General features: G+C 36.0%; 3 protein-coding genes across 5 annotated transcripts in view; 2 read left to right on the forward strand and 1 right to left on the reverse strand.

Annotated features, from left to right (window-relative positions):
- Positions 1-4,965: 4,965 nt before the first annotated feature.
- LOC113232180 lies at positions 4,966-34,320 on the forward strand. The gene is made up of 17 exons (XM_026466821.1): positions 4,966-5,081; positions 7,203-7,284; positions 9,562-9,660; positions 11,848-11,951; positions 13,558-13,668; positions 15,275-16,036; positions 16,220-16,785; positions 17,263-17,413; positions 20,545-20,635; positions 21,715-21,848; positions 24,150-24,269; positions 24,957-25,079; positions 26,213-26,371; positions 29,814-29,957; positions 30,711-30,853; positions 31,930-32,032; positions 33,505-34,320. The coding sequence occupies exons 1-17, from the start codon at positions 5,043-5,045 to the stop codon at positions 33,808-33,810; spliced, it is 3,237 nt and encodes a 1,078-aa protein (XP_026322606.1). The 5' UTR covers positions 4,966-5,042; the 3' UTR covers positions 33,811-34,320.
- A 6,805-nt stretch (positions 34,321-41,125) lies between these two features.
- Positions 41,126-72,089, reverse strand: part of LOC113232262 (axonemal 84 kDa protein-like) — an 83,703-nt gene continuing 52,739 nt past the window's right edge. The window contains exons 18-26 of one of the 3 annotated variants that reach the window (XM_026466933.1): positions 63,466-63,622; positions 58,711-58,853; positions 58,348-58,423; positions 55,873-56,026; positions 53,692-53,840; positions 52,896-52,965; positions 52,235-52,339; positions 47,704-47,867; positions 41,126-42,327 (exon numbers count right to left, since the gene is read on the reverse strand). In XM_026466933.1, coding sequence (XP_026322718.1) covers positions 47,730-47,867; positions 52,235-52,339; positions 52,896-52,965; positions 53,692-53,840; positions 55,873-56,026; positions 58,348-58,423; positions 58,711-58,853; positions 63,466-63,622 — 992 coding nt within the window. In that variant the 3' untranslated portion in view covers positions 41,126-42,327; positions 47,704-47,729. Of the gene's footprint in view, positions 42,331-47,346; positions 47,621-47,703; positions 47,868-52,234; positions 52,340-52,895; positions 52,966-53,691; positions 53,841-55,872; positions 56,027-58,347; positions 58,424-58,710; positions 58,854-63,465; positions 63,623-72,089 lie in introns of those variants that run through there. The other 2 variants (XM_026466931.1, XM_026466932.1) reach the window with 2 other exon arrangements.
- The window catches only part of LOC113232261 (toll-like receptor 13), a 19,283-nt gene continuing 15,165 nt past the window's right edge, over positions 67,972-72,089 (forward strand). The window contains exons 1-2 of the mRNA XM_026466930.1: positions 67,972-68,276; positions 70,968-71,110. Of these exons, the coding sequence (XP_026322715.1) occupies positions 68,260-68,276; positions 70,968-71,110 (160 nt within the window). The 5' untranslated portion in view covers positions 67,972-68,259. The remainder of the gene's footprint in view (positions 68,277-70,967; positions 71,111-72,089) is intronic.

Raw genomic sequence — 72,089 nt, forward strand, 5'->3', positions numbered from 1 at the left:
GGAAAAATCGTTCAACTACACTTGCGACTTACAAATTTATGCAAAAGATTCTGGATACACTAAATGAAAAAAAGTATGGTATCGGTATCCTATTGGACATGTCAAAGGCATACGATAAAGTTCGGTATGATATCTTACTGGATAAACTTTACGGAATGGGTATACGAGGTAACATTCATAAATGGTTCGCATCCTATTTAGAAAACAGAATCCAGTATGTAGAAATCGAGCATTATAACTATGAGACAGGGGAAATAACTCAAGTCAGATCTGAGCCCCAAAACATGAACAATTCGATACCACAAGGTAGCGTCATTGGGTGCATACTATTCCTGGCTTATATAAATGACCTCCCAAAAGTAATAAACGATTCATGTGTTCTTTTCGCTGACGACATCTCAATATTAACCTCTTGTAAAAATAGTGACCACTTAAATCAAACCCTTCATAATACACTAACTACAATTGTAACATGGATGAATGATCACAATTTAGAAATTAACTTCACAAAAACCAAAATTATAGAATTTAGACCCTATCAAAAACCATCACTAAATATTAATTTTTCGTATAACCAAATACAAATAGAAACCGTCAATACATTTAATTTACTCGGAATAGATATCGATACAAATATAAATTGGAAGCAGCATGTACAAAAAATCACAAAAAAGCTATCTAGTTTTACTTACGCCTTAAAAGAAATAAAGAAGTCAACAAATTTACAAACTGCCCTAAGTGCTTACTATGCGTACGCTTATGCATGGCTATCATACGGCATCATATTGTGGGGCAATAGTACAACTGTAAATGACCTCTTTATTAAACAAAAAAACTGCGTAAGAATACTAGCAAATATATCAAGAACAGAGAGCTGTGAACCATTCTTTAGAAAATACAAAATCTTAACCCTAACATCAATTTACATTTTGGAAGTTTGCAAATTTATAAAAAAGTACCCACAATTTTACACTAAACTGCGAGACGAACCAAGACACCATCCCACAAGATACGGAAATAATCTTGTAACACCGTTCTCAAAATTGGAAATGCATAGATCGAGCCCATATTCAATGTCGATAAAAATATACAACAAACTACCGGAGCATATAAAGCAAGAAAATAAAACAAGTATTTTCATAAATAACTTAAAAAACATTCTTTCTAATAAAACTTACTATACAGTGCAACAATATCTTGTAACTATGTGAATAAATAAATAAAATGAAGTAGATAAAATGTTATATAATGGAGTAAATGCAATGTTATTATGGTCGAATTAAAACTAGTATAACACATAATTGTACAATTAATAATATGTTTATATATATGATAAGAAATATAATAAGAAATTTTGTAATAATAATTATTGCTAAGGCTTGAAATGTAATTAAACCATATTATAAGTTTTTATATTGCTATGCCCTTACAGTATATTACATGTATACGTAATATAGTGTAAAATTTGTATTATATATATTATGTAAACTGCAATAAATATATTATCATTATCAATGCCCAACACTGATATAAATCTATGCACGTCACAAAATAGGCTGTACATTGAAAAGAAAAAAGTATTTTGTTGAAATGTATTTTGCAACGAAAGTATTTGAAATACAAATTACAAAATACATTACGGTCAGGTATTTGAAATACCAATTACAAAATACATTTTTAGGGAGTAATTGAAATACAAATACAAAATACGTATTTGTATTTTAAATACGTATTTCAAATACAAGTAATTCAAATACTGCCCAGCCCTGCACAATGGTATACCTCAGTATACCTATAGGAAAATAAGATATTATTTCCTATTTTTAGGGTCAGTAATAAGGATGTCTTTGCCTATGTAATTGGTCTTACTTATGATAATAAGTATTTATGGGTCATATTCTAGAACTCTACTCAATGCTCAAGTCACGATTTGAGTATGGTTTAAAGCACTCGAAATCAAACTCAAGTCCCTTCCATTAGGCTCGTATTTCCAGTGCTTGTGTTTCCATTGCAATCCTGACTTGAGCATTGAGTAGAGTTCTAGAATACGACCCTATGTGTGTCTAATCTATCCAAAACAAGCATTTCTAACAATAAATTTTACAATAAAATTAAGTTAAACAAATATTGTGATATTGATTTTAATATTTTTATTCTATGGAAATCATTCTACGTTTTTTCGATTCTATTATTGGGAATTTTGTAATTTGGTTTTTGATTGAGTCTGTTATTTAGAAGAATGTAAATCAAATTTAATATAAGATATTTTGTTGTTTAAAAGGAATTAATCTTTACAATTGACTCTTTCCATCAACATCGTAAATGTACAGGTGTTTTTTTTCACATTTGGTCAGTTTGATTCCTAGATAAGGCAAGCAACTTTTTAACAGTCATTGGAAGCAGTGGGGAAAATTTGTTTATTTATTATAAAGAATAAACAGGATATCCTGCAGGTGTTTTACGTATATACTTAATGTTTAGTGTAGGTGTGTTCGGGTAGTGCGTAAGGCAAAACAAGCGCGCGGCACCCGGCTTGAAAAAAATCTAATTTGCCTGAAACTACCCACAACATTTAAAATACTTTCTCTCTGTGTCCTAAAGTCATGGCACATCTATGTAGGTAACAATAATTAACGGCACAAAGTTTTCGTATCTCTTTTTAATCACGTTTTAAACACGATTATTATCATGTAGATTAGGGTATAGTTAGAAACTTTATAACTTACAAAATAACAATCGAAAGATTATGTAGTAAAATGGGTCAATGAATTTTCATTTAAATTTGAACATAATAAAATGTAAATTACGATTGCCTTCCTATTTTCCTTGTTTAATTATTCAAAATATTTACAAATTCTAATCTATCATTCCTCGTATGAGGACCAGACTTACAAATATATCACGTTTTGTACTAAGTATAAAGATTATGATGAAAAATACTTTACCTTAATTTGGTCTCCTTTTGGAATAGAACAGAAATGTAATAAATAGAACTTAATTATATTTATTTCACGTCAAAAAATAATAAATAACTAAACTTTCACTTTTGTAGCAAATTCACATGAATTCTGTCACTTCTGTCAAATCAAATAATTTTTATTTTTTAATTTATTGCTGGCCATGGAAACAAAGTCCTTTAGCCGAAAACATAAAAATAAGTTTTTCTGTAAATATGGCCGCCACAAAGAGGATAGGCAATTTGAAGCGGCGTGCTGGGATTGACTCGAAATTCGTTATAGTTCGAGATTCGTATAATTTCGCGTTTTAATCTTCGATTAAGGCACAATAGCACTATCCTATTCCACTTTAAACTAGATTTCACAAAATAATTGAAAGTCAAAATAAAAACGACACTTTTCCCTCCAAAAGGTCCAGAGCGAATCCCTGTCAAATCAATGTCATAATATATTTTTTTCTTTTTTTGCTACTGTTTATTCCATAGATACAGAATAGTTTATTCCATTGGAAAAGGCAAAGGCACTAATTTTTTTTCTTTAATGTATGGCTTGTGAGACTAAAATTTGTCTCAATTCTGCCAGTGTCCGTTCATAAACATTATGGAGAGAATGTTTAAGGAAAGTGTGTTAAGTGACTCAGAGGGAGTATCGAAGAAATTTTTGCACAAGTTGATCCCTAGAACAAAAGAGACAGCACAAATTAGACAACACAAATTGTTACTAATAAATATAGTGTTAATATACGAACAATATTTACAATTTAATATGATTCACGTGAATAAATTTACAGAGAATATGATATATTTTTGGGTGAGAGGACAGAGACAAAAGGCATTTAGGTCTTAATAATATTAAGGTAGCAAAACGGGCGATACGTCCATCGAGTATTAATTTAATACTCAAACGAAAATAGTTTTCATTGCGACAAAATGTCACAACGGCTACCTACAGCTTAGAGGATGGAAAAAAAACCTACAGTCGCATATTGACAACAACAGCTGTTTCCAATTGGTTGCTAGTGAAAATGAGCAATAAATAATACCAATCAATGTACGCTACTGAGTGTAAACATTTTTCGATGTTACCGTTTTACCCGATTTCGTATTATTTATTTAATATATACTATTAATTTAAATAAGATTAAGCCATTAAAATAAGGACTAAAATATATATTGTCAGTGCTTCACATTTAGAATTATCTGCGTGGAGTTACCGCTTACGATTATTAATATTCATCTCAGAGATGGGCAGTGGGTTAAAACCCAATCAACGCGCCCGGGCTTTCACCGAATTTTTACCCAAGGCGGCGGATTTTAAACCATTAATGCCCAAAATCGTGGACTGAATAGGCGAATATGGAATACGAAATAATTCCATACTTATTACAAATTTATATGTAAGAAATCTATTTCAGACGAAAGAGGCAACGCCACTCAATACTCACCTTGCAAAAATTAATCTCAGTACTAAGGATATAATATGTTATACATTAAGATTCGAATTTTGCGAAAATGTCACGTGCCTACAACTCAATAATTTTTTGTATCAAATTATTTCAATGCGATTTTCAAGCGAATCGATTCAAATGAAAGGCAAATGTTGATCTTCTAAGATCAGAAAGAAATAAACATTTTGTAATAATATCATTGAATTTGAGCAAAACTCACTTTGCAACAAATATTTTGTTTGCTCTCGGTTTTAGACATTAATGGGCTTTATCCCAAGTGTTGGATTAACACTCAGTCTCTTACCCATTCCTGATCCAGCTTGACTGTAGATCACCTTATGTTTATCGGGCATCAGCTCTGCCGTGTTAGTTAGGAACATATCGTTTCTGTGAATGTTCTTACCCATAGATTGATTTCTTTTGGTTGTAAGTTTCAAAATCAATTAAAGTGACTTGGCTTTTGATTCGTACACACTTAGTTTAAAAAGTAAAATTAGTTAATTATTTATTGGCAACATCAAGTCAAGCGCCACCTGGCGAGCGTTCCATGCAACGACAGTAATGGCCGCCATCGCCATTGCGACATATGTAGCATGACAAGTCATGTCAATTTTGTCCATGATATATGAAAAATTCCAATGGCAGATTCTTTCTTCGGGTTCGATACTTCGTTATCGGTAAGCTACAATCTATTTCTACGTGATTTAACGACATTTACTATGTCTAATACTTGATTATTGAGCGCTCGAAATATATGCCAGCATGCCAGATATCTATTCCACTACAACATTTTATATGTATTTTCTACTATTTGCCGATGTTTTTTATTCAACTCTAAGCATTTGACTATCTGTTTAAGATGTTAACTGTACATTTGTCGCATATTTAAGGCTGGAAACCTAAAAATACAACAAAATTTAAATTATTTCTTTTATACGTTCCTATAACCATATTACTGTCAGAGTTGTTTGTGTCTAAAAACAGTTTCTTTACTATCTAAGCTTGTTTATAGTTTGTAACGCTGCTATTCTCGTGTAATTGCGACAAGTTAATTTTGAAACCAACAGTAACTTGTATTTTAACAATCATCTACTAAGAAATAGGTTAGATTGTGAGAATGTTGTTTCGTTACTAAATTATGTATAATTTACTCTTTTCTCACGCCGCTTGTGTGTTTTCTAATTGGTACCAAGTAGTATTCAACATAATATCAATCTTTACTTTGGTATGTTATGCTGTACTTCTGTGGAAAAGCCTTTCTAACTTAAATGCAGAAATGAAAATTTGTTCAATTGAAGAACAAAGTAATTGGATTGTTTGGCTTATTTATTTATTTAAGTTATACTATCTTGACTTTATTGATGTATTATGTGTACACATATTTGTGTGTGCAAATATGGGCTAGATCAATCTATGCTTGCTTTATTGGTGAATGTAGTTGTATATTGTAATACTATAGTGCAAATGGTCAACAGTGCCAACAGTGGGACTTATGGATTGTAATATTATAGAAGACCTATTGGTTTGATATTTAAAATAACAATACCAACCACATAGGTTGCCACAGGTGCGAAATTGTAAAGATATTTCGAACGTTACGCTTATTACTTTTAGATAGATACTTCACCTACTAGCAGCTTCTGTAAGTTCTGAATATTCATGCAATAATATGACTGCTGCTCAGCCTGCAGTTGTAATGCAGCACTCTGGAAGTTTCTGAAATTTGAAAGTACCTGTTGGATATATGAAACTATGAATTTTCATTAACATTACAATGTTTAGATCATTTGTCTATGTAAGGCACTGTCTTGTGGTCATATGATCTCAGCAGTTCACTGTGATTGGTTGGAGTAATATCATCTAGAAACCAGTGGTTCCCAAATTTTTTGTCTTGTGGATGTCTCTTTCTGATATGGTTTTTTTTATTTTATTTATTCAGAAAAAACATTTGAAATCGTCTAATGTGTTATTGATAATAAAAAAACAAAAAAAAGTATGAGTTCCCATTCATCTAATTTAATATCATGTTCGTTGCACAATATTTACTTCATATGTCTATTATAAGATGTACACAGGTACTCTCTATGTCACCCCGCAACTATGAAAATGTTGTCCACCTATCCCGCTACAGGTCTCCCACGTTTCAGTAACCATTTATTGGCCTCCATTTGGTTATTGCTTTACTCTATCTGTGTAATGTGGATTATTCTATTTATGAAACGCCAAGATTTTGGACACAACCTGCCTAAATGGGATTCACGTAAATATTTCATGCACCTCCTTTTGTTCACTGACTGGACTTCTTGTAGTTCGGAGTGGACTCCTCGGGGTATACATCACTTTGGAAATCATCAATGGAGATGGTCAAGACAGAAGATGAATATTTGATTTACCTTTTAATAAAAGCATGACTACCCTAATCTGTTGGCAGGACAAATGGCTGTCCCTGACTCAGGATCCTAGAACTGGGTCAACTAATTTGGAAATCCAGCTACAATTAGATGGGCTCCTGCTGGGGAGTTAACTCTGTATGCCTCAAGTCACACAACCCATCTGCTCATAGTCATCTGACTGCTTACAAGATTACAGAAATTAAAAATACACTTTTGATGATCAGAAAAAAGCAAGTGATCAGTATAATCAGCCCCCTAAAAGTGTAACTAGTGTTGCTAAAATGTTAAATAATTTCAAAATTTATATTTTACGCCCCATAGGTACATTTGATTTCAAACAATTTGGAGATGCCATCATGTACAATAAATAAAAAGTCAATATTAAGTACTTTTATTTTGTTGCAGAACTTAAATGACGATGAGGGAGGTGGGGAGCCCTCGGAGGACGAGTATGATGCCCTCAATGATGAGACATTCGGCCAGGACTGTAAGTACCATTACTTTGGGTAAACAAACACCAGCCAGTGCCGACAGTGACCCAATGACGGCTTTTCTAGACCCCTTATCACAAAATTAAATAAGCATTTCATGATAATTCATTGTATAGGTTGTATAGAAATAGACAGTAACAAAATACATATAGTTTCACTGTGTGTGATGAAACATTAGGCATATAACATATAAACATATTAAAGCATTATTGTGTATTTACTAACTTGCATTGAGTAATAAAATAATTATTATGAAAGAGATTGTACAGGGAAGAACTGCCACCTTACCCATTTTAGCCAATAAGCGTTGATCTGGGCATTGCTGTGTTCCAGTTTTTAAACAGTTAATCAAGTTTAATTAATTTTCGAGGAGAAATACAAATGGTAAAATCGATTTGTCACTATGGTTAGTTTTTTTAAATAACCATTTGTACACTATTATCGATATGCACTGTGGCGGAGCGCCAGTGACTCCAATATGCAGTTACAACAAAAGGTTCAATTGAAAAGGCATACTTCTGTTGGAGTAGTGTAGTGGCACATAAAGGGAAGAATGTGACAGTGTGGAGTTCACCGGCGTAGACATAACCGCATTTGCAATAGTGGCATTGAATTCTAATGATTCACTACCAAAAAAAAGCAATTTGATGACTATAGCATCTTGTCACTTGTATTGCAGTTAATTGATATCAATTTGTAACCTACACAACAACAATGATGTTTTATAGTTACAGGTTCAAAGTAATTATTTGCATATAAAGCTCTTTGCAACGTAAACAATTTTTATGGCACACTTTTATATATTTACTTTTGCCCAGTTAGTGATACGAGATGTTGTAAACTTTGTAAACCATGAGGAAATTAAGACATTGACGCCGCGTCATCTGAAGAAGAATCAGAAATGAAAATTACTTTATACACATGCAATACAATAAAAAATAGTAATAAAAATACAAATTAATAATAAAACTCATTATTTAGTTTATTTAAACGCAGAAACAAAGTATAAGATGTGCAATAGCACTAAAAGCAATCAACCAATGACAATATCAAAGAAAAGGCACTAAAACAAATAAATAAATAATAAACTATTTATATCAGGCCATAGCCCATAAGATAATGGTGTTAGTTACAAAAGAAAACCTTAGAACTCTGTTAATATGATTACAATGAATTTTGAAAATATGATTAAACAAAACAAAATAATTAAAATAGTGAAGAACAAAAATTAAAATATTAAAATTAAGAAAATGCACAAATCGTTTCTTAATTTAGACCAGTAACATACTTAATCCAGAACTTTAAAATTGTACAGTCAAAACGATAGGCAAATGCTTTTCAATTTAGAACTTTAATTTAAAAATAAACTGATAAAAAAGTATTGAGTATTGAAAAGACCTTAATATGGTCTTTTTTGTCAGTTACCATAATATGGTCCTTTTTACCAATTACCATAATAAATAGTCTTTTTATCTTTTTTTTTAATTAAATATAAGTGCGCATTTGAACTCCATCTCACCTGATGGAAAGTGACGATGAGGTCGAGGATGTAGCATGCACACCTAAATAATGCCTATTCACTCTCGCCTTCTGAGCACTTCGCCAAGGTCCAAGTTATAGCGTTCGGGGAACAAATCTGCAGGCAGGGAATTCCACTCCCTAGCCGCTCGCCATACAAATGTTTAAGCGACACGCTTCGTGCGAATCCGAAGAATATCCACAACATAGGGGTGGAACCCCTGCCCACGTCTAGTCTCCCGATGATGGAAAGAGGAAGGCGGAATCAAATTATGCAATTCCGTCGCACACTCTCTGTGATATATCCTGTAGAATACCGATAAGCTGGAATTCTACGGCGGTGTTCAAGGCTCTACAGCTTCACCTCTACTAATTCCGAGTCACCTATAACACTCTTAGCACGCTTGTCTGTTGAATCCAAGGTGGCCAGTTGGTATTTAGCAAAGCCATCCCATAAGTGGCTCCATACACGACCGGACTTGTGCTTGGTACATCTGAATCAACTGTCCAGTGTGAAGTAACGCCTCACCTTGGAAAGGATGCCAAGCTTCTTGGCTGCATTTTTGGCCATTATCAGTATAGTTTTAAATTAAAGTTATAAATTTAAAACATACAAAAAGGTTTGTACCGATTGTTGTGGTTCGCTATACCTGGATTGTTTGTTAATTAGCGCCACTATCTCTTGCCTCAATAAGAATGTTGTTCACTTTTAGATATATTGATTGATTTAATAACATCCCTTGTTATTGTTCCAGCCGATATTCTGGACTGGGAGGTGGAGCATGAACAGCTCGCCGAGCAGTTGGAGAGCAGTCGCCGGCACCATCACATGGACCACACTGCCAATGAGCTCGGTGCGTGTTTTTAGTGAAAATGTCGCATAGCCTAAAGACAAAGTAGACAGGACAAACCTCTCACTATCAAAGACCTTTGTAAAGATGCCAAGGTACTCTTGTACCCTTATATTGTACTCTTGTAAGGTGTGTTCCAATCCATTTATGCCAGGAATTTAAACAAATCGGTTCAGTTAACATTCTAAACCAATCTTCTTAATAAATGGAATAAGTAATTTATATTAATAGTTGAAGGAGGATTTAAAATTATGTAAGAAAAAGTTTCTAATCTCATGTAGGAAATATCATCAGTTGAAGCACATGTTTTTATAGTAATCAGCAGCGAAATCGCAAAACCTATTTTATTGTTTGAAACCCAGTTATTCCAACTGATTCAATTAAACAAGTGAATTCATTCAATTAATTAATCGATTTGTAGTTGGCATTACAGTTGGCCATCACTAAACTGTCTATGGTCGGGTCAATGATCTGTTTGTTTACTTTGAATTGGAACAGACTTTACATAACGAGTATAGAGTTATCAGCGTAAAGACCCCTTGTGGCTGACGCGGGAGGTATATTTTTCCTTATACATACACATATCTCCAAATTCATGCTTTCTATTGGCTTCTTGGGTTCATGATTGTATTTAAACTTGTTTTGAGGATAATATATTGCCTTATGAAATATATTCTCAAAAATTATCTAAACATTTTTATGAATATAAAGAGTGGAATATCGACTGTGAACTGGCATCCGGTACTATCTCAATTTTGACAACTTTACAGTATAAAGAAAGAAATTGTTTGCGTCATTTATATATCGTCATCTGGTTTATTAAATAAAAATACGTGGTGTAGAAAAATACATGTGTAATAAAAATATTTAAAAACTACACAATACCGTACGTATCGAACTACATAATATTACTAACAAAATATCGACTGTGAACTGGCAATCGGTATCGACTGTGAATTGGCTATCGGTACTATCTTGCACCGATTGCCTTTTCACAGTCGATATTTTGTTCAAATTTAAATGGGACTTATACCCAACCAAGAAAAGAATGGTCAAAATCGGTTCACAAGTGCCGGAGTAATAAACAAGAGATGCCAGCGCCATCTATTGATTAACGACGTCCATCTTCTAGGTCATACAAAGCGAAATGCACGTGGTGATTATTAGACCGTGGTAAGGACTTGTTGAGGGAGTTATGGATTTTGTCTTGTATCTGTCTGTGGCATCGTAGCATCTAAACGGATGTACTGACCTCTAAAGCTAGTTTTTTCTTAGCTATGTTTAATAAACACATTCTCTGCTGGCTTAAGTTTTTCCCGGAATTTTCGAGACCGCACCAAGTCGCGAGAAAATGCAGCGTGACTAAAAGCCTTATTGCTACATCTATGGTTCTACTACAAGACACTCAATAAGGGCGTACTCCTGGACGTTTTTTTTATCGTTGCACGACTGTCGTGTCTAGCTATTCCCATTGGATCGTGACGACAATTTATCAGATCACGGCAGCCGCCTTGTTCGATGTACAGTCCAGGGCGCTGGGGACGAGATGGGAGAGTAGACATCAGAACACGTGCAGACAACGATAAATAAAACGTGATGACAATAGTAGCTGTGATTAACTGTCGTCACGTTTTTATCGTGACGTTTTATTTATCGTCTGACGACAGTCATGACAATCTGTCGTCGTAACGTCAAAAAGTAGTGAACGACAGATAATCGTGTTGTACTATATGTGAACAACTTCATTTAGATATACAAGCCACTACACTTTAGACTATCTGTCGTTACGACATATTGGGAAACGTGCCCTAAATGTAATAAATAAATGTATTCTATTATGATTATGAATGCAAAGATCGAACATAGATTTTTTCTTTTTTTCGTCGACACGGTGGGACTTGAACTCACGTCCTGCTGCACCGTAGCATTGCTCTTTTCTAACTAAGCTGCGGGTCCAGTTACCGAACCGTCGAAATGACGATATATCTTGCTTTCGGCATTCGTCGCCGGCTAGTGTCATCTAGTGAGAGATTTTTGAATAACCTTCTTACTGCAGCCGATATCTTTACAGGCATCACAACTGACGCAGATGTCGCCTGTCTGTGTGTGCGATTTTTGTGTTCATAATCATAACAAAACTAGTGGTGTTCTACTAAAATCTCAATAACTGTGTTCTATGTCTAATTACAGAAGCGTCGTTGTCGCAGCTAGTGTTGGACGAGACAGATGCGCCGCTGCCCCGAGCGCTCGGATCGAGCGTGTGGCGTCATGAAGTGCCATTCCCGACCACTACAGTAAGAGCTTATTGTAACTAGCATTAAGGAAATTATATTAAGGCAATGGATTTTCGGTGATAGCCGGGTTTTAGGAATCGATTTTCAGATAGTATTTAATCATCTCTAGTCAGTCGATGGTCGAGTGAAGAAATAAATTTCTAACAAATGGCGTTACGGCAAAAGGTCGTTAAAAACGAAAAACAAAGATCTGCGTTGAACAAGTCGTAAGGTCCGCTAGTTCGTTCCGTGGCTTAGTTCGTAGCGTCTGGCACGGTTTGCTGAAAGACGTTGGTTCGAATCCATTTTTCGTTCGTTCGTTCGTTCGAATGGATTTTTTTTCTAAGTGTTCGATATTTGTATTAAAAAGTATTTAAAATTAACCATATTGTGTACAGAGTGATTTGTAAAACTATAATAATCTCGCAGAACTATATTACAACATCATAAACAACTTTTGTTTCATTTCCACGAAGACATTTGCGAATGTTATTGTAATAATTAACAAAGTAATTATTAAGAATGCATCGTGATTAAAACTGACGGCTGTCGCTTGTGCACTATGTCCGATTCGTGTCAGGGGGTCTACTCTCGATCTCCGTCAGACATTCGTCCGAAACAATTACTGTCAAATAAGTAATATTCGACAAAATTAAAAGACAAGTATCCAGTATGAAGCTTCATTCGCATCACGCGTCTTTTCATTTGGTCAAGTATTACTTATTTGGAGAGTAGATCCCCAGTTTCGAAACCGAGAAATGACAGTTCGAAATGTCACAGGAATCGTTTTATCTCTAGGTGTACAAGCGGTTTTCGTATTTTCTCGAATTGGAATGGGACTTAGTGCACAAGCGACATCCAAAGTGGGTCCTAGTTTCTAGATTTCTATAGTCTCGGATTTTAAACGAATAGGATGCAGTGCACAAACATAAACGTGTAAGCTTCCCTAATCCACTTTGGGCTACGGACGATCGCATTACAGTGGCACAGTACATTTACAATAAACAGCAATATCGCCCGTATTTAAACATTGCGCGTTTATTTAGCATCCGTTTTCAATCCACCATCTTGAAAAATATCACACGTATCAACTTAACAGAGCTTAGCTTGCATTGGCACCTAGTGTTAAAAGTAATGTCTTAGAGCGGTTAAACACGGAGACTTTTACAGCGATGCAAACGCGATGCAGTACCGATGCAGTCGCTAATTGTCTACCTTTACACTCGCGCGAGACTTTAAGCTGCGATGCAAACGCGATACACATTTTAAATTAATTATCATTTTTTTTTATTTAATGTATTTATTAATTTCACTTTTAAATTTACAATTGACACAACAAAATAGTGTGCTTAAACTCATACAGATTTTTCATACATAATTAATCAGTGAATCAACAGAGTCAGGAGTTTGCTTTTTTTTTACGGGAGGAATCTTTACAGATACCTCTGAGCCCAGGGAGACTCAGGGGTTATATGGGGACTCTCCCTCCAGACTGGAGGGGCCTACCCCACTAAAACCCCCCCGGGTTTACCTCCCGTCGGTTGAGTCGGCGCCGTGGGGTCGGTGCACATTCACCACGACACTCTTTTCTTTTATCGCCCTAACTAAATTTAATTTAATTTTTCAGCCAGTACCAACCCTTAAGAATGTGTGTACGGTGGAGGAGCTTGAGCGGCAGCTGCGGCAGAATCAGCCGCCGCAGCAGAACATGCCATTCGGCTCGCAGAACTTCTTCCAGGTACGTATTTATTTATTGCAAATAATGTTAGTACAGTCATTACCAGGGATAGGAATAGGTAGAGTTTCTTTTAACCTTAACATCGAGGAACATAGACAGAAAATGGAGACTGCCTTACGACAATATTTTTTAGGTCCTGGAGCTGTTCTGGATTCGGGAAATCACTTAATAAGTACATTAAAAATTGACGTAATTGGGGACAGGCAGCTACACTATATTTATCTTAACTTTGCAACACAGTGGGTCGGATCAGGAATATTGCGGATATTGGATTTTTTTCACGATACCTCCCTCACAAAACTCTATCTATTCCGATTCCTGGTCATTACACAGGTAACTACCAAGTACAAACATACCCCATTGTGTTGTAGTAAATTAATAGATTTAGATTATATTTATTTATTATCTTGTAAACTTTGTATACAATAAAATACATTGTATTACAAGAATCTGGAGAATTATATAATTTTAACATCTTAATGTAGTTATGTGAAATAATGTGGGAACATATTAACTAATATAATAATAAGTATGTCAAAATAATTATTCTATGCGTTAAGTTTGTAATTATCCATCTCTACAAAAAAGAAAAAAAAAATACCTAATTAACAGATCTAATAAATTAGAACATATATCCATGTCCTATATCATATATCATGTCCTATCGTGTTCCTATATTCTTCAACAGAATAATATGCATTATCCTACAAAAGGTCTTTTCAGTCGATGTTCAAATGTTTCATCATTAGGTTCGTTTATATGTATAGTATATAATAGTACTCTCGAATAAAAAACACATTATTATGGAAGTAGCACCCATCTAATTTTTAAATTTAATTATATGTAATTTTGTAAATTAATGGGATTTATGCCTAAATAAATAAATATATTATTATTATTATTATTTATCAGAAGAGACTTTAATTAGGTTTTGAATGTGTTGTCATATTCTTCTGTCTTCGTATTTTATTATAAATTGATATACATCTATAGAGCGGGCTTTCTGTACACATTTCTAATTCCGTTATCTATAGTACTAGTTAGTATGTGTTTTAACAGGCGCAAGTTTTTTCGAACAAACCAACGGTTTGGGCTCCATGGTCGCGTCTGATTAATAGTTAGCCTTAGTAGTTTGTTTTAGTTACTCCAGAGACCGAATAACTTTTCCAAAAACACATATCGCACTTGACAACTAACATAGTATTATCTCAAAAATAGCGTTATGTTAATTTTATCTCAAAATTGCGTTATATTCATAATTTATCTCCAAAATTTCGCTATATTTATATTTATGTCTTTCGTATACGAATTAATTTCAAAATGACAGGACGACACTGTCGCTTCGAAATTAAACAGGTAATATTAATGTAACTTAAAGCAATAATTTTGAGATAATACTATGTTAGTTGTCATGTGCGATATCCAATTAGCGATTTTTTTCTACGATCCGTCCGATTAACGGATAATGTTTTGTATGGGAACGCAAAAACAAACGGCGCTTCCATCATTGTCATTTTAAGTATTGGTATCTAAAATTATTACAAGTTTCTAAGTGGCGTTATAAAAAATGTAAAATTTGGGTATATATTTGTGTTTCTTTTTACAGCCGCGATTTCCACCGGTCATTTTACAAAGACCGCCTGGTTTGCAAGCCCCGGTATCTCTACCATTCGCCCCACAGCAATCCATGAACCAAATGGGTCAAATCAGCCAGCCACTTAACAAGATCATAGGCCAAAACGCCATGAACCAGACGAACCTCATGCAGAACCAAATGGGACAAAGTATCAACCAAATGAGTCAAAATATGAACCAAATGGGTCAAATTGGGCAGAGTATGAACCAAATGGGACAAAACGTAAATCCCATGGGACAAAATCTCAATCAGTTGAGTCAAAATGTTAATCAAATTGGACAGGGCGTGAACCAAATGGGGCAAAATGTGAACCAGTTCATGCAAAACGCAAACCAAATGGGAAACTTTCAGAACAACCAAATGGGACAGAATAACATGATGAATATGCAGGTTAACCAATTAATGCAAAATGTAAATCAAATGGGCCAAAATGTTCAAATGGCTCAAAATGTTCAAATGGGTCAAAATGTGAACCAGATGAATCAAAACATGACTCAGATGAGTCAAAGTATGAACCCAATGAGTCAGAATATGAACCAAATGGGACAAAATATGAATCAAATGGGTCAAAATGTGAACCAAATGATCCCAAATGGTAATCAGTTTAACCCAGGCATGAATCAGTTTCCCCACATGATGGGTCAGCCCAGGATGATGGCCCCACCACCAGGAATTAATATGCCCAGACAAAATTTTAGTCCAAACATGGGCCAGTTTAACCCAAATTTTCGTGTAAGTACGAATATATTTAACTTTTTTGTTTGTTAACTGTAAGAAAAATAATCATGTACATAAATTGTACAATAGTTATGGCCTAAATCAGATATGACAAATTGCCATTGCACATTTTATATGTAGAGAGGTTCTGGTAGACATGTGGTTGGTTTTTTAAACATTGCGTGTTTAATATTTCAGGGCCCAACAATACAACCAAAACCCGAACAACAGTTGAATCAACAGCAACAACAAAACATGATGATGAGTCAACAATTGCAACAACTAAAAAACCAATCAACTCAGATTAATCAGAAATCTCTTCCAAACCAACTGTCAAATCAGGTTCAACAGAATCCTCAGAATTCTGTCCAGAACCAGATTAACCAGCCACCGTTTCAGAATCAGATAAACAATCAAATTAAAACGAATCACAAAGTCCAAAATCAAAATCAGAGCCAGAATCAAAATAACCAGCAGAATCAGAAATTACAGAAAAGTCGTATTTATAACAATTCAAAGAATGTAAATTCGCAGAATTTGACGTCGCAGAATATGACGTCTCAGAATTTGACATCACAGAATTTGACATCTCAGAATTTAGTACAGCTTATACAAAATACGCATCCGATGTTGCAATTCAATAATAGCTTTCATAACGCGAGCCATCATCCTATGTTGAATAGGAACAACGTGTTCAACAGCCAGTTCAACAACAATTTATTCAACAACCAGAGGCACAACGGGACTTACAGTAATAACAATAGGTAAGTTTTTTAAATTTTTATTGAATTGATATTCAATTATTTTTTATGAAATTACTCCACTAGTTTGGTATAATAATAATACAAAGATCGAACACTCAGATAAAATTCCTTCGATCCGGCCGGATTCGAATCGACGTCTTCTAGCTTACCGTGCCAGACGCTATACCAATTAAGCCACGGAACTGCGAAGCTGCAAAGGTACCTGGCTGAGTGAGGAAAAGATTTCACATATTTCTCACAAATGCCGCTAGGGCAAAAAGTACTTAAAAACCAAAACAAAGATCTTGAACGACTACATAGAAAATATCGTAAGGTCAGCTAGTTCGTTCCGTGGCTTAGTTAGCATAGCGTCCGCCACGGTGTGCTGGAAGACGTTGATTCTAATCCAGCCGTATTAATATTTTTAAATTAATGTATTATGAAGAGTGTTCAAAGTTAACCAACTTGACTTAAGATGATTTTTTATTTTAATTGCAGGCAGTCAATGAATGGCGATGACGCATCCACAAGCAGTGACAACGACGAGTACGCAGGACTCATGACGCAAAGAGAAAAACAATGGCTCATTAACATTCAAATGTTACAACTTAGCACAGGAACGCCTTATATTCACGATTTTTACTACACGGTAAGTTCTAGATAATAGATAGTAGCAGTTGCTCTTAGCGCTTGTGAAAGAGTTCGTCCAGGGACTACTGCCACCTTACCCATTTCTGCTGCCAAGCAGTGATGTGCAGGTGAAATTACAGGCACATTAGACTTGTCAACTTATGTCTCAAGTTGACGGGCGCAGTGACAGTGCCCGTCAGATCTTGCGATTGAAAGCTCTGAGTGGCACTGCAACTGTTATGGACAGGCGTAAAGCTTGCCACCAGACACATAACTTATTCGTCTTGTCACTTAGTTTCATAAAAAAAAATCATGTAGGTTCGAGGAAGGAAAGAACGAGATGCCCGCGTGGTCTTTGTCTTGAATTGATGTTCAATTATTTATTGTGAAATTACTCCACTAGCTTTTTGTAATTATTTATACGAAGATCGAACACTTAGGCTCAACTCACACTGGCGCAGAGTCGAAGCGTCGCGACGCGTCATGTTTTTCGCCAATAGCATATTCATCTCTATTTTACCATTATTAAGGTACAAATCGACCCCTCCTGCGTAAAGTATCGTATGTCGAAGTTGCCAAGTTTACAGGGGAGCGTTTCAAAATTTTGCATTCACTGACATGAGCATAACACGTGACTTTATTTCTCTGTATTTATTCGGCAAAACTCAAACAGAGTATTATAAAATCCTAGATATTGGTTAGATGAACAACCACAAATTATTTTATTATTTTACAATTTAATTTAGCATTTCTATGCTAAAGTCACGTGTTATACTCATTTTAGTGAATTCAAAACTTAACGCTTCCCTGTAAACTTGGCAATTTCGACATACGATACTTTACGTAGGAACAGTCGAAATATGTGTTATGCAAATACGGAGTAAGGATGGCGCGCGCTTTCGCCACCTTCCCCCTCGGCTTTTTGTAGTTGAAAACGACGCGACGCGACGCTTCGACTCCAGTGTGACTTGAGCCTTAGAAAAAAATCATTTGATCAGGCTAGATTCGAACCGACGGACGTTTTCTAGCAAACTGTGCCATAAAAAAATATATTTTGAATTGTTTAAGAATTTGGACTCTGCCCCTCACTCTATTTCTATTTTTTAATCGCATTGATGGCATACACTGTAACGCTTGCCCTTGTGGTTTAAGAATTTGCCAATCGGTGTATGATGCTCTAAGAAAGCTGTGGCAGCCTAATGGTAAAACCTACTTACTGCCTCTCAAGCAGAGGCCGTGGGTTCGAATCCGGGGTCATAAAATTTCATTGGTAGTGTGACGGTTTTATCGGTAGATTGTGAAAGTAGGTAAAATCTTGCCAAAAATTACTAAATTGTGAATGTTACGACGTTCAGTTGACAGTTGGACATAATTTGCAAACTAGAACCAACCCACATAATGTCACTTTTGAGATAATTAGATATTTGTAAAAACAGTGTGAAGAAATTAAGTTATTTGAGACAAACAACGTGAGTTATGTGTAGCATTGAGAAGGATATAGGGAAACTATTATATTATATAGCAATAAATAGAAAACATCTTTAACGAGAACTATGTTCTAGTTTTCGTAATGAAAACGCTGAAGATCTACAGTACTTCAGTACATGTGACATGGATCCATTTAGCATATTAAAAAAATACATTATATGAAGTTAAGCAGCATGGTTCTTTTTAGCTATTAAAAAGTTACTTATTTAAGGTTGGTACCCTGAAGGACTTTTATTTTCTCCGTTTTGGCTTGGTGTATTTCCAGGATCTTTTGTGAGCGGGTAAAGGACACGTCTGGTGTTCTACCTATAATCTAGCCAAAATCGTTGTAGAATAAATGTCAACAAACAAAAACAGATGATTTTTAGGGTTTTCATCTCCGGCTCTTTCACAGTTACCACAATTTCAAAATTTTCCTACGAAATTCAACTAGATTAAGGATAATACTAAATGCAATAGCCGTGTTTATACGGAATATTATTAAACAGAAGTTTCAAATCACCTAGAAATAACATAAAAATGACCAGTAACTAATTATTTGTAAAACTGTGTCATCCCTATTGACATTTTGATTTGAAGGGAGAGATTGCAAACATTCGAGTTCTGGTGGTAATTCAAGTTCAGAATCGGAAATAGATGCTGGATGATATAATATGTGGTAAATTAATACCAAATAAAATCTTACAATTTTGTTTCTTTTCATCTACCATTACCTACCATCGAGAAATAAATATTAATAGGATGCAAAAACTTATTTTTATTCCTAAATACGTATCAATAAGTATTTTCTAAATTTTATAATAATTGGCTAGGTAAGTATTACTTCTACATAACCCAATTACATACTTACCTATTTAAATTCCAATTAAGGGAGCAGGTCGTGGGCAGAGCAAGCCTTAATAATGTGCATCGAAAAAAATGTTCTTTTCCTATGCCATCGTTGGTTGCCAAGCAACGTTTTGTTATTAAACATTCTACATCGAATTTGGCTAGAATATAAATACATAACTCAATTTCATTTGAGGTGTAGGTTGGTTCTTGTTTGCATAACTATGTCCAGTTGGCCTAGTAGTATCCAAATGAATTTTAATCATATACATTTTAATAAGAACAGACGGATTTAATTAATGATAATAATAATAATAACACAACACACTCATAGCCCCGCACTAGGGAAACCTTATGTCGCGGGTGCCACACAAACGGGTGCAACCACAAATTACACCCAAACTCACGAGTGAATTTTTTTTTTGGGAATGGTACCCAGGACCTCTCGTGGCAGTCCGGCATGGCAACCGTTCGGCCACAGAATTATCTATATTGAATTGGATAGAAAATCTTTAAAATTTACATAGTTCTAAATGCAGTGTATGTATGACTTACAAAAATTGATAATTCAATTGGACTAGTGCCCAGCAGTTGGACGAATAGTGGGCCGGTATTGTTTAACTATAAGCAACATTTAGTCGATAGAATATTTATCGACTGCAATCACTGTCATTTTACTACATCGGCAAAAAAGTCAGACTATAATAAATATGAACGGACTCAAAATATTGTCGAAATACAACTATGTCAAATAAAAATGAAATTACAATTTCTGCGAAAGAAATTCCATGTAATATAGATTGACTAGATAATAGTATTGTTGTGTGACCACAGGTGTTCCTAGAGCGACAAGCTAATAAAGAAAAGGAGGGTGTCAAGGAAGCGCATAAGGCCAACCAGCAGAATCATCCCTTCTACAGCGGTGGTAAGTGTTAAATGTTTTTTTACATAAATGTCGTCACATACATGTTTGGATGCCATAGACTGCCAACGGCCTTGTACTATCAGCGGAGTTGAAGCCTTCTCAGTTCTAAAACACGTTCTTGCCCTTTTATAGCAAATAACAAACAACCAGGTGCAGTGAGAGTTAACACCTGCTTCGACTGATGTTCGACAATAAGTACGTGTTTCTACTAATGACTTGTTGACAAAATCGAGTTGTTTTCTTACTAAAAATTATAGACAATGTATTTTTTATTTATCTCCTACATATTTAAAAAAATACCTTTTGTTTATAACTAAAGTATTGTATAGGCCCAGTGGAAATAAAATGCTAGTGGACTGTATTAACTTATAATAATTCGAGAAAAAGAAATTACAACCGTTTCGTGAAGAGAGGTTTTTGATTTTTTGTTTTTTAATTTTACGGCTGCGGCCCGCTCGGAGCGTGATAGGAGCGTATGATATAGCCTTTCCGCGTTCCCATTATGTCGTAACGTTTTATGTATCGTTAGACGACTGTCGCGTCTAGCCTGTTCCCACATCACGACTATCTGTCGTGATTGTGTCGTGGACACTAGATTGTGACGACAATTTATCGAAGTGCCTTAAGCCTCGGTTACTATCAGAACCGCTGTCTCCAAAACTCACACTATCATAATTTTTAACACTATTCAGTCTTGAGAAAGGTTAGTCGTAGTTTTTAATTTAAAAAGAAGTTACAAATTCTGGCCTGTTAATGTAACTTAAACTGCCCTGTTGGCATATCGTTCGAAAGTTCAAACCTATTAATGCAAGTTACAATTTTTTGATTTTATATTGAAATTTCATTCAATATGTGTCATCTAGCGGTCAATAGCTGAACGACGACGAATTCGAAATGTTTACTTAGCTCTACAATTAAGAAGCGACCATATATGTCTATATAAGCGAATATGTACTTAAATAGACAACCCTTAGGATATGTGAAGATTCCAAGTCGCATTGGGTCTAGCGGATAGACCTGTACCCAGCAGTGGCCTTTAAAGGTATGAATATGAGGAAAACATTTTCTATTTTGCGCAGGGGTCAAGCAAGAGACGCACACGCACACACGCGAGCGACACAACTCGACCCGCCACAACTCCACGGGGGATGATGCGCAGGCGCCGCGCACCTACGTGCCTACGCAGTTCGAGAACTCGCTTGGAAAACTGCAGGTATGCGTTACGGATCTCCTATGAAACATGTTCTATAATAATATATAATATATAATATAATAACGGGGGTTGGTATTAAAAATTTGCCATTTATAGTTGACGAAGTATTATTTGCATCAATACATCTTATCGCTTTATCTTTTGAATACAATAGGATAAAACAGTGAGCTGTCGGTAACGCATCTGTATAGTGCATCGAAAATATAACTAATATAATATATAACTCATCAGAGCTTTATATTACTCTTAAATATCAACTCTCGTTTGCACTGAAATCAAAATAATCGATAGCTGGAATAGCGCCAACGACTGACCTGTGTGTACGTCTCCAAATATTTATTGTGATAAAGATAATATCTCTAACTATGGAGGGTTGTTCCATTCGGTGGTGTGGGAAAAACAGCAAAACATCTAATTACAAGACAAACGGAACCACATTTCATCGGTAATTAAATATAATTTTGCAATTTTCGTCCATTATAGCAAAGCTCAAGTTATACTGGTCGATTTGAACTGAAACAATAAACGACACCCGTCAATTGTTTCGAATTCGGGCTGGCCAATCGGAGCGCAGTTGTCACCTTAATGATTAGGCAGATTAGTTTTCAAACAAATTAAATAACATTTCCTCTCTATTTCTGGTTATATATTCGATGGTATAGTGCAAACAACTAGTGTAAACACTTGACGCATTGGAACTTAATTCTGAAGTTGATAATCTTCACGCGGGACTAACTTTGCCTGTGAGTACCTACAGTTTAAAATATAAACGACCTTATAAGTAAAGAAATAATTAAAAACTAGAATTTTAAAAAAGCATTAGCGCATCCATGACTCCGATGGGGCAAGATCATTAAGTCAATGTACGCTTGAAGTAAAATAAGTGTTAATGGTTTTATTACTTTGTTCTAATAGAAAGGATGAGCCCTTAAAAGCGATAACATTCATCGGTGTAAATAATATTTCTTCAACTATACAAATGTGTGCGAGCGTGAAAGTTTGTATGGAGAACCAATAAAACTATGAAAATTAGTTTACTAAAGACTCTAGGGCCTTATTCTACGTAGACGAAAACATCTGCCAGTTAAAAATATAGCCTACCTAAAAGCGTTAGATAGTACAGCAAAAATTTTAAAGTTTATTTTCGGTTAATTCAATATGTTTTGTAAAAAGTCATGGAACAAATCGACCCCTCCTACGTAAAGTATCGTATGTCGAAATTGCCAAATTTACAGGGGAGCGTTTTAAAGTTTTGAATTCTATTCAGCAAAGCTCGTTACATAGAGTATTATAAAATCCTAGATATCGGTTAGATGAACAACCACAATATGTATTGTGAAATGCTAAAGTCCGTGTTATGCTTATTTCAGTGAATTCAAAACTTTAAAACGCTTCCCTGTAAACTTGGCAATTTCGACATACGATACTATACGTAGGAGGGGTATGTTGTTGTTTATGATGTTTGTAATATAGTCTTGGGAGGTTGTTAAGCATTTTAAAAATAAACCTGTACAATTATATGTTTAATATGTGTAGATATAGGTGCTTTATTAATTAACTGACTTCAAAAAAAGGAGAAGGTTCTCAATTCGTCTGTATGTTTTTGTGTTTTTTGTATTTTATGATACTCGATAAATTTGTGATCCGATTTTGATGATTCTTTTTTCTTTTGTGGTTGTTTATGTGTGTGTCTGTGGCACCCGCGACACAGGTTTCCCCTCAGTAGTGGTCCCTTTTAAATTTGAAGAAAATATTCCACCTCTTAAGGCTCAATTTATATTGCGGGGCAACGGAATGGTAGCGATAAATTGTGTAACGTGCAAACTAGATACGAGCCAAAGTCTGCCGCGGAATTCTCGAGCATACTCGAGAATGCTCGTGCATTCTGCGGAAGATTTTGGCTCGTAACTAGTTTGTACGTTACACATCATCATCAACTTATTTAAGAGCTAGATTCTTATCGGTGTAGCCTTCTCCACTCCTCACGGTAGCCAGTTTGGTAGCATAGCCAGTTCTTTGACCTCTTTATAGCTGTTCACTTTGATCTTCTTTTTTATTTGTTCACTATACGTCATTCTCGGTCTTTCTCTTTTTATTTTCCCTTCTATCCTCCCCTCAATTATCACTTTCACAAATTCGTCATTACGCAACAAATGTCCAAACATTTTACCGTTATACAATGGACCATAAAGTTTATTATGCTATGTATATAGATGAATCCGGTTGGCAAATAGATGTAATTTTGAGGTTGGTTTTTTTAGTACTCTGCACTAAGATTATTGTTAAACGTTGCTTCTGCAGTGCGGTAGTGTAACGGCGCCGCGGAAGATCATCGACGTGGAAGTGGTGTCGGGTGAGCCGGCGCCGCCCAGCCGCTGTAGCCGCGCGCCCAGTGTCGCCAGCACAACCAACCCCGCAGAGGTAAATGCGAACAGTTAAGAAAGCGCTGCTGCTCGATACAGCACGTATCGTTCACCAGTTCTGTGCTATTATGATAATAATATGAATAAATATTCAATGATATGTGTACTTTAAGTACACGCAAAGTTGTATGGAAGAAAAAACGGATCCTTTGTATTTTTTTCTGCGGAACTTAATTTTAGGTTTAAAGATTTTATTTCTCCCTAAGAGTTTTCATTCACTTAACATGAGAAAAGAAATAACTAAATATAGTACAGTTGAAATATCGAACGACAAAGATTGAGTATAAAAATTATTCTACATTAAGTGGGTTGTTGCTTATTTAAACGTGAGTTAGTTGGTTGAATCGCTAACGTGAATATTGCTATACACAATTAACAAAGATATATAGAACGGCCAAAACTAGAAGCGACATGCAAGTAGTTTAATTAGGACGGAACGTTTGGTACTTTATATTATTATTGTATTTTGTTTATTATTTATAATGATAATATATGTATTATAATAGATAGATAATATAGAGAGATAATATTTGCAATTTTAATATAATATAATATGTGAACATTGCTTTTTGTTTTGTTCGTTGTATTAATTTTATTTTATGTTATTCAAGTAGTGTTAAATTTTTATTATTATTAATATTATTTTATTTAGGAAGTTTTTAATTATCTTTCTTTTATCATACAGATACCGCGCGAGTTGAGAAGAACGAAGCAACTGCTCCTTGAAATCGAAGCTTTGTACCTGATATTGCTCAGGCTTGAAGAACTCAACGATCCGTTGGCGATCTCCAACGCGCTTATATTGAAGGTATATTTCTTTTGTTCAAATATCCTCGGAAATGTTCGCTTTTCTACTACAACACTACAAAATTAAAACTAACATCAAATATACATTTTTCATCGCTGTGTTAGGCTGATTGCGAATGATCAGAATAGGGTGTCCCAATTGAGTGCATAATTTTGTACATACAGTCGTTGAAAACCAAATACAAAAGATCCGACAAACAAGCATATAGAAAAATTCGTGAGGTTCGCTGTTCGTTCCGTGGCTTAGTTGGCATAGCGTCTGTCACGGTCTGCTAGAAGACGTCAGTTCGAATCCGGCTGGATCGAAGGAGTTTTCTCTAAGTGTTTGGTCTTTGTATTAATAATTATAACAAAACTAGTGGAGTAATTTCACAAAAAAATATCACGGTGGTCAAACATCCTGACATTTAATAAAATATTTAATCACCAAATATTAATTAATTTGAAATATTAATAAATGTAAAAGAGTTCGTCCTGGGAAGTACTGCCACCTTACCTAGTTCTGCCGCCAAGCAGCTATGTGAACATTACTGTGTTCCGGTTTTGAAGAGTGACCGCCCAGTTACCACGCCTTCATGTACATTAATGGCGAATCCGAATTCTATTTATTATGCAACAATATTTAAATTCCTCTCAATCAAATGACCGCCCGGCCGCCGCGCGGTCGTCGCGCGGGCCGCCGCGTAGATCAAATTCAAGCCAGGCTAGCCGGCGTGCCCGGAACGCTCATTTAAATTAAAACGTAAATGCTAAACAAATTGAGCGTATTTTGCCATGACAGTTAGACGCACGCGGTCGCTGCGCGTCGGCAACGCGGACTCCGCTCGGCGACGAGTGCGATAAAATTCGTGTGCTAATGAATTTACAGGCACATGGGACTTGTCAACTTCTGTTTCAGAGTGACGGGAGCAGTGGCAGTGCCCCTCATATGTTTGCTATTTAAAGCTCTGAGTGGCACTGTAACTGTTATGAACAGGCGTGTCGTTTACTATCAGACGCACGAATTGTTCGTCCCGCCACTTGGTATTATATAAAAAAAATCATCCTTGAACTTGTGTTGGTGCAACCATTCCAATTTTTCAACATCAGTCACCATTTCAATGTTTTTTGCTTAAAAACATTTTGTGTTTACAGGAAAGGGAAGAGAAACAAAAACAACTAGAGCTGGCCCAAAAAGAGGCACTAGAAAACGAGCAAGAGGAGGACTCTAACGTCTTTCTGAGGAACATAGAGTCCGTACAGAGGAGGCCTAAACAGGACAGCCCTAAAAGCGAAAGCATTGATAAGAGACAGGTACGTTCCAATACTGCTAATCTCCTTTTGAAGAGAAAACATATGACTTTATAGGGGTCTATTAATAAATCCAAGTTGCTACATGCTAAAATTATAACATATCATTATTGTTTTAAGACAAAACTCCGTGGTAGTGACCCGTTTAGCTCTTACAGGTAGTCTCGATCTAAGATGTTTAAATTAACCCTTTCGCGGGCTGTACTCAGTATGCGGCTAATTTAACTTTTAACATTTCAAAACGGTGCTAAGAACGTCCCTTAGGACATTGACGATTAATTTTAATCCCCCAAATAACCCCCATATTTTTTGAGGGGGGGTGGCAACATGTTTGCCTGTGTCCCTATGGATATATTTTGTAATCAAATAGTTGCCAGTGCCGACTTCGAAGGTGTCAACTTAGTGTTGCCAATGCCCTATTGTTTGACCTTTAGGTTAGGTTGTGCTTGTTTTTTATTCATAAAATAATAAACCACAATCAACATCGTAATCACAATCAACTTTAATATTTATATATTATGTTTATGAGTTTACTAACAAATTACAGAGATATGGTAAAGCCATAATATTAAAATAAAAAAAACGCTCTGGTTATCTTCAGGCTCGGATTCGTAGTCTTCGAGGCTGTCTTCTGATCCCGAAGTATCTGGTATAGTTAATAATTCAATTATCTCTTTGTTTGTTACTGCAACTCTAAGTTTATGTTTTCGAGGCGGCATCTGAAACAAAAATCAAATGGGCATAGGCAATTATTTATCTCTATGTGTATAAACAATCAAGCATAGGCAACTATTTTGCCACCATTCTAGGCAGTGGCAATTTCAAATATTTCGCATCATATCTATCATACAACTAGGTAAAACAACAAACTTCTATCATAATATGATAGCTTCGATATTCAATACAAATAAAATAATTGAATACTCACTTTTCTTACGGCAGAATTTTTGATTTTTTTGGATTTGTATTCGAACTCCTAAAAACTAGCCTCACTTTTCTCGCGTCTTCACAAATCTGTCAAAATCATACGCTAGCATTTGATTGGTTAAACCAAATTTGTTACGAGAGTTTCTAAGAGATGGCGTCACCTACATAGGGTAAAAGAATACCAAGCAACTCAATATACTTGGAGCTATATTTAAAAATATGCCTTGGCAAACATTTTGCCTACGCCCGCGAAAGGGTTAAACATTTGTAATGATAAATGTATTTACAAAGAGCAACCTCTAGGTTTCTTGCTCATTCTTCTCAGGGAAATCTGCCTTACGAATGAACTGTAGTTTAATCAATATACCGATTTTAAGTGTAATTTGCTTACCTGTGAAAAAAAGATTAAAGAGCGTAGACTAAACTGCCTCCGTGGCCAAATGGTCACCAAGCTGGTCTGCCACGCATAGGTCTCAGGTACGGTATCCGGGCTGAGAGAAATATTTGTAAGGCTTAGTTCTCTCGTGAGTTTGGGTGTCATTTGTGCTTATCTGTGTATGTATGAGTCCAAGGCCCCCGCGGTAGAAGATTTTCATAGTGCGGGGCTATGAGGGCTATGAGTGTGTGCTTTATTTATTATTAGAAATGAAACGGATAGTGATTAGGCGGGATACCTTTCTGTAATAATCTTCATTTGGGACTGTAAATGTTTCTGGCATCCCACTTCGCCGTACCGGTCATTTGAGAACAGTCCCCCGACGCATAGCACTTGCAGAGAAAATCCCGCGTGCCATCGGACTTACTTACTATGAGCGTTTACCCGCTACTCTCAGACTTGAACCGTCTGACGAAACATTTAGGTGCCGGCTGAAAGACCTTGTCTTGAAAAATCCTTTATACTCTCGAATTGAGTATTTTCTATTTTTATTCTAATTTTTACCACATTAACATATTCTTGTATAATTGTTATCAACTTATGGCGATCCTTGATGGAGAATGATATTTGATATGTAATTTAATGACAACAATATTATATAATGAATTGTTAATTTTCTAATCATTGTGTGCTTTTCTTATAATTTTCCTTTTTGTCTGACGATCTCAATATAATTTCTTATACTTTGACATGTGATGCAATTTATACTAAAATGATATATTTGAGAAATAAATGAATCTGAATCTACCGGACATCCGGCGAGCAACTAGGCCGGACTGCCGAATATCCGGCCGCCGGATATTTGGCCCACTGTCGCAAACATGTCGCGACCGATTTACAGCGCGCATCGTAGTGATTGATCGATTAGAGAATGAATGCACTTTCACATTGACGATTTGATATGTAGTCACTGGTATTTTGTTGAAAGGATAAATTTATTCGATAATACAATCAAATACACAACAGAAAAATGTCAAAAGTGAAAAATGTCAACAATATGGCAATATTTTAATGTCTCTCAAATATTTTAGTGCTGTTTCTTTGTTGTGCCGAATGCAAAAAAAAAACATTTGTTTTTCATTTGATGTCGTTAATTTGTTGTTTGTGATCTAACTAATCTAAAACTTGATACCAGTATTGCTGAAAAAAAAATTCTAAATTTATTTACACGTTCCATAATTGTCGGTACATATTGTTTATACGAATCGATCGAGATTGCGATCTTTTCATTTAGTGGTCTGGTAATGTCAAGCTGTATCTAAATTGACCAAAGCTTGAAAGAGTTTATAGCGAAAAGCTGTCCTCTGAAGCTGGTCTCGTTTATGAAAATAAACGGAAACGACTTTTGCTACTAAATGCAGAAAAACTGGTCTCCATAATTTGCCTTGCCTTGAAATTTGAGCATTAAATTTACAGATCATTCTTTACAGTTACAAGTAATAAACAGATACTGATTGGGATTTTTTCCCAGTCCACATCCACATCCGGAACATCCGGTATCCGGCCGGATATTGTTCTACTATCCGGTATCCGGCCGGATATTGTTCTACTATCCGGTATCCGGCCGGATAGTAAAATTAGTCCGGATACATGATAGTTACCGGATATTCCTAGTTATTATCATAAAGTGCCAGATAAACATAACTAATTGCCTGGTCTCACACTAGGGCATTATCTGTACCATGAGTACCAGAAGGAATTCGCTTTGGGGCACTACCTGAAACACCCAGACCAGAACCAAGTTAGAAAAGTTAATTTCCCGAATTGGTCCTACCGGGACTCGAACCCGGCACCTCGGCATCCGGTAGAATCTTTATGTCCATGTAACAAGAACGTTAAAGACGTATGTTTCGCAGTTATTTATATTATTATTTAATTATTATTATATATGTGAATCAAATTGTAGTTTCAGACAATAAATTCAACTACCGACCAATAAGTATTATAATTTTATCCCAACATCACATGGCGACCCTGGCAGGATACGTCAAAAAATTTTGTTGTGTTAATCAAAATTCTATTGCATAATTTCGGTGCGTTCTTTTTCAATACCAAGATGTTAAATTTCTATTGTTTTTATAGGTAGTAAACCTAGCTGTAGGGACGAAACCGGCGCCAGTCAAAAACCTTTTAGACGAAGACAAAGAAGAACTAATAGGAAGGTTGTTTTCTGGACTACTCCACCAGGACAAGCTTCATCAGGTGCTAGCTGTTAGAAAGGGACGGGTAAGTGAAAATAAACTGAAATTTTACTCTTTTCAATTTATAATATTTTTTTATAATGCTATAGATTTTGTTTTTATTTTCAAAAATACAATTCGTTACTCGACAAACTGTTGCTGGTCGATTAAGTCGGCAATGTCATGTTAAATGGATATTGAAGAAGAATATTTGCTTTGAATGTGGCTTCGTTCGTATTTTTTAAGCAACAGTCTACTGTTGCTTAAAAAATAATTCACAAGATTCTTTAGCTCTAGCTTCTTGTGAAAGAGTTCGTCCAGGGAAGTACTGCCACCTTACCTGTTTCTGCCGCCAAGCAGTAATGTGTTTTCCGGTTTTGAAGGGTAAGGGTGCTGGTGAAACTACTTACTACCTGTTTCGTGAATTCAGAACTTTAAAACGCTCCCCTGTAAACTTGGCAATTTCGACATACGATACTTTACGTGGGAGGGGTCGATTTGTTCCATGACTTTTTACAAAACATTTTGAATTAACCGAAAATAAACTTTAAAATTGTTGCTGTACTATCTAACGCTTTTAGATCTATATTTTTAACTGGCAGACGTCTTCGTCTACGTAGAATAAGGTCCTCGTGTCTCCTACTTTACTAAACTAATTTTCATAGTTTTATTGGTTCTCCATACAAACTTTCACGCTCGCACACACTTGTATAGTTGAAGAAATATCTCGTTGATAACCGCCCGTGTAACGCAATGTCGGAAAGGGGCGTCCGCGCAATAATCAGCGCTTGTCCCGCAGGCGCTGGTGGCGCGCTTCCTGACGCGCGTGCCGGCCGCGCACTCGCGCGTGCGCGCGCTGTGGCAGCGCCTGCTGCGCGCGCTGCCCGCCGCCGCGCGCCGCGACGCCTCGGGGCTGGCCGCGCTGGCGCCGCACTACCGCAGGTCAGTGGCCGCTCTCCCACCCTCCGCGAGTTGCTGCATTCTTCATCTCTGGCTACTTATTTTTAACCGACTTCGAAAAAGGAGGAGGTTCTCAATTCGACTGTTTTTTTTGTACGTGTGTCACGCGATAACTCCGGTATTTGTGAACTGATTTTCGTGATTCTTTTTTTGTTGGAAAGAGGGTACCTTAATAGTGGTCCCATTTAATTTTGAAGAAAATATTTCACCTCTAAAGGTGGCAAACTGGGGGGATGAGTGAGGTTTGAGGTCGGTTTTTTAGTACCCTGTACTGAGATTATTTAAATTATGTTTGTTTATATCTTTCTAACGTTTGATACCTCCAATGAACCCCTATGCCAACCTTATTTTTTGCACATTTTCTGTTATTTTTATAAACAGCCATATTTATTTACATGCTAATGGAATTTTGTTCGAAAAAAAACCTATTTTGTGAAAAAATTAAATAAAAAAGCAAAAACAAAATAGAAACAGAACAAGCCCAAAAATTAAGGTGTAGTGTTCATTCGAGGTATCGATGTAGTAGCTCTTAACTATTGTGTCAACCAAAACACTGCAAGGCTACAGTACATACGAGTATATATAGTGTTTTGTAATTTCATAACGAGAATCTTTCAGCTGTTATCAAGAGCAAAGGAAGTTATTAGTTTTTCCAATAGAAATATCTTATTTTCCAAAGTAAAATTCTAATCGCTGGATAGATTTCTTTAATACCTAATGTACAACGCAACTTAAATATTTTTGTGTTATTTATTTACCTCAAAAGTTACAAAAAAAATAAACCAAAAATCCTCTACGCAGCTTTCCTTAAAATGCTGTTTTGGATATTACAGTGTTTTTCTTTGTTTTCTTTTATGTTGGAATAGGGGTACCTCAATAGTGGTCCCATTCAAATTTGAAGAAATTATGCCATCGCTAGGGATGGCAAATTAGGGGATGAATCCGATTCATTGAATTTCACCTACTTTCCGTTAACCGACTTCAATGAAAATTAAATAGAAGATTCCACACTTTTGGGTTTGATTTTTTTTTTATAAAAAAAGGTATTTTTTAAACAGATACATTCAGAACACGTCAGGGTGGTCAGCGATACTCGAATCCTGCAGCTTACTGTCAGAAGCTTTCGATCCTGCGAGGACGCCCTACGCGCTTACCACACCTGTAAGTACAGTTCACCATTAATCACGGGCTTTTTGCAAGGCTGTACAATCAAGTTACGCACTTTGAAGCTTTGTTTTTTTAGGACAGCGGCGTTATTTTTATATGTGACGTCAAACTGATCACACTGTATTTTAATCTAAACAGCAAATGTTATTGAACTATGTGCGCTTTTTATTTACAACTATGGCAGCCTAATGTTTTGACCTACTGCCTCAAGCAGAAGCCATGGATTCAAATCCAGACTCGCACCTCTGAGTTTATCGGAATCATCGAGTATATAACCAGAAATAGAGACGAAATAAGGGCCTTCCATGGTAAGTCATCAGGCAAATGGGCCTTATATAATGAGCCTCTCGTTTGCGCTGAAATCACAAATTAGAAAACTGAAATAGTACATCGCCAACAACTGACCTGTATGTACGTCTCCGTATATTTAAAAATTTTTTTGTATTTATTGTAATAAAGATAATATCTCTAACAATCGGTGCCATTCGATTCGGTGCTGTGAGAAAAACAGCAAAACATCTAATTACAAAACAAACGGAATCACATTTCATCGGTAATTAAATATGTAATTATTACAATTTTCGTCAAGTTAAACTGGTCGATTTGAAGTGAAACAATTGACGATACCTGTCAATTGTTTTGACGAATTCTGGACCAATCAGACCGCAGTTGTCACCGTAATGATTTGGCAAAATAATTTTTAAACAAATTAAATGACATTTCGTCTCTATTTCTGGTTATATATTTGAAATTTACCATGGCCTTGGCGAACTATGGCCTAAATCCTCGCCTGAAAGGAGGTCCGTGGCCAGCGGTGGGATATATAAATGAGTTGATGACGTATATAGTCTTACTGTTGTGGGAAGGCTTGAGATTTCCAAAGCGGATTGAGAACTTCACACACATCATTATGCCATTATACAGGCTAACTCTTAATATTTGCTTTTGAAGTTACGTTACTCCTAAATATGACACTATATTATTATTATCCAATAGTTCTTATGACCATTTCCTTAAAATTGTAAATCCTATAAACATTACATGGAGCGACGCACTATTTTAATTCAACATAGATATCAAATCGGCGTGTTCTTATTACATGTATATGTATATTATGAAATGTAAATATTTAATTCGTTACTTGTATGCCAACTGTCAAAATTAGAATAATTCTTTATTCTTATTTTGACAGTTGGCCTACAAGTAAGGAATTAAATATTTCATATTTTAAGCACGCCATTAGTAATCATTACAACGTCATAAGATCCACAATTCAGACATTTTTGGCAACATTTTACCTATTTCTCAATTTATCGATAAAAATATCGACAACCACATGACTATTTAAAAATTTTACGAAAAGTGGCAACCCTGCAAATGTTATTTTATGTCGTCTTCAAAAAGACACTATAGTGGAGGCATTTACTCAGCGATGGAGTTTACTTATTTTATGTGTTCTTTTCCAGTTAACCCTAAGCTGCGTATGCGCATTAATAGAAAAAGCATCGGCGCTAGTAAACACCCCCGAGCCAACATCAAACGAGCGACAATGGTCGAAATTCCTTAAAACACTTGCGCGGGCGTTGAAGAACACAACTCTAACAGTATCAAAACCGATACACCCGATATCCGAGGCTCGATTAATCCAACACTTGAAGCAATTAGATTCAAGAACAACAATCGAAATTTTACAACGAGGTAAACCAGCTGTAGATTTCTCTGATATCACCAAAATGGACGTGTCAGAACAATTGGTCAAACATTTGTGTTGATATTTGCTTTGATATTGGCTGCGTTTGGCCAATATGTGCGAATGGATTGGCTGTTGTATGACAAACGTTTTTGTGAGCTGTCAGTAAAGTTTAAGGTGACATTTCACTTGTGATAGCATAAAACTTATTTTCTTTATTTAATACGTAATCATGGCGCCACACTTACTGAAATTCAATGAGCCTCTCTCGCAAATTATGTTCAATTTACTTTGCCGCGGAACTTTTAGCAGTAATATATGAACTTTCATGTCAATTATGTAAAGTATATAGATACGAGCCAAAAACCATGTCAACTATTCTTGCACTGTCCCGGGAATTCCCGGAATTACCGTATCGTATCTAATCCGTCCGTCCGAAACAATTACAATCGGTCATTATCGGTCTAATGAATGAAAAGAATTAATTAAATATTCTTTATTGCACAATGACAAAACAGAACAGTAATATATCACAGAGTAAGATAATGTACAACAGGCGGCCATATTGCTAAGGAGCAATTTCTTCCAGGTAACCTTAGGATAGAAATTTAACAGTTGCAATAGGGGGGAGGGGGTGCAACCAAAGATTATCTTGTAATGAAAGTGGTTATAAATAAATACACTATTCATCAATAAAGTAAATATATAAACAATAATATCAAATACATACATTATTAGAATATATACACAAAATAATAATAATATAATTTCCGTTGCAATTTTTATTATTGAAACATTCAAGTATCGCGATATAGTACTCGAATATTAAATAATATTGCACGATAAAAAACCGAACACTGAAGTAATGAAAATTGCACGGAAATTAGGTAGTGAACACTAGTCCGAGAATCACCACTGTCAAATAAGTAATACTCGACCATATGAAAAGGCACTTGTCTTTTGCTTGGCCGAGAATTAGTTATTTGATAATAATTGTTTCAGACGGATGTTGGACGGGAGTAGACACCCGTTTGTAAGTTGCCATTACGTTTATGATACTATGTACAATTTCTTTACAAAAATACGCTTCCATTTCGCTATGCGACAATGTAAAATTGAACCTTTGAAATAAATGGGCTGAATTTCCGAAGGTGTGGTACAATTTTTACTGATTGTAATTTTTTTGGTCCATCTTAAGGCAGATTACACGGGTAATAGTAGATAAGAAACGGGGCCAGCACGCTTAGCATTTGCGCAAATAGGAAAAAGAGTAGGAAAAATTGTCTACCGACTATGGTGCTACGATAGATTTAGTGTGCGCGATGGTCACCCTTGTAAGGATACAAATTGACAGCTCAAAAATAAGCCAGGTTGTTCTTTTCAATGCCATAATGAAGTACATAAGTAATTAATAGGTATGTATAATAAATGAGACACATTAAAAGTTGCAACATTGACCCGTCGAGGTGGGAGTTGCAATCGAGTTGCCGTTCTGGGTGGAGGCACTTTGTGAAAACTCAGTTGACACAATTTGAGGAGCAGACAAGGCTAAGACACCTGCGCCATCTTTTATTGTGTCTGTTTGTGTTGAGGGTGTCTTTATGTGTCGCCACTGTTTGCGAATGTTTACCAATAAGATTGGCCATTGTAGCCAAATAAACGTGAAAGAGCAAACAACCGTAGCTCTCTTTCTAAACAATGGCAGTCGCTGTAACCGAAGCCGGCTAGGACACACACACACGTAATAATGAATGAACAATTGAATGTTAACGATGACAATAGTAGGGGTAGTTGGGTATACATCAGGTGGAGTGGAGTCATTTGCCTGTCAGGTATAAAAAAAAAAAAAAAAAAAAAAATCTGTGTGAAAAGGGGTACAAGTGAAAAATGCCAACAACAAGGAAACGCGAAAAACACTTAACGCTTCATATCATATTAAGCTTTAAGTGTTTTTCGCGTCTCCTTGTATAGTTGGCTTTTTTGACTTGTACCCCTTTTCACTAGAGCCACAGAAATTTGACCTACCGTTCAGGGATGGAGATGGATCGTTGACGCGTTTTCGCTTAACTAAACGAAACAGTTCACCGTCGACGGGCAACTAGTCGATCAACTAGTTAAATTCGTCAACTAGTCGATCAATCAACTGTCTAGGTTTTGAGAATATGCACCCTTATATTGGAAATTAAACAGTCTTTTCCGGGTTTCAAATCGCTTATAACCTTCTCTCTTGCATTTACGAATTAACTACGCCGTCGTCATTTTTCTACATAAATAGCATAACTAGCCTATTTTATCGCACATATTCAAATATCAAGTTAACGATTACTAAATTTAATGTTCGAAATATTTTGTCTACACAAGTTTACTTATAATTCGATTAAGTTCGCGCGTCGTCTCGACGCGTAGAGCGTTGATTAAAGCGTGGATTCTCCATTTGGCCGTCCACGAGTTGTACTATAGTTGACGAATTCAACTAGTCAATCGAAGAACGGTAGACCTAGGTAGGACGGTAGGTGAATAGTTTCAAATAGTTCGTCCATTCAATGCCAATTTCTAAAGCGAGCTCATTCCTCGGCCGAGAGACGGACAATCAACAAAGTATTATATAAGATACGTGGTTGAGAAAGTAACCCATCGATTTGTTACTGTGGTTGCGCTTGTGTGGTAAAATAAGTGCATGAAAGAAAAACCTAACGGCGGCTGTTTTGCATGATTAACCTCCACTGGGTTCACGGAGTAGCAAATTAATTTATTTCCATTTTCATTTACGTAAATTAATTTTATTAATAGTTCACATTAAACAGCTACGTTACAAATTGTCTATGAGGACGGATATCTTCTTTCATTAAAAATAACTGACTTTTTGTCTATGTCAACGGAAATGTCACCTTAAAATTAAGTATCGACATGTGGTTGGCCAGTACGTAGTTGACCAACGTTGGCCGATGTGCCACGTTGGGCGAGTTGTAAATCGTGAAACGGTCCAATTGTTTGTCATTTGACTTACGTCATACATCGGGGCTGTTTGACAGAACGTCATGTTGACAAATAAATGTTACGTTTGACAGTTAACTCTTGTAAGCCTATTACTGACAAAACATTGGCGTATTAGTAAAATTCCTTCTCCTTTATGTAATATTATAATTTAAATAAAATGTTTTGTCAATAATTGAGAATGAAAAAAAAAACACGGTTTTGTATAAAAATAGACTTGTCATGATGACACAGAAATGTAGATACCATATTGTTTATTTCAGTAAATGTTGTAAAAATTAAAAAAAGTTTAAAGTGGTATTGACGATTTTTTTTGTGACCGAGATGTATGAAAAAAAAATCATTATAAAATAATCATTGTCGTGGACAATCATGGATGTAAGTGTATAACTGAAAAGTAAATAAAGTTTAATTTTTTCACAATTTGCATGGCTTAATTTTGTTATAGCAAACTTAACGGAAGGGATACTAATCTTTTTGTCACTAGAGATCGTAATTAGGTATATTTTACAAGTACCTATCCATTGTTAAATGGTCTTTGACAAAAATGTTGGTATTCGTTTTTTTTTTCAGCGACGTATAATTCTACTCCGTATAATATGTAGTTGTATTATGTATATGTATGTATTGTCTTATATCAAAATGCGATTTGCAGTACCTTAAAAAATTTCAAAGTACCGAATTTTGGTGCCGAACTCCTATTAGTGATCTTCTAAATCAGTTCGCACATCTAAAAACACAGCTTCCTAACGTCAGAATTGAAAAATTTATGCTTTACTTTTCAATGCAATTAAAGGGAGTTGTTAGAAGAATTACTGTTAATTTAGATAAAACTGCTCAATCTGTTGACAAAAATTGTTAATGAACGTGATCTAAATTGATAGTTATTTGTCCCTTTTCACCCATATTTGTATGAATTGGGAATTATTACCGTTTCACAATTATACCGCCACGTTATTTGCATTACGGTGGGTTACACCTGGGTACTTCTATGAGTTTACATTAGTGGTTGTTGCAAGCGACCGCAAATAACCTGATGGTAAAATATTTGTATGCAAAATGTTACTTATTTGTGACCTATAGGGCGCTGTATAATTTACCATACATAAATAACTTTTTTATAAAACAAACACTGAGCTCAAAAATTTGTGGAATTACCATCTACGTGCTAAGTTTTATTGAAATAATGGAAATGTGGCAATCCTGTAAACCGGATTCATCCCCTGATTTGCCACCCTTAGAGGTGGAATATTTTCTTCAAATTTAAATGTGACTGAGGTACCCCATTTCTAACAAAAAAAAAGAATCGTTGAAATTTGTTCACTGAAAATACATTCGAAGTCAGTTAAAAATTGTGAATTATTTTACCCAGTCGCCTGTGACGACGTATGCTGTCTGTTGGAAATTGCTTCTTACATAATTTTCAGTTCAATTTACAATTTAAAGTACTCCCAACTTACCTGTGATATGGCATAAAGACGAATAATTACAACGAACGAAATGAAGTACATAGTTTACGAAGCACAATTGAACTCTCCGTTATGTTACGAGTAAACACTAGCGACACCTATCGCATCACAGATAAATTGGTGGCTCTATATTCAACTTCTTATGTTAGATATCTGTCAAAGTTGTTGATATTCTTTATAATAATATTCCCGATTCATCACACGTGAATTGGGAAAGAAGTTCTTCTGTAGTCACAGGTATAATATAGAAAAATGACACTCAGGCAACTTAGATAGGGAATACTGTAACATCCTTAGAAATCCATGTATATTTTAAATTATTATTGCATTAAATAATGTCATTCTGATATTAGTTTAGCATAGAATGGCACTTTGCTTTTAAAAATAGCAACACTGATAAAAAAACTTAAATAATCACAAACATCTAGAATACAAATAAACATTTTTTTTTTAATTAAACATTCATTTTATTTATGTAAATAATAAGTATAGATAAATGGATAAAAGGATTATTTACGTAGAGTAGTAGCTTTTTAATTTAACATTATAAGCTTTTTTATAATAATAAAAAAGGGGGAAATAGAAAAAAAGTCCATTGAATTTAAAAATATGGAGGACATATGTTTTTAATCCATTAAAAATTCGTGGATAAGAAAAAGTTTTCTTTGAGCATTTGAAAAAAAAATAGTAAAAAGTTTTACTTGAGGATTGATTTTTTTAAATTTGTTTAATCTGTGATCAATTGAACGTGATCTTTTATTTTTTTTATTCTAAGCGTCACGTGAATTTTTATTTAATTCTAATAGAAAACTATTTAAAACAAAATGTGATTTTTCTTGTGATTAAAAAGTCAGTCCTCAGTAGAATTGGGAAAATCACATTTCGACATATGTTTTACGTTAATGTGACTTCTTGAATAGCTTAAATGTATAAAAACAAAAAAGAAACTAAAATATGAACGTTATCTGTACAATAAGTAACTGTGTTTTAAAAAACGACTCTTAGAAGTCATATTAGTCACATTATAATGCAATGGTTTGATGCAAATGCCTTGAAAGTTACGTGTTTAGTTGGCCAAATTCACGACATGGATCAAATTGACTAATCTTCGTTGACCAACGTCGGTCAACTTCACTATTCTCCGTTGACCAACGTGAGTCATACAATTGTTTTTTTAAATTATACATATTTAGTCACTAAAGCTCAGTTTACATTGCCGCGGAAGGGAACGGAAGCGTAATATTTCTAACAATGAACTTTGTTAATTATGTAACATACAAACTAGATACGAGCTAAAAAATAGGTCGCTCGCCTTCCGGTGAATTCTCGTGCAGTCTCGAGCATTCCCTGTGTATTACGCAATTGACATAAGTCAATGTACAATTTTGTTACCTAACTCGCTTAAATTGCGTTCCGCGGCAATGTAAGCTGACCCTAATTTAAACGTTTGATATGGTTTAAACGTGTGGAGTAACAGACTGGGGTACCGCATATTATAAAGGAGAGATGTGCTTAAACTACCAATAGAATTATGTTACTTTGACACTTCCTCTGCTTAATGATATATAATGAAATCCTATTGATTGTTTAAAGACATCTATCTCCCTTTTTCGTTTTAATGGATAATAAGTCTTTTAAATAAAGCACGTATAGCTAAATGCGTCAGAGAGCAAATAAAAATGTAAAATCAACTTTATTATCTCGAGTAGAGACTTTGTTTTTATTTAACAAGACTTTTTATTTACTTTCAGATGACGTAAAATGTCGATTCAACGTTTTTATTTGGAAATTATGTATCGATATCGGTTAAGACGATTATAGTTTTAGATTTTCTGTTCTTTGAAACCGACATACAGATCCACCAACTTATTAGTGTATTTAGTGGTGTCGTTTAGTGTACATGCAGTCTTGCATGCATTTACACTAACCTGACTGCGTTAGACATAACGGAGTGTTGTTCCTTTTATTGTCATAACATAACACATAAGTTGGTGACCTTCCAATGTCGTTTTCATAAGTGTTACAGAATACCCATAATGTATGCAAACTGGGCCACATTTGCAATTGCAATTTAATATGTTATATAGGCATATAATTGTTTACTACGGAATAGTGACCGTTGGCATTCATTTAGTGTGTTCTACGTTGTACGACGTTGTTGGTCGTATTGATTATTTTGAGTTACGTTGGCCAACTAACAACACAAAAACTCTATAGGTAAAAACTAGTATAATAATGTATATAAATATAATCAACTGCCAGGTAAGTTAATCGTATATTTGTATATGTTATAAAAATAATATTTGTTATGTAACACAACGTATATATTTTTTTTTGTAAAATAACGTTTTTATTTTCGTTATTCTTAGCAGAAGAAGTTATATTTCTTTTTTACTATTAGTAGTTTTTAGTTTTTTTTATCCGTAAAAATAAAATAGACAATTTGTTTATAGTAAAAAGATGTTTGTGTTTTATTTTATTGTTGAATATACATACTTTGTATATTCTACAAAGTATGTATACTGTGGGGGATTCTTTTTGGTACAATGAAACCCTGGTCAGCTCAATTTACATTGTCGCGGAATTTAAGAGGGAGCAGAGGAAAAATTCCTAATCTTCGATTTGATTTTAGAGGGGTATATCCACTTTAAAGTTAAAAATAAAATATTGTGTGAGTAACTACACGATATATTCAAGCATAGACATTAATCAGAAACACAAAACAATAAAGTTTCCTCGATAGATAAAAATCACGAAATGACCTCTAATTTTCAAATTTTTTCGATTTATCCTCGAAATGCTACAGGTTATTAGGACAAAAATGATATAATTAATTATATTTATGCATGAGCGACAACTGTCACTACGGATTTTTTTTAATCCCTTAAGTTTTAGAGTTATTCCGCTAAAACGAATTTAGTACTTTTAGTGCGCAAAATTCAACATCTGTCGCCTGTCACGCGAACTTCAGGCATATATTTGTTTCACAAATTTCGGCGGAGCCGTCAAAACTTTTTTTGGCATGCTCCTTCTTAATATCAATTGAATAGCGTACAAACTAGATAGAAGGCGAAAAACAGATCGCCATAATTCCGGAGAATTCTCACGCAGACTCGGAAATTAGCACAGCTACCGTTGGTTTGTACGTTGCATGTTTGTGCGCTACAAATTTCACAGTCTCGCGGCAACGTAAATTGATGAAATTTATCGAATATCCGATAACTTCTGAACTAAAATTGTGGAACTAGAATCGACTAATTCACTACTTTTTGTGGGTGCAATAAAATCTAAGCTAGGAGCTGTGATTCTCGAGATCGAATAATGGTGCCGCTGGTATAAGCTTATTCCAGAGTGGACTAACTTGAACGACGGACCGACTAAATCTAGTTGTTTACGACTAGAACCTACTAATTCACGACTTTGTAGTGCAATCAGATCTAAGCTAGGAGCTGTGGTTCTCGAGATTCAAAAGTAGTGACTCCGGAGTTTTTGTCAGCTCAATTCAGCGTGGACAGTAACTCACTAACTTCAAATCGGCATAAGAACTAAATTACTTTTTTTACGACTAATGCCAACTAAGTCACGACTTTTTAATACAATAAGATCTAAGTTAGGAGCTGTGATTCTCGAGAATGAGTAATGGTGCCGCCGGAATAAGTTTATTCCAGTGTGGACTAACTTTTGAACGGCGAACCGACTAAATCTAGTCAGCCTATAAGCTTATTCCAGCGTGGGCTGTACACTTTGTTACTTTCGAATGGCGGATCGACTAAATTTAGTTTATAGCGACTAGCACCGAATAGCGACTTTTTCTCATTATAAATTCTCGCGCGTGCTCGGTAATGCTCGCGAATGCTCGGGAATGTCTGCGGATCCACGCAACTGGCGTCGGCGACGCCTGGCGAATCCGTAGGCAGTGGCACGAAGGATACGAAATTCGTCGAATTTCAAAAAGTTCTTTCGTAAATCATGATCTCAAATATTTCTTTTCCTTTTTCTGTTCTCCTTTTTCTCTAATTCTGAATCAACAATAAGCGATGTAAAAACAAAATCCAAGTCCACTATCCTTCATTCCATAGGGGGAGATCTCTTGCTGCCCAGTGTGGTAGCGGCCATGCTGAGATGGCTGCGGTCTTCTTCTGAAAAGACGTAATCTTGGAAAAGGAGGCCGCGGAGTGGGAACGCGAAGGCGCAGTCGACACGAATCCACTCTACTACGAACTACACTTGTGAGGCCAGCGGACAGAGGATAGTGATCCGTTTCCTACATTGCACGGTCTCACTCGTCTGGGGGGATGGGTACCTCCCTTGGGACCGCTCCCTTCATTAGCGCGGGAACCCTAGTGGCAACCGGCAGTGGTGAATCTTCGGGATCCCACGGCGCCCACAACACCTGGTCAATAAGGTACTTGGAGGGTGTTAATGCCCTCCAACTGGAGGGATAGTCCCACATAAAGCATTCCCCGTAAACAAAAAAACTCCACCTTCCTTGTCATGTAAAAGAACTGAACGTCTACAGCCTCAAGGCGCAGATGCAAGTATTATCGCGAATGCTCGAGAATTGACGCTTCCGTTCCACGGCAATGTAAGTAGAGCCTAATGTAATTCCGCGTCGACAAAATAAAATCGCTTAATCGGTCTACAATTAGTCATTCCTTTGTTCAAAAGGTATCGGCGGTATCACTGAAAAAACAAATTGAATATACTCGAATCAGATGGCGATAAAAAATGGTTTTGTTTTATTAATAAATCGAGCCATGACTACCAACTTATCTTTAGCTACATTTTTATCTAAACGTTTTTGGTTGCAACCATAGATTTAGTGGTATATACTAAATCTATGGTTGCAACTGATATTTTAAACTATGACGGACAAGGATTCGAAACTATTATCCGGATTTAAATCGCGTATATTTGTTTTTTCAAACAAACCGACGTTTCGGACCCTTTAAAGGTCCCATGGTCACGGTTGACATGGTCTGTAAAGTGCCCGAAACGTCGGTTTGTTTGAAAAACAAATATACGCGATTTAAATCCGGAAAAATAGTTTCATTTCCTATGTGTAACAATCGCGAAAACCTAAGAACTCGATATGGATAAGGATTTGTCGAAATTTCCCGCTAAAATTATACAATACATGCCCAAACCACCGCAACATTCTTTTCTTTATTCTAGTCACCACATCCTCTTTCAAAATAATAAGAAAAGGAATTTGTAGCTAAGTTTATAGTTAGCTCAATTGTTTTTTTGTATTTTAGTGTAAACGACGTAATCAATATTCAAAAACCAGAAAGTAAGCGACCCCATTCAAACACCATAAAATAAGAGATCATAATTTCGTCGTATACACGTTTACGTTTATGTTTAAACTATTGTTGCAAATTTTTAAACGCAAGTGTTATCATAAACGCCTGAAAGTCTCAAAAATCTTTAGATGGAGGTAGCAAATAGTAGTTCTACATACATCTACATACATATCATAAATCCTCTATTATGTGTTAAAAAAACAGCAAATTACGACAGACGTAAACCAATATAAAGACAAACTGTTTTATTAGAACAAATTTCTTATCTGTGAAAATTATTTTCTATAAATCTCTGAAAAACAAAACAATTTGATTCGACCTCAATTCCAATATCAGTCGAGATCTTAGACTATGGAAACTAAAGGACATGTTATGTTGACATATATAAATCAGACGTTACATGTATATGATGTATTTCGACGTTGAAAACATAAACATGTTATTGTTTAACTATTGCGTGCCGTCTTAAGTCACAAGAGATAGCATTACACTGGTCTGTGTCAAACATGAGAATCGAAAATACGTAACGTCATCTTAAATGCCAACCATGTCCATTTCGCAGTACATGAGGTACAGGATACGGTTGTCAAAGGGAAGCACATCAAATGTCAAAACAAATGTTTTTCCAAGTGTTTTATTGAATTATTCGCATGTATTGTAATAAAATGGACATAAATATTGACAGTGAGAACAATTTAGTATTAATAAAAATTCGTCGCTGCAGCATTACGGGATGTGGCATTTGAAAAATTGAAGATCGACCGAATGTAACATTGTACAGTCACGTGTTATTTTTCTGTCTATAAATCACACAAAGCCCAAATATCTCATGTAATTAGATAGATATATTTAAGTAGTTTATTCATAAATCTTGCCAAGTTTTGCTTTGGTTTCTTCAAATTGCCTGTTTGTTTGTATATTTCGATGATTGTTGTTAACGATTATTTTGAGATAGTGTAGTTCTTGGAAGCGTACATATTATCGATATTCTGTTACTAAAATAATTCACTACGAGGTTTTTATTATTATTGTTTTCATTATTTCAAGTTTACCTACAAATCAAAAAAGAAAAAAGAATGGTTGGAAATCATACCGCAGTATAATAGTGCCGAATATAAACATTGAATCAAAGACCATTTTCATTTATTCGCTTCATTTTGAAGAGTCAAATTTTAACATAACTTTGAATGTAACTAGATTACATGATAATGCAATTCCATTAGGTGTATTGGTAAATATTTTTATATTTAATTTAAATTAAACAAGATTCATTTACTAGGCATTCTCAGTTCCTGAAAACAAAATTATGCACTCGTTTCCGATTTTTTCCCACTGACAACTCTAACTACAAAAAATTCTTATTTTATAAAGCCAGCAATACAATGACCATGTTGGTACAACGTTGCCGGGTGAAGGCCAATACCAGTGTAAAGACAGCCTATTTGCCTTGCCTTGCCTTGCTATCGTTCGGTGTCACTCGACCACCTGACCGAGTGACGGCGAGCGCTAACGTGTTCGTTTGACGTGGCTTGTCACAACTTGCAATCGCTCGTGACTTCTTGTCTCACGTCGTAGAAGTGTTGATTTTTCTGTACAAATCAAAGGCGCTCGGCCAATAGTAGTCAATTGAAATTGTATAAACAGACATTTGTATGCTATTTAATACATGCGAAACATGTTTATACTAACACTGTCTCTTGGTACATCTCCTGTTATACCATGTTTTAAGCAAATAAATGCATGATAATAATATTACTACTTTCATTTATTTCCAAAATTAAATGGAAGTATTAAAGATTCACTTAAATCAGTCACTGACATTAATTCTATACCAATGCATAAATACAAAAAAGCCTACACTATTTGAAATCTGTTTAAAAATTTGTCTATGAAAATATGCATCTTGAGGTTGGAAATGTATAGGAGTTATATTTCAAAGTTTTCTCTTTTTTATATACTCTCAAATTACATTTTTTTCTGTGTGAATTCAATTTTCGTAATATTCGACATTCCCTTAAAACCTAAAATATTCCCAAATGGAATATTGATCTACTTTAATTGAATGTTTGCATGTCGATAATGACTTATCGATAGATTATGGTACGACACTAAACAAAATCCGCCATTTGTTCGTTCAGTTTTTGTTTAGGTATGCACGTTCATTCCGTAGTTAGGGCACCTCCTTTCTTTTATTTTTTTCCATCCTCTAAGCAAATTTCACACGTTACTTTTTAACGAACGATATGATAGTTGAGGTCTCTAGTTTGTCTATGAATGAAATAAAAACTACGGTTGTGTGACGTGCTTGAGAAAACTTTTTATTTACCGCCTTATATATCTACCTTTATGCTGGTCGTAATTTGCGGTTTTTGAACACATCATAGAGGGTTAAATATTGTAAACGGCAAAAAGACATAACATCCATTGTTAAAAAACTGTTACATAATCGGTTACGAAATACATTATTATATATTAAAACAAATTTAGTATCATCACTTATACATGTACAAATATTTGAAAAAATCCTCTCCTATAAAATTTGTTTTTAGTCGCTTACACTAAGTCGGCGGTAATGGATCGAAATACAGATACGATGAAAAACCTGACTAGCCAAACAAACTTGACACACGACTTAAGACATAGATGCTAAGGGAAAAAAATATTTACACATGAATTTGCTTCTATACAATTTAAAATTTGTTTTGGGAAAGCGTAAACTTGTGGTATAGGTACTAAGTTTTAAGAATCTATAGTTTATCTTTTTTGAAAATGCTGTAAAATGTTCAGTTGATTGCGCAAGCGTTGCCCGCTTGCAAGCAGCAAGTGATTGCCGTCGATAAATATGACATCGACTATCGATGGAATGTTGGTTACGCTTATGAAATAAATAGTCGAACTTGTTTCATTTGTTTTCAATTATTCGTCCAACTGCTGTGCACAGGTTTATTTGGATTGTAAATTTTTGAAAATTCATACATACATATTACACTAAATTTAGTAGTATGTTTATGAAACATACAAATAGGAGACATATTTTAAAGTTTTTCATTTCAATTGAATATACATAATCAAATCCGCCGGTCGTTACTGATAGACCAACTGTTGAAATAAGAATAAAGAATACAATAACGCAATTGGTAATCATTAGAACGATCTAACATTCAAAATTCAGACATTTTTAGCAAAATGTTACATACTTTCGCAATCTATCGATACAACTGTCGACAACAAGTACCTACATGACTATTTCCAATTTTACGAAAACTGGTAACCCTACAAATGTCATTTTAAAAATAAAATAAAATAAAGACGCGCTAAATACATTATAAAATACAAACAATTATAAAATAATAAATAATTCGTTCATAAATACAAAAAAAGAAAAAATAGGATAATATTAACAGAAAAAAAAGTAAAAACAAATAAGCAAAAAAAGCATGTCAAAAAGGTGCATCACAGCATTTGAGGACTATGCTAATGACATAGCCCTCGCTGATATTCTGCCACGGCCTGCCATAAAAATAGAACACCACAATTAAAAACAAAATTTAATGCAAATACTAACACAATCAGATACTAAATAAATTTGACAATACAACATTTACACACGAAAACATTGACTTACGGACGTCGGGTCCGCGCTAAAAAGTGTCCGAACTTATGGGGCGTTAAAATCGTATACAGAGCGTCATTCACGCTTTAGTCTTCCTTTGTTCGACTGACAGCGAAGCAAGCAAAATTAGACAGTACTGCGATGACATTACAATTTAAATTCAACGGTTTAGCTTTTTCATATTCCTTTAAATGTCACTACATTTAAATAGGTTGACTTGGGACATTTTTTTCGTGGTTTTTGTATTAGACCCGTCGTCCATTTATTTGTAAGTCAATGCATGAAAATAATCAAATTGAATAACAACAACGATAATAGTAAATTTAAATTGCACAATACCAAATACACACGAATACACAGAACAGATACACAAACAGCTATTATTTAAAGTCAAGTTATTATTAAATGTCTGCGTTTCGAGATTTCTTTTCAAATAGCCACAGGAAACATTTCCATTTAAACGTTGAAGACTCCATCTTCAAAAAAGACAGGCTATGCGTTCAACAGTATCTGAGAAAAATGCGTATAACAGACGGACTGACACTCTAGGGATCTTACAAGATAATGAATGAATGCTTTTTTACAGTACGTACCTTAATTTAATATGCCAATGGGAGATTTACGAGAAACTACACAGCTTACACTCTTGCAGCAAGTCGAAAACGGTTTCGACTAATTTGTAATGCATGCCAAAGGTTGTACGTCTCGCGTCGACTGACCCGTAGGACATGTTCATAGTGAAGAGGTCGGGGAAGAACTGGAAGAGTGTGAGGAAAGTTACTATCTGTATATTCCGTCCAACCATTTACTTAACTCTGGACAGCTCGAATTCGGATCAATTAGTATATATAACAATCGATTTTATTTACGAAGAAGTTTTAATCGTGAATGTGAGCGGGTTTAAAAGAAAAGATATTATCTTATTGGGATCGTGATGTTGCGTTTGTCAATTTATGCGTATGCAGAAGAATCTTTAGATTAATTACAATAAACTATAAGAATTTATTATCATTATTTATAATTTATTTAATTTCATTATAGTTTATTAGACAGATACCGATATTTATCAACTTGTTACATAATCTGTTGACTTGACAAATATCGGAGCTAAAGAGCACGTCGCTTCACTAAAATTAAAAATAGAAGAGTCCAGGAATTAATTGCATTTTCTTGTCTATGGTCGTATGTCAATAATTACGTAACTTCGAATGCATGCATATGTCAAAAGTTAACTAAATGGTAGGACGGAGTATAGTCAATATGTTCGGAAATAATAAGAGACTAGGTAGTATTAGTTTAAAAAAGTCCTCGGTACGAAATCATTCTACTCTTATTTATTCTTTACATGATGCAGTCGCTAATTGTCGATTTTAGGCAGCGATGCAAACGCGCGACTGCATCGCTACGCTTGGGCTTCATGGGCGATTACATCGATGCAATTGCGCATTTCACGAACGCGTTCCATAAAGGAAACTCACACGCAGGTACATGATAATGCTCTGGCCACACAGAGGCGGTGGCGGGAGGCGTTCGAGTTCTTATGCACTCTGCCACATTGAAATTTTATTCGACACGAATTTCATCGCGTACACCCCGCGCGGCCGCCGCGCCGCTCGGTCGTTACGCGGAGTCCAACTGTCATGCGTCTAACTGTCATGGCAAAATAAGCTCTATTTGTATAGCTTTTACGTTTCAACTTAAATGAACGTCACAAGAACGCCTGCGCAGCGAGACTGGCTTGAATTTGGTCTACGCGGCGGCTCGCGCGACGTTTGTATTATTCAGAGGAATGTAAACGTTGTTGCCTAGTAAATAGAATTCAGATTTGTCATTAAGGTACATCAAGGTAACGCGGTCACCGCGCGGCTGCCGCGCGAAAACTTCGCCTTGTGTTACTGTTCGCTTGGAGTGATTGGGAAAAGCGTTACACTTCTGTCATCGTTCCAGTTACAAAAAAAATCACAGTGACGTGATTTGTCACGCCGGCGGTACATACTCATTCGCAAGGCCGATTTCCCTGAGGGGAATAAGTAAGATTCTCCCTACCGAACACCCCAGGTTACTCTTTGTAAATATTTATGCGTATTATTAAGCATAGAAGTAAGATTTGAAAAAGCATCATTTTGGTTTGTAATTTGCAATAACCTGTAAATCGACTGAACTCTGCAAATGGAGTACTGCCACCTTATCTATTTCCGCCTCCAAGCAGTAATGTCGGCATTACTGTGTTCCGGTTTTGAAGAACGACAACTTCGTGCCTTACAGGTAATATTTTTTATTACGGTATAGGCTAAGTTAGCAGATAAAGTTTTTTACCATTTAAAATTTTGTGATTTACACCTACACTCCATTCATAGTATCTGTGAATCTATTAATAAATAACAGAGACTAATATATTCGGTGTAAAAATACAATACAGATACGCATTATTACACAAAAGAACAAACAACAGGCGGCCTTGTTGCTAGGTAACAATCTCTTCCAAGAGCTGCTAATTGTAAAGAGCAAATTACACATGCTCATTAGGTATTTATATTAATATAATATAATATTATATATTTCATTAACTCGCTAACTAGAATAATACTGAAAGTAAAAAGAAAATGAATTTAAAAGCACTTAACATGTTATACTTTAGACAGGTACTTTTAGATAACCAAGGTATTTGACTTTATCATTACTTACTTAGTTAATAATTATATTCACTACATATCTATCGGCAATACAAATTTAAAATTCGAGAACTCTTGTCTACTAAGTTAACGAAGTTACGGCATCTCATTATATTTATATAATAAATATTTACTATATATATTACTCTGCACTAAATAAATGTTGAAAACAATAACTGAATGAGTCTTAGACATAAGTTTTTTCGCTCATCTCGTTTTATCTTTCGGAAAACGAAAGAAAATCTTCTCTTTATCACGTTTAGATGATGAGAAACTGTCGTACACAGCACAACTCACGACCATTTAAATAGTACCGTACAATGATGTTATAATATTAACGTACAAGTTTCGTATTGAAAAAATGAAAACTATATTTAAATATCAAAGCCGTCTTAGCGCGAAAACGGCCGACAGCCTTGTTGCCGTTCAGTCAATGTAACCGTCAATACGTGGGGCGTAGAGCGCAGCTCCGCCCCCGGACCGCTTTTCCCGCTATACCGTGTCTGTGTGGCCTGAGCTTAATGAAAATATCGCATTCAAAGTTAGTGTTATACTGAGCGACAGGTTGAACGAGATAAATATTTAAATAGGCAAACGAGTAGCTGATATCTAATACGAATATGTAAAAAGAATCACCCCTAAACACAAGAAACAAAAATATCGTGCTATTACGCACTCTTCATTTGGGCTACTCTTTGAAGCAGAACAGCTGAGCGGTAGGATTTTGAAATCCCACGTGTAAAGAGTAGGTACTATTAAAAATAATTCAACTTTCCCTTCATGCCTTGCTTAGGACGGACAAAATTGAGCCCTAACATGAATGTGTAGGATGGAGCACATCGACTAAGGAACGTTTCTCCAATACTTTGGCACGACTGATAACATCATTTGCACAACATACCACAACGGAACACATCATGTGCCAATACTAATAAGGCGTCGTTATTTTTCGTCACTGCACTCCACTAAACTGGACAGGTGAATGGATCAATGTACCACGCAAAACAAATACGCGACGACGGACTTGGGGTCCCGTCTAACACAAGAGCGCAAGCGAATTAACCGGGCGGTAGCGGGTGGCCGGCGTCGGCGCTTCAAAGAGTTTGAGCAGAGTATTACAATATGTCCGCTCACGCGATGCGCTCATCCTACCGCAAAATGGCGGCTATTTGGTTTCGCAAATTAGAAAAGGATTCAGTTTAAATACAAGTTTTAAAAAATAAAAAATATTATTCTGCATTGCTAAATAAATACCCTCCGTACTACAACAAAAACATCTCAAATAAAATGCAGTAATACACCGCAAATCGTGCACTTAAAAAGCACTAATGAAATTTTTGGTGTACTTGGGTAAATATGATAATATTCCGTTTGAGTGGTTCTAATGTTTACCATGAAATTACTCCTTAAAGTATAGTTTATAAACATTTATATTCAGGGTAAACTTAAAAAACGCTACTTACGGTATGTTTTCAATAAATAAACACCGACATCACCAGCCCAAACAATAACACACACGATTGTCTTGACGTATTTTTAAAGTTGTTTATTTTTTTTAAATGACAGACCCAGACATTAAAAACTTTATGGTTTGCTAGAGTAGTTAACGAAATAGCAATTAGTATTAGTTCTTTTACCTGTTATAACTTCGATATCCGATAAATCGGTATAAAATCATCACCGGCACCTCTAGGTGTGGTATGCTTCCAGAGACGCATGAATCGCGTGAGCGGTTAGAGGCAGTATTTTCCTTAGACGAAAAATAAGGTAGGTTTGTTTTTACATATTTATACCCATATTTATCTCGCTCAACCTGTGAACTTGTATATTTTAGATGACCATAGGGTATTTAGAAAATGCGTTTGTCATACAAAATTGACGGTATACTTGCTAGGTCATCATCGAGTATATAACCAAAAATGTAGACGAAATAAGGGCCATCCACCCCTGGCAACTCATCAGTCGAATGGTACTGATGTCACTTTTAAATATCAACTCTCGTTTGCGCTGAAATCACAAATTAGAAAGCTGAAATAATACAGCGCCAACAACTGACCTGTGTTTACGTCTCCGTATATTCCAAAAATATTATGTTTTTATTGTAATAAATATAATATCTCTAACTATGGGGGGCTGTTCCATTCGGTGGTGTGGGAAAAATAGCAAAACATCCAATTTCTGGTTATTTACTCGATGTTGGTCATGTAATGGTACATTTTAATGAAATGTAGTTTTCCGGATTTAAATGGCGTATATTTGTTTTTTCAAACAAACCGACGTTTAGGGCCCTTTACAGGTCCCATGGTCACGGTTGACTGAGGTGGTACAGTCTTCGACCGTTTCGTACAGTTTTCAACAGTTTGAAAAAACAAATATACGCGATTTAAATCCGGAAAAATAGTTTCATTTTTAAAAGGACATGACACTTTTTTTTCTAAATAACAACACTTACGGGTAAACCAGCAACTGGCTCCATGTCCAACTCGTTCATAGACATTTCGTTGTTTTTCAATAATAACACTCTCTGCGGGGTCACTTGGAGTAACATCAGTTTTCCCTAAATAAAAAATGGCACACTTAATAGCATAAGCCATTGAGAAAAAGCTGCGCAAACACACTGCAGCCTCTCAAAAAGTGGCATCGTCAAAGCAACATTCAAGCAAGAATATTGAATAACAAATGAATGCGGCACTGGGGAGCGCATCGTGAGTTTCTACGACGACGTCGTGCCGTGTGTCGTGACACGTTGCGTCGTCGTAAATTTCCACGATACGACGTCGCGTTGTGAGACGATGCTGCGTCGTAGCAAGACGCGACGTCGTATCGTGTTTATGTGTGAGAGCCCTAAGAGACCCCCCACGCTAGCGTCTTGCTAACTCACGCACAGCGTCGACACGACGTCAGCCCGGCAGCGACGTAACGGCAGCGCGGCTTATATGCGACGTTCGGCACTAATCTGCAATCGCTCTGTGGTGGCGTTGCGTCGTCACCGTGCGGACGTCGTGTTGACGTTCTGCGTGACTTGACAAGACGCTAACGCTCGAAAGACGCTAGTGTGTGTGGGAGGGGGGTCTCTAAGTTACCCTGAAACCATCTTTATAATATAGACATACCTCTCGTTTTGTATCGACCGCTTCCCGAAACTGAATTATGATGTTACGCCAACCACCTTGTACATTCCACCTGAGAATCATAAAATAATAAACCCAGATTAGCTTCAAGCTATGTTATTAATGTAATAATAAACATTTTTCTCGACGGTTTTGGATATCACTCCTTCGAGTATTGGAACTATATCCATCTTCCAATCGTAACAATTGAGTAGGCTTGCGTAGTTCGTGAACTACATAGGTACAATCAATTAGGAATGTTTTCCCGACACACTGTCATGAACGAGTTCATCTTGCACAGTCTTAGTAGTTTATCGGGCTTTATTTATATATAGTTCACCTGTTATTTATTCAGTAGGAACGTTGCGAACGGGACAATTAGCGATCTTTTACTACATTTGATTAGAAATGAGGAGATCCGTAGAAGAACGAAAGTCACCGACATAGCTCAAAGGATTAGCAAGTTGAAGTGGCAGTGGGCAGAGCACATATGTCGTAGAACGGCCGTTGGGGCAGAAAGGTTCCCGAATGGAGACCACGAACCGGAAGGCGTTCAGTGGGACAGCCAACTACTAGATGGACGGATGACCTGGTAAGGGCGGCGGGTGACCGATGGATGCACGTCGTGTCCGATCGGCTAGTCTGGAAATCTTTGGAAGAGGCCTATGTTCAGCAGTGGACGTCTTCCGGCTGATTTGATGATGATGATACTATTTTTAGTACAAGTTTTTTGTTTTTAACACATTGAGGTGGAGCGATCCTTTTCTTTCTTTTCTCTAAGGAAGGGCCATGAAATTACCTGCTCCACTGAAAGTTGTAGGACCTGGACAAGAAAGCCATGGCGTGATACAGATGACGCTCCATCGCCCACTCTTTGGGGCAGGAGCCTTCCACGTAAGTATGGCCGTCGAATTCGGGGAAAAGGTCCACAGCCGCCCCGCGCATTATCTGTAAGATATAAATGACACTTTGATTAAGACAACGCTTGCTGACGATACAGGGATTGAGTTCCCATAGTCTTGGGAACATAGACATAAATTAGGAAATCTACGTATCGGTGATTGACTCGTTTACACTAGGTCGACAGGTCAGTCCCATATCTTTTTTACGTAACTTTTGTTTGTAGTGACCCTCTCTATCAACCTTTTGGTTATACGGGAAACAGGGATCTATTCAGTTACGTCCTGACCCCAGATAAGCCCGTTTGCGTGGACGTCATCCGGTACGCAGAAGGCTAGTGATTTAGGTGAGTCGCCCCGGGTGCATGTACAGTAACCCTCCTATTTTCCAGATAGGTGCCGGAGTTGTGAGGTACGCTCACTTCCCGACGCCGAAAAACTGCGTGTCTCCAATTCGAAATAACTTAAGCGGCTGGAGGGATTGGAGGACATCCAACTCATCCTCTACTAGCTATCCGGGCAGTTCTGCGACAATGTCCGGACATAGCTTCCGACTTATAGGGCAACACACGTGTCCCGCGCGTCTCTTCGGCTTAGGTCCTAGTCTAAAACGCGGTATGAACGCCTCGGCGATATGCTACTGAGGCTACAGCTAACCACAAACCCCAGCGAGTTCATACCCAAGTCCGGATCCACCAGTGACGCTCGTGAAGGTTATATATCACTAGCGCAGGGCTTGGCCTGGACGCCCGCCGCCGCTTCCGGCCTACCCGTAATCTCCCCGGAACTCCCTATCCTGATCGGTAGACAGGTCGATAGGTGATTGTAAATATTAAGGGCGCCTTCAAGTTAGACGCTTAATGCGCTCCATTTATTTTTCAATTACAATTAGTGCCTAAAATTATTGAAGTCCAGCAATTGCAGCGCTTCTACAAGCTGTAAATCGTTTGAAGGCGTCCTAAGTTACTAGATAACAGTATTTCGCTGCTGAAGTGACCAGGTGTAATCACTGTCGGGCGATTCGGTCACATTCGGCAAGCGACAGTCGTGCAAGTTACAATTGTCAGCGGCCATGTCTCACCATGCCTCGTGGGCTGGATAATATCTTCTTTTTTAATTTTACCTGATCCACGAACAAGTCGTGTGCCTGGTAAGCGACAAGCGTGTCCACATAAATTGTAGTGCTACTAGGGTCACGGTATCGAATCAAAAGTATCGATACTGTACTCATGAATAGTATCGTATGTAAAATATCTCATTCATAAAAGTATCGATACCTTGAGATATCGATACTTTTGTCCTGCAAATGTTCTCTACTTAAAGACAGAATAAAACACATGAATATAAATAATAAAATAAGTCTTTTATTTGATTTATGATTTTTCTATTGAAACAAATAACAAAAGACTTTTATTAAATTGATCAATTCAATCAACCGTCATAATCACATAATTTGTGTTACTTATATCTCCCACTCCTTCTCTGTATAATCAATTAAAACCAAAAATCTATTTGGTAACAGTCTGTTTCTCGTTTTTGATATTATATCTTCTGCTTTTGAGAACAAACTTTGTGAAGAAGGAACAAACTTCGCCGGAATTGCGACGTATTCAAATATAACGTTTGTCAGGTATGATACCTAATTCAAATGTTTCTAATTATTTTTCTTCATTCTCATTCTTATAAAGAGGCAAATGGTGGCATACACTATACAGCCAAGTAATTCATGATAAAGGTTGCCATTAAAAAAAAATCGCTAGGTGGCTTGCGTTATGATATGAGGTGTCCTAAGTAGGAACTGTTGGAAACGATACGACACTTATAAAAAAAGTACTAATCACTGAAAAGTATCGAGTACAAAAGTATCAGTATCGGAGGGAAAAGTACTCGATACCAAAAAGTATCGATAGTTTTTCCGTGTCCCTAAGTGCCAGAGCTTTAAATCGCAAGGATCTGAGGGGCACTACCTGCCAATGTGCTGTTATATAATGTACTATTTATCAAAATGCGCGATATGTACGCATGACGACAGCGCGGCTGCGGCGCTTATAAATACGCCGCCGCCGTGTGCAATTCCTTACCTGCACCATTCTCTTGACAGTGTATTTTTTATTAAAGTGTTCCTTCAAAGCGTTAGTGGTCGCATTCGCGATGAACTTGAGTTTCACTTTGTTGCCGACACAAAGCCATGTTACAGTGACGCATACACCCGTCACGACTACTAAAACACCTTTGCTGTAAAAATAAATTAACAATAACAATGTAGCTAATAATCACATCAATTTTACTTAGTTTTTATCTTACTCCCTAACAGTGGCAAGGTGTAAAAATTGTCTTTAGTGAAGCCGGAGCAAAAAAAAACCACTTGCTTTAACATGTGGCGCCTTGGCGACATTTAAACATACCATTTATTAGCACATATTATTTCACTGGTTACTCTTCACGTAAAATTAAGAGGGAGCAGAGGAAAAATTCCTAATCTTCGATTTGATTTTAGAGGGGTATATCCACTTTTCAATTTTAGTCCTAATAAGCTATAGCATTTCGAGGATGAATCGAAAAAATGTGAAAATTAGAGGTCATTTCGTGATTTTTATCTATCGAGGAAACTTAATTGTTTTATGTTTCTGATTAGTGTCTATGCTTGAATATATCGTGTAGTTACTCATACAATATTTTATTTTTAACTTTAAAGTGGATATACCCCTCCAAAATCAAATCGAAGATTAGGAATTTTTCCTCTGCTCCCTCTTAAGCAAAAAATGTAGTAAATTATTTTTAAATATTTGTAATATTTGATAACACGTGGAAATTTGTGGTGGGAATCGAGTTATTTGGACGAGTCGCCACTGCTCTCTGATCACAATAGTTTTTTTGAGACTTCCGATGGAAAGTGACGATGAGGTCGAGTCGGATTCCGGACAAATTTAATTCAATGTGTATTTTCATTTAACACATTTGTGAAAGCATCGTCCTGTTGTCAATTGATGTGCTGTGGCAGATATTTTTCTCATACATATACATTTCTCAAACACGCTCGGAAATGTTTGCATTACTTTCAAAATACGAACACGGAAAGTTTGTAATTTATGGACCATGTGACTACTTCCCGGCCGCGTATGGCTTCCCGTATACAGTACGTCTCCCAAGGTGAGTCGAGTTCGGTACGCTTTTCTAAGGTCTAAACAACGGAAATACCGTACACTAAAAGTCCCCTCGAAGTGATGAGTTAGATGCGCCTTTCCAGCCACCACATAAGTTAAAGCGATTAAAAAACCGCATTTGGTAAGTCCATTAGGGGACGAATTAGGTACGGGTTTTCATAAGAAATACTCGTAAAAAAGCGTCTCTGATTCGTCACGTCGTGTAATTCCAGAATCAAAAACTCAAAGGTCATAATAGTTCAAACGAGATTGTCTCTTATTGTTTTAAATAAACAGAGCAAAACGCAAATAATAAACACGGAAGCTATCTCTCTCCGTCTCACCTACACTATCAATAAACACCTACAAAATAGATAACACTAAGCTCTGATTAGTTACATATTTTAACAATTGTGGTAAACACGTCACACTTTCAATTATTTTTTTTTACATTTTCTATTAAACGTCTTCCTCTCTTTAATCTCTTATTATTTCCTTACATTGTTTGAGAAAAATTGTACACATGTCTCGGAGCGAACGGGGATTGCTTGACTTGTATTAATACTAGGCCTCGCTGGCGCTCGTCCTTGTAACTCATACTCGTCCACCAATCCCTGACGTCCCTGCCTCTGCAATAATGTACTATTAAAGCACCCATAAGGTGGCGGTGCTTCCCTAAACGAACTCCTTCACAAGCCTCTACTGCTGCCTGGTGCTACGTACGTTAGCCATAGATATTTGGCTGGTGGCACGTGCGTTGTTTTAACCGTAACCATTGTTAGTTGACGTAGTGTCTGGCACGGTTTGCTAGAAGACGTCGTTCGAATCCGGCCGGATCAAAGGAGTGTTTTTCTGTGGAGGAGGTTTTTCTGAGTGTTCGATCTTTGTATTAATAATTATAACAAACCAGTGGAGTAATTTCACAAAAAAATAATTGAATATCATCGTGGTGACATTCGGATTCGGAAATTCATAAAACACTTAATTACAGTGAATAGCGACATCTTTAGCCGGGGCTGGTAGCTGTAAAGGTGTCTAACTGGGTGATAAAATACTTTCATAGATGGCGCTACGGCTCGTTAAAAACCAGATACAAAAATCCGACAACAAGCACATGGAAAAATTCGATTGTTCCGTGATATAGTTGGTGTACGGTCTATGACCGACAATGCGCTCCATCAACACTTTACGTCATTGTCAGTAATCAAGCAATAAATCTACTTATCAATTATCAAACTATCATTTTATAAGATTACGGATACACCGTACAGTTGGCATAGCGTCTGCCACGATTTGCTAGAAAATGTCGGTTCGAATCGGTGTTCGATCTTTGTATCGATTATTATATTTAGTCAGTTTCCTAAATATTTCTTTTTCGAATATTGAAACGTTTATTAGGTGTGTGGCCTTTACCTGTTTGGATCCGGTTTAAGCTCCCAACCTTGAAATGGCATATTGTTGTACCGCAACGTGCCAATGCCAATCGGCCCTGGATAAATAAAATAGTTTTTAATCAATCAATTCGACAACCTCGGTGGCCCAACTAACAGTGGTTCTATGTCCGTAACGGTATACAAGTCCCATGTGCCTGTAATTTTTTACCAGCACCCTTACCCTTCTCAACCGGAACACAGTAATGCTGACATTACTGCTTGGCGGCAGAAGTAGGTATGGTGGCAGTACTTACTTAGACGAACTCTTTCATATGGAGGTCTACTGCTGCCAAAATACTATGTATTTTAAATAAATTACACAAACAAACAACAGTTTACTTACACAACACTCCAGTACGGAATTGTATAGTAAATTTGTCCTCGTTGTATTTGTAGTCGTTGATATAGTTTGTGGTCCAGAGTCGGCGTTGTTCTTGCCACTGGCATACAACTGGTGGTTCGGTCCACATTATTTCTTGAGGCAATCTATAATATTCACAACAATGCAGGTAATTAACCACAAGTTTATGGAATTAGCCCAACATTACATAGTCACTCTGTCGCGCGTGATCAAGAGCGTACAGGATTGAAAGATTTAGAGCGAGTTCAAATAAGTGCGACCAAATTTTTAGTGAAGTTTCGTCTTTCGACTCACGTACGCGATGGATTCTGACAAAGAAACACTTTTACTTATTTTGTTAAAACTGAAGAAGAAATTTAAAAGAATACCAGAACGTTTTAGAATCCGTTCGTTACCCTTATTTTGTCAAAATAATAAAAATAAAATCGGAATCATTGGGTCAGTTTATTTAGCTCGGTTAGTTTGGTTCGCGGTGTAAACTGAAGTATACGAAAGGATGCATCGGCTGCGTGAGCTAAGCTAAGGTAGCTCAGGTCTGCGTATAAAGGCTAGCGCAGGATAGATCGCGTGAAACTGGCGCGTTGGAGTGCGCGATTGATGAGTGCAATTGGACGATCTTTCCCTGTTCCTTCCATCATCTTTACACACGCGCTCAATCGGGCAAGTTTGTTGTATCACGCGCGATAGTGCCCGTGTAAAGACCGCTATTGCATCTACTTGCCAAGTTTCAGTGAAACCGGTTATTTTTTTATAATATCAAGTGACGGGACGAACAAGTCGTGCGCCTGATGGTAAGCTACACGCCTGTCCATAACAGTTGCAATACCACTCAGAGCTTGAAATTGCAAAGATCTGAGGGGTGCTGCCACTGCGCCCGTCACCTTGAGACGTAAGTTGACAAGTCACATGTGCTTGTAATTTCACCAGCACCCTTACCCTTCAAAACCGGAACACAATAATGTTCACATTATTGCTTGGTGGCAAAATTAGGTAAAGTGGCAGTACTTCCCTGGACGAACTCTTTCACAAGGAGCTCTACTGCTACTAAGCATTAATTAATTGAAAGAGGGTAATATCCAATAAACCGGAATCATCCTTTAAGTTACTACCCTTAAAAGCCTTTCGAATAAAAAAAGAATCACAGAAATTGGTTCACGAATGTCGCAGAAATCGCGTCACATAATTTAGCCGAATTCAGAACCTGAGACTTTTTTGAAGTCTGTTAAAAAGGACGAAGGGCTATCCGTAGCCTTTGTGTAATAAAGCAACATGTGATCATTATGTCAAAAGTGCTCAATAACGCATGGAAATCATATAAATAATATACCCTAAGTACAATAAACAAACTATGCATATGTACGTGAAATTTTATATAAACAGGGTTATTTCTGCCACCCGCTAACTAAAATTCGGCTAAATGACAAAATAATTTTTTGAGACATCTTATAAAACCCTAACCCAGTTTTAGAATATTGAAATGGTTTAATGATATTTTAGTTAAGTTAGGGTAAGTTCCGATAAGTCGAAAAAGTTAACTAATTTTAGCTGTTTTTAAAAGAGAATTTTGTGCTCCATTTTTTGCTATTTAAATGTACAATTGTTAGGTATTTATCATCATTTTAATTTTTATTTATTTATTTATTTAATAGTTTATTGTACAGGAAAAATACAACAAGTCACAAAGAATACAAGCGAGATTAAAAACAAAAGGTTCTGCTTATTTCTATAGTGCGCGCGGAACTAGCTGGCCGCGCCTTAGGTATGTGAGCGGTGGGACGGGGAGGCGGGGGCACTTGATGTCATTACTCAGAATACTCAGTTCGGCGCCGGACTTCGCGGCGGCAACACACGTTGACAGTTCTGGCTAGTTTAGACAAAACGCACAAGAGATTGCAATGTCAAGATGAGTCCGCCGATAAAAAGACAATCTAAGGAAATAATATTTAAAGTGCATACGTTTTTTAAAAAACGGAAAGCCGATGTCAATAGTTTAGAATATAAAACTGATGCGAATATTCATAAATTAGTGGCAGAAGCAACCGGGATATCAGAACGAAGTGTAAGGAGAGTGATTGCTCAAAGTAAAACATCCTTGCAAAATACAGGGGAAGCAAAATTTAGTTCTCCACGAAGGCCAAAAGAGATAAAAAAGAAAATACAAGTTGATGATTTTGATTTAGGAGTGATAAGAAGAAAAATAAATCAGTTTTATACGGTACAGAAAACAAATCCAAGTCTACGAAAACTAAATGCTGTGTTAAAAGAGGATAATATTTTAGATTGCGGATTAACTTATTTAAGAGAACTTTTGCACAAACTGGGATATTCATTTAAAAAATGTAAATCGAAGAGATCCCTTTTATTAGAGAGACCAAACATTGTTGAATGGCGAGTGAAATATTTGAGGGCCATAAGAAAATTCAGAGAAGACAAACGAAATATATTCTTTTTGGACGAAACTTACGTTAACCAAAGTCATAATGTCCAAAAATGTTGGCAATCTTCGTCGGAGCCTGGTGTTTATGCAGATATAGGCAAAGGAAGGCGTTTAATAATAGTTCACGCTGGTAGTCGGAACGGGTTAGTTGACGATGCTCTGCTAATTTTTAAATCAGATTCAAAAACAGGAGACTATCATGGAGACATGAACTCTACAAATTTTTACAACTGGGTTGATCGAAAGTTAATACCTAAACTTCCACCTAACTCAGTCATAGTTATGGACAATGCAGCTTACCACTGTGTGCAAGTTGAGAAGAAACCGACTATGTCCTGTATGAAAATTAATATGCAGAATTGGTTGCAAAATCATAACGTGCCCTTTTCTCCCACGATGGTCAAAGCTGAACTCTTGGGCTTGATTAATACGACCCAATCAGAAAAAATATACACGATTGATGAACTTCTGAAAGGTGCAGGTCATACTGTTCTAAGACTACCTCCATATCATCCAGATCTCAACCCAATCGAGCTTGTGTGGGCAAATATAAAAAATTGCCTGGCCAGAGATCACATTAATGCTACATTGGACGAGAAAATTACAATACTAACAAGACTATTTTCTGAATTTTCTGCCGAACAATGGCAAAAATGCGACGACCACGTACAAAAAAACGAACAAGAATACTGGAATCATGATATGAGATATGATACTGTGATGGACGAATTCATTATAAACTTACAAGATGATTCTGACTCAAGTTCAGACAATTCAGAATCAAGTGATTCAGAGGATAATATGTCAGAGTAATTTCAAATCTATAAATACAAAGTCGTGTTAGTTACACTAATTAATTAATAATAATTTCATAAATGATTCAAATATGTCGGAAGAATTTCATTTAATTTGTTTTTGGTTTATTTTACTTTTAATTGCAATGTACGGACAACAGCAAGTCCATCAATACATAAATGTCAAATTTATCCAATCAATTTTATACTCTATTCCCTGGACTTTAAGTTGAAAATCAATTGAGGAAATCTGACAGTTTGTGGCGGCCTGATGTGCTGCCGACTGTACATTGCAATTAATTAGATAGGTATAATATAAACTTGTAAAAGTTCAATTGGCTTTAATTTTTTCTTTTCAATAACTGAACAATTATTGTTCACGATATCTCGAGATTGGTCGTCACTGTCTAATCTCATGTGCGTTGCGAGCAGCAAGCAACCCGCCCCCTCACCCCTGTCCCTACCTAAGGCGCGGCCAGCTAGTTCCGCGCGCACTATAATAGAAATTTCTTCCTGCAGACCTAAATACACGACACTATAACTAAAAGAACGGCATATGTGCACAACAAAACAAGAAAAAAAAAATTAAATTGGAATGTGTTTAATTTGGAATGTATTTTGCTGCAATTTTACAAATATTATTATTACTAATTTTTTTCTTTTTCTTTTCAAATTTTTAAGTTTTATTATTATTATTGCTACTTTTTGAATTTACACTAGCATTCAATAAACTCTAAACTCACTATGTCACGTCATGCTTTTTTTTCAGTGATATCCTATAATTGGCAACACTAGTTTTTAAGTTCTACAATGTATGCTGTTGGATGTCATTTATAAATAAATAAATAAATCGCATATTTGACCATTTGTCACTTAGCCGAGGGCGTGTTATAGGAGAGAGTCTACCACTTTACGTGCTGAAAAGAGGGGCTCTGCGGCCTCACCGGCGAAGACGGTTGGTGCGTGAGGTACGGGACTGACTAGCGATCTGGTTGGCCTTCAAAGTGGCGAGAGTAATTGGGTCGTCAGGGTCGCTGAGGACTTTACTTGGCCGACGGGTCCTACGTACGCGGTGGGGGTGTTCCCTGCGGGGGTCGTAGTTGGATGTCGCAAGACTGTGGTATTACTAACATCATAAACAGCTTTTGTTCAGTAACTTTAACTACATAATCTGTTTGATTATATTTTCATACAAAAATAAAACTATTTAGGTATGTAGATTACTATTAACGGTGGTAACGATAACTCTGTGCAATACGGGGGGTCGTCGGAAAGGACGCTAGCACGTTTGAACTTATTACCTTGCTACAATAATATACATCTAAAAAGTGTCAGATAGTACAAAAAAGACTTATAAGTTTATTTTTGGTATATTTATCACGTATTCTCAAAAGTCAAAGAACAAAAGTGTTAAGATGTTAGTCATCTAGTATGCAAGGTTGTTAGTATTTAAAAAATAACCCCGTATAGTAATATAACATAAGATATTAGGGAGGTATTACTTACTCAATGTGTACTATAGCTAGTTTCTCATACTCTGTTTCGATTTTTTTCATTTCGGCTTCGATCTCTTCGGGTGTGCGCGTTGTCCCAGGGGAAGGGGGTGGCGGTGTGCGGTACTGGACTTTGTAGTCCAAGGCTTTAAGCTCCTTTGGAAGAATTACTGTTGGAATGAGAATTATATAATAAGTCGTAGTTTAGCCAATGCAATGGTCGAGTATTATACAAGCCCAGAGTAGATATGTGTGCTAATCGTGAAGTCGTTTTTTATTTTAGCGTCAAATACACAGCGAGCGGGTTCGGGTCGGGCGCGTGTCGGGTCTGATTCTGTGTATTTATATCATCGAGTATATAACCAGAAATAGAGACGAAATGTCATTTAATTTGTTTGAAAATCATTCTGCCAAATTCATTACATCAGCCTGAATTCGAAACAATTAACACTACCAGTTAAAACGACCAGTTTAACATTTAAATAGGTTGATTTGGGACATTTTTTTCGTGGTTTTTGTATTAGACCCGTCGTCCATTTATTTGTAAGTCAATGGATGAAATAGATAAAATTGACATGTTAAAACAAACGACAAGAATCGGTAAATTGCGTAATCTAAATTACCTCCCAAGGTATGTTCTTTCTCCATACAATAACAACTATGGAAAGCGTGTCTGGAGATATACATATGTTACCATTACTCCTTAATAAATTGCCAAGTGACGTTTTTGATAAACTTATAGGTAAACCAAAAAATTGTAAGACGATCCTTAAGTCGATTCATTTATCACATAGTTAAAGTTATTAGTTTTTAAGTGTAAGTTGCGTAAATTATTAGATACGTATAAGTATTGGTCAGTAATTATTTTGTTAGACGCCTGATAGCATGTGATGGCAGCGATACATACATCTGTTAATGGTTTTTATTCGCTGTCTTGTGTTCCTTTTTCTAAACTTTTTAATTGTGATTTTAAAACTTTAAAATATGTTAAAATATAATATATAATATAAAATATAAATATAAATGTTAAAATAATAAAAATAAATAAATAAATAAAATAATTGCATTTACTATATTTAGTAAATGCACGTAAAAACGCAAGCAAATATGAAATAACGAAATGACGTAACTCCCTGCCTACTCAGAGACCTTTTTTTAGAATATTTTTATTAAACTTTCAGGGTCTATCGAGTTCTTAGGTTTCAGGTCAGGAGTTTCAGGGTCTGTTGTTAATATTTTAGAAAGCATTGGAAAAATATTGAAAAAAAACATTTGTTCGGGAAAACCGCATTTTCACTATGTCCTATATGTAGAACAACGGCACTATATTAAGAAGACTTTTTAAAATTTTGAACGGTTGTAAGTAGACTAATTAGCAATTAAGTTAAAGGAATATTTGAATAAAATATTATTTATTGCAAATAAAAAAAACACATGAATTGACATTGTCAACTTATGTCTCAGGGTGACGGGCACAGTGGTAGTGCCCCTCAGATCTTTGTAATTTAAATCTTTGAGTGGCACTGCAACTGTTATGGATAGGCGTATAGCTTATCATCAGACCAACGACTTCTTCGTCCTGTCACTTGATGCTATAAAAAAAAAACACCGACAACTCAGATTTTGTATAGTTTTTATTATTACAACCAATTTTTTTTGCAGTGTGACTGTTTTAAACTGTTATGCCTTTCATTCCCTTATAGACAATCTGAGAGACCTACCAGTTTTCAAAATTTGTGTTCTATGTGTACAGTAAACAAAAAGAATATAGTCATCGATATACCTACTGCTGGTAGACTCTATACATTGCCCATTCCGTAGTATCTATTGGTAAATAGGCGGGTTGCAAACGCTAAACTTTGGCTCAAACTTGTGTTTTGCTAATGATAAGCAAGATAATTATATTGCTTATCATTAGCATTCTGGCAACTGAGGACCTGTGATCGGAGTGAAGGTGTTTGAAGTGCCTCTGACTCGACTACAAACACGTCTACGTGAACGCGTCATGGATCTCAGATGTCCTCTCGATCGCGACGGAAATGATGATGAACTGGCGAATACTTCCGAATTATCGGTACACGCTGGAGAAGACACAACAGCATCCGATATATCGCGCTGTTATTGCAATAGTGTTGTAACTCAAAATATGTGAAATTCAAGATTATAGTATTGGTATACGTACAATTTGATTCTCTACACGCCAATGAAACCGTTGTTAGAATATTGTAAGAAACAATTAAAAGATATCTGCTTAACTCAAAATGAGATAAACTTTTTATGAGCTAGTTCTGGAAAAAACAGTCCTACTCAAAAATAGGAAATTATTCTTTCCCTTTTATTTTTGAACACATTTGGCAAGTAGAAAATTGTTTACGTGTCTGTAATAGCCTTTAACCTATACATGTTCTTTTCTAAATCTTTCACAAGAAGAGAATAATTGGTTTTTCATCGACTCTGAAAGAATACCCTTTTTAGTTAATACACTATTATATTCACAATACGATATGTGCTTCGTCGTTTCAATTGCTATCTGACTCAAGTATGTTAGTTTGATTGCGATTCGGTAGCCTATATTGAAGATCGTCATCGGAAACGTCACCATAAAACAATCTTGGAATCATTGAACGTTTCTAATAGTTCTAATATTCATTATCTAATCTGTCAAATCATAATCTATCATAACTTAAGAAGAAATATATAATTTGAAATATATATATATATATATATATATATATTTGAAAGATTTAGTTTATGTACTCTGTAAAGAACATGTATAGGCATACTTAATATCAACTATCTACATTTGTTCTTTACAAAGGACATAAAGCTTTCTAGGTTATTTTTCGCTAAGTATTTATTTTTTTTCTGAAAAATATCTATCTACACAATTAATTTATTAATTATACAAGTCATTTAGGATAAGATATGGCTTAATTAATTAAATTTTGAAATGATGTAGACTGACTAACTTAGCTTCGCACATACGTACTCCCTCAGATGCTATTTAGAAAAAAATACAGATGACAAAAACCTTTGTCTGTTGTTTTGACAACTTAGAAAGCGTATAAATGGTATTAACAAAATGGTAAGCTTGCCACCTAGTTACGACAGGAGAATTTTTGGAGAATTTTTAGGAGAATTTTTGGATTTCTATGTACTACTAAAGCACTAAATGGAGAGACACCCCGTTTACACGTCCCACTTCTGGGCATGTGTCTCATCTCAGGCAAGGGTTAGGCCATAGTCGGCTATGCTGTCTCAATACGGGTTGGAGACTTCACACTTTTTCCGAGGGTTGTGAACCTTCTTCAACGCGCATGTTTCAACACGATGTTCAAATTAAAATTCGCACCTACCGATTCGAACCCAGAACCTCTGCTTGAGAGGCAGTAGGTCGAACCATTAGGCTATCACGGCTTTTTAAAATAGTACGAAATTACAAAGATAATGATAACAGTAATTGATTAAAAGAAAATAAATTTTGGCAACGCCGATTTTACGCCCGGCCAAATTCACAAGCGGCGGCGGCGGCGTGGCGTGAGTTTCATTAATCTTTTTCATGGTTCATTTTGTATGATTCGCACCATTAATACAATAGTGTATTTACTTAAAAAGTGTATTTTCCCAGAATCGACGAAAAATGAATTACTAGTATAATAACAATAAAAGAGAAAAATACTTTCATATTTTTGAATAAGGACAATTTTGGGCAGAACTAGCTCACATAAAGCGTGTCTAATTTTGAGTTAAGTAGTTAAGTGGATATCTTTTAGTTTTTTTTTATCATATTCTAACGAGGGTTTTATTGACGTCAAATTATACGTTCAACAATGGTATAATCTAGAATTTCACATATTTTTAGTTATAACACTATTGTAATAGCAGTGCGATATTAAGCGGGAAGAACAAGTTGTGCGTCTGGCGATAAGCGACACGCATATCCATGACAGTTGCAGTGCCACTCAGAGCTTTATATCGGAAATATCTGAGGGGCACCACTTTAACTGCCACAGAAGTTCGATTCTCGGGCCGGGAGAAATATTTGTATGGATTTATTTCTCTCGTGAGTTTGGGTGTAATTTGTGGTTGTCTATGTATGTGTCCATGGCACTCGTGACACAGGGTTTCCTTAGTGCGGAGCTGTGTTGAGTGTGTGAGTTGTGCGTTATTTCACCAGCGCCCTTTGAAACCAGAACGCAGTAATGCTCACATTACTGCTTGATGGCAGAAATAGCTAAGGTGGCAGTACTTCCCCGGACGAACTCTGTCACATGGAGCTCTACTGCATTAGGAATTACAGCGAAAATACATTAATATAATGTAATGTTTAATAGTTACAATTGAGTTTTGCAAACAAAATAATCTCTCTGATTTACATTTACTGCTTAATCATTGCCAACCTTGTCTTTGACATTTACGTTCGATTAGATATGTAATTATCAGCCGATATATTGCTATCGGACAGAATTTTCATATAAAACAATACTTCAAATGACTAGAGAACAAAATATCGCAGCCAGCACAAATTAAACAAAGTTTTTAACGCTTTTAGGCTATAGGCTTTTAACGCCATTAAAAAATAAATAAATAAAACACATTCCGGAAAAATTTCATAAACTGAAAATTCAGTAAAAGTGGTCGCATTAGTTGTATCTTTCAGTTTAACGTGTGTGTGAAAGGGAAAGAAAAAAAAATGACGTGTAAAATTATTTTTGCGAACATTGAGTTGTTGATTTTTTTTGCGTAGTGTGGTGAAACGCAAAAATGTAATGGATTCTGTGGTTTTTTTTTGGAATAGTGCTGTAAAATGGTTAAATATATAATGTAAGTACAATTTAGGGTAAAGATTTCAAGAAAAATGATAATTAATTTTTGTGTTGTGGCGTTGCAGTGTTATTTTCTTAATTTTATTTTAATTAGTAATTTATTTCATGCCACAAGACCCATATAATATATACCATAAGGACTAACATACGTAGAATGTAGGTAATGTAAATGTAACAATATAATAAACTAAATAAGTAATCTACACGAATTGCAGTAAAAAGTAAAAAAGTACGCAGAAGTTGTATAATAAACCTTTATGTGTAAAGTTTTTGTTTCACTATAGTTTTAAACCTCGTGAAAGGCAAATTTAGTATATCAACCGGAATCTTGAAATGAATTTATCACTTTGTGAAGACGACTATCAAGAACAGCTAGTTTATTTTTATTCCTCGTATTAATGTTACGTCTGTCACTATTTTTCTTAAAGAAATTACTATTCCTATTAACATAAATTGCATTTTCATAAATGTACTGTGAGGCTAGTGTAAGAATGTTCATGTCCTTAAACTTATCTCTCAAAGATACTCTGGGGCCCAGATTGTAAATTGCCCTAACCGCACGTTTCTGTAAAAGCAAAATGCCGTAATGTAATGTAATTCGTGAAGGTTGGTTATAAATAGTATTTTATTATATTGTATATATATTAGAACTAAGGTATATATATTGTACGGGTCATGTGGCCTGAAATAAATAAATAAATAAAACAAAAAAAAATGAAAGTTGTTATAACGTTAAATCCCTATCCTGTGGATTTTTTTAAAATAATATCAAGTGACGGGACGAATAAGTTGTGCTCCTGATGGTACGCGACACGCCTGTCCATGACAGTTGCAGTGCCACATAGAGCTTTAAATCCCAAAGATCTGAAGGGCACGGCCACTGCGCCTGACATCCTGAGACATAAGTTCACAAGTCTCATGTGCAATTTCACCAGCAGCCTTACCCTTCTAAACCGAAACACAGTAATGCTAACATTACTGCTTGGCGGCAGAAATAGGTAAGGTGGCAGTACTTCCCTGGACGAACTCTTTCACAAGAATCCTTACTGCTTTTTAAATATGGATTGCTTTAGCTTGACGTTATGATTCTCTTTTCCTCCACTATTCTTAAATTTGTTCTATCCGTGATCATTCCCATCAAAATTCTTAAAACGAGAGGACGTGCCCATAAAATCACAAATCACCTTCATTATTTACTTTACTAATCTTTCTAATTTGGTATTAGAATGAAATACCTTTTGGGGCGAGTATTGTGCGTTGTGTGTGTTTATATATAAATAATTCCTAAGTAGTGTAATGTTGGCGGGTAACTGATGGATGCACGTAGCGTCCGATCGGCTGGTCTGGAAATCTTTGGGGGAGGCCTATGTTCAGCAGTGGGCGTCTTTCGGCTGATATGATGATGATGAAGTGCTGTGTTTCATATATATTTCATATACATTCAATTCATGTAACAATCCCTGACAAGTGTAGTATTTTATATACAGTCACGTAAAGTTCCTATTAGTAATTTTTCTAATTGTTTTTAGTTAATAGTTAAGTTACATTATATAATTTTAGTGTTTATCACACTTGTACTTACGTGCCATCTCATTTTTAACCGATTTCAAAGAAAGGAGGAGGTTCTCAATTCGACTGTGTTTTTTTGTATGTATGTTACGCGATAACTCCGGTATTTGTGAACCGATTTTCATGATTCTTTTTTGTTGGAAAGAGGGTAGTGGTCCCATTTCATTTTGAAGACAATCATCCACGTCTAAGGGTGGCTGATCACGCATGAACATTCATTTTTTAAATAGGGCCTAAATTTTACTTAAATAGCAATTATTTTAATGGCTGGTTTTGCTATTCTCCAATTCAAGGCGTTTTTTTCTCTCAATATACTTTGAGTAGTGAGAACAGATTTTTATTATCTCCTGTATCAATTCCTGTATAGTGGCGAACTAGGCGATATTTCAATAAAACTTGGCAGATAGATGTAATTCCACGTACTTTTGAGGTCGGTTTTTATGGTACTCTGTACTGAGATTATGTAAAAAATGTTCCAACTGAAAACCAGTGTTACAGCAGGCGAGCTGTAACATATGCTGAGTTGGATCCGTTTCAGCTTATAGATAGGTATATGTAATAATTAATAAGAATTATCTGTTTAGCTTGAATTATCTTAAGCTGAATAAACGTTTCTTTCTTTCTTTTCTTTTCATTCAAATAAGAATGGAGAAGGTTTACTCCACAAGATTTATCTTTAAATTTTTATTGAATTGATATTCAATTATTTTATGTGAAATTACTCCACTAGTTTGTTATAATTATTAACACAAAGATTGAACACTCAGAAAAAATTCCTCCGATCCGGCCAGATTCTACGTCTGACGTCGACGTCTTCTAGCATACCGTGGCAGACGCTATACCAACTAAGCCGCGGAACGAACCAGTGGACCTCACGAATTTTTCTATGTGCTTACGTCATATCTTTGTATTTGGTTTTTCAAGGTTTGACCCTTGAGGGATACGCTCTGGGGGTTAAGGTTATTTATAAAACACTAGCAGCCTCGCTGGACTATATTGTTATCATAAACAACAACTTTTGTTCTATGACTTTTAATAATTCTGTTGTCTGAATAAATAGTATTTCTAATAATAAATAAACACACGTGTTTCCACTAATACCTATACCTAAAAATTACAGCTTGACAACACTCTGCATTACGGTGGTCGCACGACAGCCTACCAACCACAACATCATACGCCATGATCGCAGTTGCCTTACCGGATACATGACTGATGTCCAGTCATGGGTGGACGAGAATGGGGAAATTACTGATAAAATTGGTAAGTTTTACTAGGTGATAGAGTAAATTGCTACCACTGTTAGTAATTCTACAGCAAAATTGGAAGTAGGAAGAGTAAGCATGATTACCGGTTCTAAAATAGTGTGTATTAGTAATATAGCATCTGCAAGAGGTATTTTTTTATGATGCCAAATAACGGGACGGGAAGTTGCGCGCTTGGTGGTAAGCAACACGCCTGTCCATAACAGTCGCAGGCGCACTGCAATGCCGCTCTTAGCTTTAAGTCGCAAAGATTTGAGTGAGGCATGCCACTGTGCCCGTCATCCTGAGACATAAGTAATTGACAAGTCTCATGTGCCAGCACCCTTATCCTGCACAACTTGTGCGGCAGAAATAGGTAGGGTGTCAGTACTGTGATCTTGTCTCCAATATCACATACGTTGCTCTGATAAGAAGTTAAAGCACCTGTGTTACAAATATCGGAAACAACGACGGTACCACAAACACCCAGATCCGAGACAAAATATACAAGTTCGTTTTTCTACATCGGCTAGGAATCGAATATGGGACCTAAGAAATGGCGACACCATGAAAACCAGTGTGCAAGCTCGATCACGGAGGTCGTCAGATTTAATTTTATATACTCACTGACTAATTTCTTTATAGAATCTTTAAACTTTCGAAAAGGTGACATTTTGGCCGTTACCTCATGCTCCAACTAGGTGTTCCTACTGTTAGGAGCACGAGGACTAATATGTCCTTGTGGTACTACTGGTAGGACAGGATAAATATTCCTTCGTGCTCCTACTAATGTACTGTCAAATACAATTTATATTTAATTGATATTGTAGTACTCGTAGTGTGTTATCGATTCTCTAAGCTTATCTGCCTCTTCAGTGAAAGCTTTATATTTTTCTACGTTAGTTTTAATTATAATGCCCCTTCCTACCTACCCCCTACTTCCCAACGGGAAGGGCAGAATGACCTGTGCGCGCACAGGAACCTTACAAGTTCAGGTT

Source organism: Hyposmocoma kahamanoa, unplaced genomic scaffold (genome assembly GCF_003589595.1).
Source record: "Hyposmocoma kahamanoa isolate Upper Pololo Valley unplaced genomic scaffold, ASM358959v1 67, whole genome shotgun sequence".
In the NCBI taxonomy this organism is placed as follows: domain Eukaryota; kingdom Metazoa; phylum Arthropoda; class Insecta; order Lepidoptera; family Cosmopterigidae; genus Hyposmocoma; species Hyposmocoma kahamanoa.

What these genes read in the sequence shown, in the direction of transcription:
- LOC113232180 (XM_026466821.1), top strand. Translation starts at nt 5,043, where the DNA reads ATGGCAGATTCTTTCTTCGGGTTCGATACTTCGTTATCG. An exon ending in TGAGACATTCGGCCAGGACT is followed by an intron (nt 7,285 to 9,561) that starts GTAAGTACCATT and finishes TTATTGTTCCAG; the next exon opens with CCGATATTCTGGACTGGGAG. An exon ending in CCACACTGCCAATGAGCTCG is followed by an intron (nt 9,661 to 11,847) that starts GTGCGTGTTTTT and finishes GTCTAATTACAG; the next exon opens with AAGCGTCGTTGTCGCAGCTA.